At 39.9% G+C, this 72,089-nt stretch overlaps 1 protein-coding gene and 1 pseudogene across 2 annotated transcripts; both read right to left on the reverse strand.

Annotated features, from left to right (window-relative positions):
* Nucleotides 1-276: 276 nt before the first annotated feature.
* Nucleotides 277-10,267, reverse strand: LOC117402901 (E3 ubiquitin-protein ligase TRIM39-like; annotated as a pseudogene).
* A 6,986-nt stretch (nt 10,268-17,253) lies between these two features.
* Nucleotides 17,254-55,157, reverse strand: LOC117402888 (SH3 domain-binding protein 4-A-like). 2 transcript variants are annotated; one of them, XM_034004493.3, is made up of 5 exons: nt 54,990-55,157; nt 35,502-35,675; nt 32,543-34,893; nt 19,150-19,338; nt 17,254-18,548 (listed from the first exon to the last, which is right to left on the reverse strand). In XM_034004493.3, exons 2-5 carry the CDS (start codon nt 35,620-35,622, stop codon nt 18,324-18,326), a joined length of 2,886 nt encoding a protein of 961 aa, XP_033860384.1. In that variant the 5' UTR covers nt 35,623-35,675; nt 54,990-55,157; the 3' UTR covers nt 17,254-18,323. The 2 variants fall into 2 exon arrangements, with proteins under 2 accessions (XP_033860384.1, XP_033860388.1); XM_034004497.3 differs by lacking the exon at nt 54,990-55,157 and adding an exon at nt 54,168-54,372.
* Between the last annotated feature and the right edge of the window lie 16,932 nt (nt 55,158-72,089).

Here is a 72,089-nt window from a genome sequence, read left to right on the forward strand (position 1 = left end):
TTATGAAACAATGTCCTAGTAAATCCATTTTTGGATGTCACTAGTAGGTCAAATTCCCATCTTATAGACCCTTCTCTTTATCTGTGTTTATTCTTAGCAGTACCTGAGCAGTCTATATTAAATAACTTTACTTATAGAAAAGATCTTGTAACCAGGAGGTCCCTGGTTCAAATCCCAGCTCACTCACTGACTCACTGTGTGACCCTTGAGCAAGTCACTTAACCTCCTTGTGCTCCGTCTTTCGGGTGAGACGTTGTTGTACTGTAAGTGAGTCTGCAGCTGATGCATAGTTCACACACCCTAGTCTCTGTAAGTTGCCTTGGATAAAGGCGTCTGCTAAATAAACTAATAATAATAATAATAATAATAATAATAATAATAATAATAATAATAATAATAATAATAATATAGAACTCAAGGACTGGGATTGCTTAGATGTTTTGAACTGCATATTTTACAACCAGGACTAATTTTACCAACCCACTAATTGTAATTTTCAAGTAATCTGTACTATACCCCTAGTAAACTAAACCCTTTCTTCCATTTTCAGTTGGAATGATCACATCCTTCACAGTGTCCTCACATAGGTAAACCCTACAGTGTCTGACTCTTCTCTCAGCAAATAACGTTTAAAACAAGGTACCCCATAATTCCAAGCATGCCTCGCTGGATTGTTGGTTATATCAGTTCAGCTCGTCTCTCAGTGATTTTTCTTTATACTGAAAGTGTTGAGTTCTAGCAGATGCAGAACGTGATAAGAAGAAAGATGGACTGTAATCCCCAGTGTTGTATAGACAGAATACTCCAGTAATGTACAGGGAGCGCTGGGTTTCCTTCACTCATGAGGATGGCCATCTTCAGCTCTGTTGGGGCTCATGGGTTATTCAGCCTTCCTCATTCATGGAAAAACTCCAGTATGTTCATGAAGTATCCTCTATATCTCAAGCCACGTAAGGTATGCTATTGTCCATAGACACAAATCAAGCAATTGCTTATCTATTTATTTAGCAACAGTTTGTTTGATAGTGTAGCAGCAGGTTAGCAGATTATTAATGGGTCTTCATTTTTACAACCCTCTTTATAACCGGGACAAAAGAATGGGTAGATTTTCTCAGTGAATTTATCAGAGAAAGTGTAGATATGAGAGCCGCATTGTAAAAGGAGACAAGTCCTTCCTCATAATCCAGATACACCCCAACCTTCCGGGGCCTCAGACTTAGGGAGAGGTGAGTTGGTGGATCAGTGACAGCTAAAAATGCTGATTCATTGACGAGCCACAGCTCCCAAAAACCAGTTGTCGTGCTTGATTCAATTTCCCCTTTCCTATCAACAGACTCTCTATGAACTCCTAGAGCCCAGTTAGTTTTCTTTCCCACCTCCACCTCCCAGTAGTGTCTACCAGAGGTGAAGCCTTCATAGCTTTGGACACAGAGTAAATTATCAAATCTATTTGAATTGTAAGGGAGGCACGGTAGATTACGTTTTTCTAATAATTGTTTTTTATCTTTACCCACCACTCGTTTCCCATCTTCAGAGAGGATAAGTCCATCATTTGCTGTGTCCATGTCCAGAGTTAAATCCACTGGAGGGGAATAGAGAAAAGAATAATGAGGACTTTAACATGACTTTATTAAATTGCACCATTATGACAGCTCTCGTTATCATAATGAGTTTTGTTTTGTATATTGGTTTTTTTTTTATAAGTAATTATGAAACTATTGCTCTGATAGGTCAGCACTTTGTTTCTAGCCTTCATGTGGGTGAAAATTACATTGGAATATAAATCAGGAAGCAGTGGATGCAGGGTTCTCCAACTGTTGTTATACTTGGAGCAAAACTATATATCGTATTTACTCAAATTTAAGTTGCCCCTGAATTCGAGTCGCACCCCCAAATTTGAAAAAAGACTCTTAATGCAAGTCGCATTTAGTTCTTAATGAAAAAAAAAAAAAAATATATATATATATATATATATATATATATATATATATATATATATATATATATATATATATACAGTATATACAGTGCTTTGCATAAGTATTCACCCCCCTTGGACTTTTCCACATTTTGTAGTGTTACAACCTGGAATTAAAATGGATTTAATTGGGATTTTTACCATTTGATTTACACAACATACTTAACACTTTGAAGGTGCAAAATATTTTTTATTGTGACACAAAAGTTAATTAAACAAAAAAAAGACATTTGTTGGTTGCATATGTATTCACCCCCCTGAGTCAATACTTGGTAGAAGCACCTTCGGCAGCAATTACAGCTGTGAGTCTTTTTGTGTAAGTCTCTACCAGCTTTACATCTGGATCCTGCAATTTTTGCCCATTCTTCTTGGCAAAATTGCTCAAGCTCTGTCAAGTTGGATGGGGACCGTTGGTGAACAGCAATTTTCAAGTCTTGCCACAGATTCTCAATCAGATTGAGGTCTGGGCTTTGACTGGGCCATTCTAAGACATTCAGGTTCTTGTTTTTAAACCACTCCAGTGTAGCTTTGTCTGTGTGTTTAGGGTCATTGTCCTGCTGGAAGGTGAACCTCCGCCCCAGTCCCAGCTCTCTTGCAGACTGAAACAGATTTTCCTCTAGAATTTCCCTGTATTTGGCTCCATCCATCTTGCCCTCAATCCTGACCAGTTTCCCAGTCCCTGCCAATGAAAAGCATCCCCATAACATGATGCTGCCACCACCATGCTTCACCGTGGGGATGGTGTTCTCAGGGTGATGAGCAGTGTTGGCTTTGTGCTACACATAGCGTTTTGCGCTAAGGCCAAAAAGTTCAATTTTGGTCTCATCAGACCAGAGAACCTTTTTCCACATGTTTGCTGTGTCTCCCACATGCCTTTTGGCAAAATCCAAACAGGATTTGATATGGGTTTTTTTCAGCAATGGCTTTCTTCTCGCCACTCTTCCATAAAGCCCAGCTTTATGGAGCGTCCGGGTTATAGTTGTCCCATGGACGGTTTCTCCCATCTCAGCTGTGGATCTCTCCAGCTCCTTCAGAGTTACCATTGGCCTCTTGGTTGCTTCTCTGACTAATGCCCTCCTTACCTGAGTTTTGGTGGACGGCCTTCTCTAGGAAGAGTCGCGGTTGTGCCATATTCTTTCCATTTTTTATTAATGGATTTAACGGTGCTCCGGGGGATGTTCAAAGTTTGGGATATTTTTTTATAACCCAACCCTGATTGGTGCTTCTCCAGAACTTTATCCCAGACTTGTTTTGATAGCTCCTTGGTCTTCATGATGCTGTTTGTTTATATATGCTATCTAACAAACTCTGAGGCCTTCCAGAAACAGGTGTATTTAATCTGAGATCATGTGACACTTTAAATGCACACAGGTGGACTCCATTCAACTAATTATGTGACTTCTGAAGGCAATTAGTTGCACCAGAGCTTATTTAGGGCAGTCAAAACAATTGGGGAAACCCATCTGGAGAAAGAGGGTTCGATAACTCCATTAGCCAGTATCTCAACCAGATGCTCCTTTACAATGGCCTGTTTAAGTGGAGCAGAGCATGTAACATGGAGCGGAACAGAGCGCGAGCGGACCGAGGAGTAGAGCAGGACCGTTTTGCTAGGAGCGTGGAGTGGCGTTGGTAAAGTGCCTGAGCAGAGCATGAGTGTGAAAAGCCTCTGGCACTCCCGCTCCAAAAGATGTTTTGCAAAGGAAAAATGTTTAACACTCTACATATAAGATATGATCCATAAATGATGCAGCTTTTGTGATGCTCCGACAATATTGTGCAATCTATGAAATCGCCCTGTATAATTAAAGTTAACAAAATAATAAATAATATCCATTAATAATATATTCTTTTTAAACGTTAAAAACCCAGTCATTGCTGTAATAAATATAATATAATAAGTGTGAAGGTGTCAATTATAGTTATCTAATGTATTTTTGGCAGAAATTAATGTTTTAAATCAGTTTTACTAAAAACATAATAGTACTCACTGGAGTCGGATCCCTGATATTTGTATCCAGTTCGTCAGTACCAAAGCGGGAACCGGGTACCCGATTTCAAAGGAACCGGTTTGCACATCTCTACATTTTGGATCGATTTACACTAGCATTGGAGCAGAGCGGGAGTGGAGCTGGCTGCAGAATTAAAAGTACCGCCTTGGAGCGAGCGGTTTCAAAGAGGAAGACAGCGAGGAGCAGCGTTAATGAGCGCTCCACTCCACTCACATGCTCTGAACTGGAGAGAGGTCATTGTTTAACAGGGGCATCATGGTTAGGGTAGACCTAATGATGAAACTAGTAGTATGTCCTGGTTTCAGTGAGCACACTTTATCATTGTGTTCCAGGGTTTTGTTAGGAGAAAGGTGTATAAACCAGCCAAGGACTGTTCTTTATTTTTTGCCGCCTTATTTTTTTTACCCCTTTTGTTATTCCTCTCTGATTTTTCATTTAAATATTATGGGGGAAAGGAATTAAGGCTGTGCAGATGCCAATATGATTGATTGTTAATGTTCTGTTATGTTTTCTTTTGTGGTTCAATAAGCAAACTAAATTATTTGCTCTATTCTCATTGTACAATTTTTTTTTTGTTAGTTTTTTTGACAAATTAAGATGGTCAGGCCCTTAGTATTTTGACCATTCAGTAAAAGGGTGCAGGTCTGGGGGCTAGTTTTTTAATTACACTATGTAACACAATTTTTGTTCCTGGGTAGTAAGTGTTATTTCCTAATTGCTTATGCCTCAAAAGTATAGAAAATGGCTATTATTCCCCACAAACTTTGCTTTTGTGACCAGGACTGATATTTTGAAATTTACCTATTTCCAATGAGAAAACAGGCGAATTTGTGTCTTTTCGTTCACATAAAGTCAGAAAAAAACAACATATGAATCCAAATTAACATGTATTTATACTAAAGTAATACAAAAATGACTACAAAAGATTTAGAAGTGAGTAGTTTTTCGAGATTTACGATTATACTGTAAATCACTTTCACGAATCAGCCCCCAAATGTAGTCTCCCATCATGTTCTCGTTATACTGTCCTTGGTAGAGGCGTTCAAAGTCCAGTATATCCTGGTGGAAGCGCTCGCCTTGCTCCTCCGAGTATGCTCCCATGTTCTCCTTGAATTTATCAAGATGAGCATCAAGGATATGGACTTTGAGGGACATCCTACAGCCCATTGTGCCGTAGTTCTTCACCAGAGTCTCAACCAGCTCCACATAGTTTTCGGCCTTGTGATTGCCCAGGAAGCCCCGAACCACTGCAACAAAGCTGTTCCAAGCCGCTTTCTCCTTACTAGTGAGCTTCTTGGGGAATTCATTGCACTCCAGGATCTTCTTTATCTTGTTTGTTTGTGGGGAATAATAGCCATTTTCTATACTTTTGAGGCATAAGCAATTAGGAAATAACACTTACTACCCAGGAACCAAAAAAAAAAATAATAATAAATTTGTTATTGGTGTTATGAGTATGTGTTCTGGTGTTGGTGCATCAACTTTATTTTAAATCCTTTAAGTTTTTTTGCTTTTCTATTAACATTATTCCAGTAGGAAAATTCTTACCTGGCACCCAAATAAATTTGAACTTTCTTGGTTTTAATGTCCTCCTTTGTTTAATTTGGCCACCGTGACTTTCTGTTGCATTTGCAAGCAAACATAGCCTTTTGATTGCGTCTACATCAAATCCAAGTAGCTCCCGCCAAATTTGAGTAAATATGGTACTTAGCAACTTGTAGTGACATATGGCAATAGCAGCTTCCTAATAGCTAATTAGAACTCTCAGAAGTGCTGTGTTTGCACCACCATGTGGTAGCAGTACTGCTAGCCAGTGTGGTAGAATCAATGTTAACAAAACAACATGGGAACAGGCCTCTAAATGTTTCAAATTACATAATGTACCCCATTTTTCAATTGCTCAAAGGCTTTAGCACTAGAATGAGCTTTAAGCAATATAAAACCCAATACAACCACAATCTACAACATCTTTGTTCGGCCCTTTTAGAAAATTAAACAAAAACAAAACAAAAAGCTTATAGTGCTGGGAAATGATGTATGTGTATCTTACATATTTTTCTATCCATCTAACTACAAAATCTTTGTACCAGGATCTGAAGTGAAAACATTATGCTACAGAAGTGGGGGAAGGGGAAAATATTGATCAGTGAAATATTACTAACTGATATATCCTGTATTCAGAGACAAGAGAGTAAACATTTCAAACATCTCTACTAATGTCCTCATAATATTACAAGCAGGTTACGGAAATAAAATAAAATTACCCATACCTGCATATCGCTGAATGTTCTCCAGTTCTAAAAAAAAGAAAGAAATGTAATTGAATGTCTCAAGTATGTAAAGTTAGTAAACAAAAAGACTAATTATGTAGTTTTCACGTGTGTGATCTCTTATTAAGCATCCATCCCGGTATCAATTGGTTAGACACAATGCTTAACAATAGCACGACAAGCTCTTGTTTTGCCTTCTAATATGGCCTTAGATGAACGGCATTAAGATATAAGATGCATCAGACTTCACTCTAAAACAACTCACTTTAAAAATGTTGCTCTATCTCTGGGAGTCAACACCAAAGCATTACAGTTTATACCAACCTGTTTGAGATAGTTTCACTAGTTCTCTGTCAAAGATTTCTATGAGGCAGTATTTAAGTTCAGATACAGTTTTCCTTACAGCCCCTACATTGATGTCAGTGTTAACAGTGACTCTGGGTAAGGCTGTGGCTTTGGGAGGGGGACAGAGAGACTGGAAATTCTGCAACAAATCAGACAAAAACAAACAGTTCAGAGGCATTCACCCCCTGCCACAGCTTTGAATTCAAAATGATCATGCTTCATCATAATTGATTAGGTGCTTCCCAAAAAGCCTCCATGATATTAAATAAAAGATCTAACTTATGTTCATATAGTTTTTTTTGTTTTTTTAATGATCTCAATCCTAAAATTCTAGGTGATGCTAAACTTTTGCCCATAGCTGTACAGTATCTATAGTAAATTTGTATACCTGACTTCAGTATATCCCCTGGCAGTTATATGCATCCCTAGTGGGGGGTAATAATGGTGAGGAGAACAGAATGGTCCATAATTCACATTTGTAATTGAAAACCTCTGAATGTGTATAAATCACAGAACTGTTTCCCATAATAATATCGGAGAGAGCATTGTTAACATATTTGTAAACTCTCTTAAACTCCCTTGTGTCTCCAGGGGCTCTTAAACTGTTACTTCAGTTCAGAAGTGGTCACATTGCCCGTAAGAACAAGTACCCAGCCCCTTTGTTTTATTTGACTGCATTATGGAGCACACTTTGTTTAGAGGAATGCTACAGGCACTACAAACTAGTTTCAAAATCTGTTGTACTCTAAAGACATAATCTGTGTTCAACTCATCAAGGTTGTCTTGTAGCCTCCATTCTTTGTGTATTCTATGTTTGGAAATATAAAATATTGTAGCATTCCTGGGGGATAGCCCTTAAAGAATTATGCAAATGTGTCTTTATCTATTCTACCAGTTTATAACTCTGTTTATGTCTCTGCATGAACGGGGTAACGCCTGCTCCTATTTTGTGACCATAGATATTCAGCTAATTCTATTTATCAAAATAAACCTTCTTGAATAGGGACCAGTATGGCTTAACCTATTCAACAGGTAAGCCATGTCTGTTTACTCTTGATGTGTTTTGTGTGTTTTATTTCATTTATATGTGAGAGCTACTTGATTTGAAAAGTGATTAATACCTGTAAACTGGGGATATTCTGGTGGTCTTCAACATTGGAAATACAAACTGTTCGGAATGTTACCTGGAGAAAATGGATGTGATCCTCTGACTCTGAAAACTGCTTCATCCTGGAGCTCCTCTCCTCCAACCCAGCGATTTGCACCTCCAGCTCTTCAGTGAGTTTTTCTGTCTGGTTTCCAGCAGCTCTCTGTTTTTCAGTGATCTCTTCAACCAACTGGGTCCAGCTTCTCTCAACGGAGTGGATCAGCTCAGTGAAAATCCTTTCATTTTCCTCCATTTCTTTCTCTACAGAATTCTAAATCAGAGAGAGATATTAATATTAAGGCATTTTGAACAGTAGGATTTTATAGGCACAGGTTAATGTTATAATATGTTCTATACGTTCATGTGGGATAAGAGAAGATGTTTGTCAATACTCACTTTGCGTGACTTCCCAGCCTGTTTCAGTTCAGCCAGCTCTTTTCGTTTCTCTTGGATTTCTTTTTCTATTTCGGTCTGCATGGTTTGGAGGTTCTTCTGTGTGACAAAGAGTACTTTTCTGTTTCTCCATGTTTTTTTCATCATACACTAATACAACTCGCCCATATACTACTCATGTTGCTTGACTTCTTGCCAGCTAAAAGCAGCATCATAAACAGTGTCTGGCTCACCATGACAATTTCACTAAAAAGAGAAAGAACAATGTATCTAATCTTTGATTTGTATAACTGGGATGCCTTAGCACTAGCTCCTTCTTGTTTTGAGGCTCCTTCAGTGACGCTTTCTTCTCAAACTACCACTCTCCATTGAGAACCTGTGTCCAGTATATCATATATCATCACATAGCTTAACCCGTTTGAGCTTTCTTAGTTCGAAACAACCTTACCTTTTTCTTTGCCCATGCTCTTTGTATGGGGACTGTGTTATGATGTCTATGTTCTGACTCCAGACACAACACACAGATACAGGTTTGGTCAGTGCTGCAGTATAGCTCCAGAAGGCTGTGATGTTTTGTGCACAGTCTTTCCTCCAGACTACGGACAGGATCCACCAGTCTATGCCTTCGGAATGCTGCTCCTTCATAGTGAGGTTTGATGTGTGCTTCACAGAAAGACACCAGGCACACCAAGCAGGATTTTACAGCTTGGAGCTTTTCCCCAGTACAGGCATCACAGGGAACACCTCCAGGCCTAGCAGAGCATGGTTGAGGAGCAACAACTGGCAACGCTCGGAACTCCTGAGTGAGTTCATCAACCATTCGGTTAATGTTGAGAACAGGCCTTCTTAAAAACAACTTCTTACACAAAGGGCATGTACAATTATCACTGTAATCCCAGTACCCCTGGATACACTGCAGACAGAAATTGTGTCCGCATGGAGTGGTGACTGGATTGATAAACAAGTCTAAGCATATTGAACACATAAACTGATCTTTGGAGAAGGATCTTCCTGCCGCCATGGAGAAAGCCAGATGCTCGAAAAGAAGCTGGGATCAGTCCAATCAACTGGAGTACTTCAATTTAGGAAACAAAAATGGTTAAATGGTTAACCGACTGTATTCGACTAACTTTTTGGGGTTCAAATATTTTCTTTGAAGGTCAATTGATTTGTGCACAGACACACAAGAGTACAGATACGAGACGTGAAATATCTGGCCTGTACTGATATTTCTAGCGATAACAGGATTGTGCAATGCAGATAATGGCTCACAGCAGTTTCACTGCACCTGCTTGCCACACGCTAATAATATGTAGGTTGATATCAAATTAACCTCTGGGGGTAGGATTAGATCATTGGAGAGTTGGGTGAACTCAATTTCCCTCTAGTATAAAGACAGTAGTGTGTTTTTAATCTTCTATTGCATTGCATCATGCACAAATGACAAGACAGTATTGCTATGTATTGTATATACCAATGGGATATTTTTCCGAACAGTTTTGCTGTGTTTACTGACAACAAAATGAAACCAAAGATGTCCTGCGTTTTTTAAGACACAGCCCTACTACACCACTTCAGAATCAATGCATTTGTGGGAAAGTGAAAGTGAAATCTCAAGACCCTTAAAAAAGTTTACCACAGTTCATTTGCATGGTAGTCATTTTGACAGTTTGTCCATGCTTATGTTTTGCAATACTGTATTTGCCTGTGATTTACCATGCTTTAATTATGTTTTTACTATGGAAAACTTTTATAAGAGGAAAAACAAGAAATCTGACAGTATTTTAGATTAACATTTTGACAGGAATGAGGAGTACGAAAAAATGTGTCTTTCCTAACCTCAAAAGTATGAAACAAAATAGCATACTAATTTACCGGATATGTTGATCAGGACATACAGATTACAGAAAGTGCCTTACTTCCGTAAACACATTCACATAGCATACACTGAGCTCACTACCACATTTACATGTAATGAACTGGAAAATTAACACATTGAGAACCAACCCCAGATCAATAACGCTCCCTATATTAATACATCAAGATTTGGTTCAGAAGGAATTACCTGTAAATGCTGTCTGGATAGACAGTGCAGAGAGGTTTCTTTAGTTTTTTTTTTGTTTCCTCAATCTTTGCCAGCTAGGGCCATCCCCTTTTGCAGGGCACGCATCTACACCCACTTCTATTAACCATTCCATCACCAGGTCACTTTGCGAAAACAATTGAAATAGTTATTGGGTCATTTTCCTAGCCTGAAGTATGAGTCTGCTGTTTTGGGTGTTGTTATGTTTCCTGGAGTTTATGTGTAAGTGTACATGTTTATTAAAGTATAAAGAAAACGATGTAACCTCTAAGGTACATAAGGAATTAAGCAGCTGCTTAAACGGTTTCTTCTTACATTTGAGAATCACTCAAGTATCAGAAGGAAGCCGACAATTTGGATAACCAGATTTAGCATGTCAGTAAATCTTAAGCCCTGGTTCGTGGACTTTATGGAACACATATCTCCCTTGTATCTTAAAGGGTTAATGTCTAAAAAATGCTGTAATGATAGAATACTATCATAATTATTCCAACTGAAAAATGAGCAGCTCCTTGAAAGCCTCCTTTCAGGTGTAACTGTGACAGTGCTGCATTATAACAGACAGAGTGAAGACAGGCAGGTGAACTGAGAGCTGATATTATTATTGTTATTTATTTATTTATTTCTTAGCAGACGCCCTTATCCAGGGCGACTTACAGTCGTAAAACAAAAATACATTTCAAGAATCACAGTACAAGTATTAACCTCTCCGCATTATGGCTATACAGTAGCCATCAATAAACCAGAGCTTCTAAAAGAGGTGAGGATCAACCCTGACAATGAAAGGAATTGGCCTCACAGCCTCTTAAAACTACGATCCTCAAATAGGGTTCTGATGAAGTAGTTCATCTGCACTGTCATTAACCTTGCACTGTACATGCTAAAATAAGGAACAACATTGCTGGTCATGAATCTAAGGGGGTCAGCATAGTATTTAACGTTATACATTTTTATTTTAATGAAAATTAATTAGGGCATTGCCAGAGTGCACACACAGACTATGTGACTTCGATGTCGAGTCATTTAGCACAGAGAAGTGAACATTGTCATGATATCTCCTCAAGGTCCACACTCTCTGGTTAGTTCAGTGAGTGGCAGTTCAATATGTTCACCAGAGATCACTGGATTCACCGTAATCTTCGGGAGGAAGAACTAACTTACTTTTACAATCCAAGAAAAGGGACTTTGTAATTATTGATGTAGTACTTTCAACAGCAGGGCACATATAGATTTATATTCTGCCCCATTTACCCTCTTAGACGCCTTGCTCACTAAATATTTTGGTGTCTTATCTCCACTTTGCATAAATACTAAATATTTTAATGAGCAAGCCGTATCCAACGTTTTTGCAAAGAGGGGGTGATAACCTATTTAGAAATACCTAGATATTTAGTGAGCAAGGCATTTAAAGGGGTACATGTAGCATCAATAGACGTGCCCCTATGCGTTCTATATTGGGTATAATGGGAAACACTTTGGGGTGATGCTGCTCGTGGGGTACGGCTTGCTCATTAAAATCTGTAGTGTTTTTACAAAGTGGAGGTGATAACCTATCTAGGGATACCTCGATATTAAGTGAGCAAAGTGTCTAAGGGGTAAATGGGGCAAAACAAGCGGGTAATATATAGGGTACCGCTATGCTGCTGATACAGATTTGTTATTAATATTTTCGTTTTTCTTGAATGAGGGAGCGATTATGTTTTAAATGGTGCCAATATAGTTATTGAGCAAGATGTGTGAGTTAAAACACACAGAAAAAGGACACGCTGCTTTGTCAACTATACCACAAATAAGGAACCGGGAATAAGTAACCAACTTCCAGATGGTAGACCTGACAAAGCAAAAGAGTGCGATTAGAGGTAGCCACCTATACAAATGTATGAATAAAATATATACAGTAGTTCAGGGAGGTGTATAATACACACTGTAGTATGGCCTCTTTTTGGCACAAATACATTATTTATCTTTTTGATTTTCACTTACTATCTAGACTTTGTAATTGAAGTTAGACCATGCTGCCCTCTGGTGGCTCCACACTGCATTTACTTTTCTCAGGAATAAATGATTGATGGATCCTGCAGTATTATGTGCTAAATCATCGGTTTCAACCAGAACCCATTAATTTCAGCTGAATCTTCATCTTCTATTGCTATTTATTTATGTTGTTTATTTCAATTTAAGAAACAATTTTACTTATAAATATACTGTCTTCCTCAAAGAAAAATGAAAAGTCATCTTTTTTGGACAGATAATCATTTATTAAAATGTATATGTGTAAATTTTGTTTACTTTTATAGAAAGCTGTTATGATTTACTGTAATATAGCAGCTGCCATTGGTGTTCGATGTTAAAATGATTCTCATGGTGGGCTAGTATGTGTTTAATGACGTGGTCCTCATTCTCTTCTTCTTTTGTTCATTCTTTCGTTCACTTAGTGGTCCTCTCGCCCAAACTGCATACAATAAGAGAAAGCCTGGCCATGAGATTAACTTATAACACGGGTGGTATGAAGTGCAATAGACATTTCATGAGTAGTATTAAAAAGTGACGGGTATTAAAATAGGACATCTGTGTTGAGCAATATATAGGGCGCTTAGACCACACACACTCACACAGTGAACTGCCACTTTTCCAGGTGCATGGCAACCAGTGTATTGTGTAATTGAATGCCAGCTAAACAAGAAATAAAAAAATAGATTCTGGCTGCAGAATGTTTCCCAGTGAAGCAAGGTCTGTTATGCATGAGAGGGGCTTGGCTCTGTATCCGGCTGATTGCTGCAGTTTTGCATGGAAAGGAAAGGGCTGGCCCGGGCACAGCTTGGGTCTCTTGTGTGGTCCATTGAACCCTGATGTCAGAGGAAGCGCAGTTGGCAAAGGAAATACATGAGACTTTATGTTATTGAGAGAGGCCCTGCCCTGGGTGATGGCATCAGCGCTGATACTACTGTGAATAAGAGCCAGCTTTGAAATGATCCTTTTCTTAAGGAGAAAGTGGTTTGAAATATACATGGATAGGATGTCTCTTATATAAGATTTTTTGTACAGAGGTGTCATCTCGTGCAGTCTGGTTTAGAGGACCGTGAAGCGAAGCTCAATTAAGTATGGTGTTCTATGAGTGGCATGACTTCTGTACACAGCATAAGATCTACTGAAATTTTACCAAATACTTCACTGGGACTAGTTGATTTCTGATTTGTAATTGTTAGAGATCCCATGCTTGTTCTGGCTGCTCAAATTGTGCTAAATGATGTCTGATATAATAAGAGACTCTGCACACAACATATTCACTTAAGATTGAAGTACTATTAAACAACCTCTGAAGGACACGTATTTTGTATGTTTGATGCATGGGATGGGCTGTGTAAAGTATGTGTCTATAGTCATATTAGGGTTGCTGCAAAAGACTACACCCTTACAAAATGTCCCCATAGTAAAAGCATAGCAAAGTGTAATAAAGCACCACACTCCAGCAGATAAACAGCCTGCACTCTGCATGTAGGTTATTGCAATTAAGATTTGACTGGAGATTATTAAACAGCTCTGTGAGCTCACTGGAGTTAATTAAAAAGCTACCAGGAGCTTTCCTAAATCAGTGGTGTCAATCACTTTCATTACGTTTAGCACCTGGTGTACTCAAACATGTAGAAATGAACGAGGAGTTTTAAATCCTGAGTTTGCTTTTGATTAATTCATGTTTCATAAGTCCTACTGACATGTCTTACAAGTCCCACATGATATGCAGTTGTAAGAATTGTACGCTCAATAAAATAAGCAGGGAATATATATGCTACTGCAGACTGTGTGGTTTTGAACCTTGTTCTTTTAGAGAAAAAATAACCATTCACCTGGAATCGTGAAGATTGCAATCCACGAGACTTCCCACCAAGTCAAATTGTTTATAAAGAAGATCTGTGATGGTTCTTTGAGGGTAATTCAAAATGAATCAATGAGCAAAATGAACCAACCATGCTCTTAAAAAAACAAAAGTGACAATACTAGCTGACGTAATGTAGTTTTGATTTAACTGATACCGCAGTCTTTGTCCCAGGATTTTAAAGATTATTTTGAATGTAACAGTTCTTATTTCAGAAAACAGGTTACAATCCGGACAGTGATTATAGATGAGATAGAATAATACTTTATTAGTCAAAACTATAAACTAATGGAGAAAAAATCATCCTCTGCAGGTGAGTGGACGTCCTCCGATCCCACGACCAAGCCAATTGACTCTTTACTTACACCCAGGAGCTCCACAGCAGGTGTCTCTGAGTGGCCAGCCTCTGGAGTACAAGGACCAGCTCTGCAGCTCAGCTGGCTTCTGGGCAGTAGGATCTGCTTAAATGATCAATGAACACCTCTAAAATTATCTTTTCGATGCCAAATAACCGATTCCTGTAGTGCACAAGTGTTACATGTACTCAACTTGTCTCACACCCTAATTTGCATGTGGCAAGACAGAAGCCCTCCCCGTGTAAAGTGTGGGGTTAAATTAGCGCAGATTCCTTCTCTAATTTCCGCCGGTAACATCTTGGGCCGTGATGCTATGGTTTCAATTGCATTATCACACAATAGTAAAAGTAAGCTTCTTGCTGCTGCACTTTGGGACCCAGTATGGGGAGCGCAATATGTGGCTTGAATAAAAAGCTCACCGCAACAGAGGCATGGAAACAGTCGGAGGACTGTTCCAAATACAGCTTTAACCCACAGACAACACACACTCAGCTGCCAGAAGCCCTTCATTCTGAGTTTGGGGACAGGTTGAAACTTGCAGTGGTGCAAATACTCGCAGTGGTGCCAATGTGGGATGTGAGACCGCCTATGATGCCGAGAGCTGCAGTGTCAGAGTAGTTCAGTAGAGGGTGCTCTCTCTTTTTTCCTCTTGACCAGAGTTCAAACAAACAAAACAGTACCCCATCAAATCACCTAATAAAGAAAGGACAGAACAGCTCTCACACAGTAGAATGGGTGTTATTTATTACAGACCCCATTTGTATGCTGCCATTGGTTTCCTTTTCATGGCATCTTTTTGATAGTTCTGCTATATGAACAAATAAGAGCATGGTCATTTGAAGCAGTGTCTATTTGAATATTTCAATATTTGTCCCAGCAACAATATGTATAAATGACTCCAACCCTGTAGGGTAGGGTTGGAACAATCAGTTATTGTGTTATTATCAGGGATTTCTTTGTGCGATGATTTCCAATAGCTATGCAGAATTAACACCAAAGATGAAATATGTTTCATCAAAGGGAAAATCTTTTGCATTCAGTTCCAGCTGTTGTGGGAGAAAAAATAAAAATATCTTCAGAGGGAGAAAGTCACTATTTGCTGGAGCTCATGTAGAATTATTTCTAATAATAAACTTCACATATCATTACCACCCAACCCTAGTGGCTTCTTTTGTACACTATATTCAATATGACATGAGTTTAAACTATTTGTTTTGCAGTGCAAATCAAAGAACATGATAACGGATTTAAGGAGTTGATAATTAGATTAACACTATAGCCAGACCTCAAATTTAAACAAACTGGAGTTTATATTTATAAACTACCACCCAGTAGAGCCTTCGTCAACGACACTATCGCTTAAGAAATAGGAGGTGCAATACAGGCACTTTCATCCAGTTTACACAGCACCCTCTTGTCCATGGTTCAGTCTAATCAGTTTATGGTCCCAGGGTTTTCTGTCCTTGACAGAGGGTTAATTTAATGATTCAGAAATATGGCTGAGTTGTATGGTACATTTATGACTTGCGTGTAACACCTTACATTTGTCAAAATTACATTTAATTTGCCATGTTTCTGAGGACCAAGTCATTTACAGTAGACTGTATTGAAACAAAACACAATGAACTACATTAATTTTGCCTTTCCAAAGTACACATGTAGTGCAAGCGAGTAAGTAAAGACACCAGCGAGGTTTGTATCAATGTATATTCAGAAAACACACAAAAAAAAGCAAAATTCATACAATTTAAAACAGCTGTAAATGTTTTTTTTAAACCAATATTGTTTACAACTTACAAATTATGTACATGTCAAAACTATAGATGGGATTTCCTGTTATACATACCAATGCAATCATCTCCAGTCTGTTGTAGAAAATGTAACTGATTGTCATTTTGTTCTCTGCAATTTGTACAAAAAAGCTTTGAAACAGAGGCTACAGAAGTATCAGAAAGGCTCAATGTTATTTTTCTCTATAGTTTATGGCACTGCTATCACAGGAATTGTAAAAAAAGCATATAGCCTAAAAAAGGTCAAAAAATCTTCATTTTCTTTAAGCAAGCTTCAGTACAAAAACATACAAATACGCAGTTGTAAAAAGCAGTTCATTGTCATGAACTATTCGATCATCTTCCTTCTACAGAGAGTGCAGGTAACTCCACCAGTAAAGCAAAATGAGAGGCAGATTTTTTTTTTTAAAAACACACAAAACCAACAAATCAGTGTACTGAAAAAGAAAATTGAAATTTGTCTGATTCTTCTTTTTTGTGGTTTTCTATGAATTTCTTCATATATATTATTACGAGCATCCGACAAGTATTTTTACTGATAAATAATTGCAGAATGTCCGAGGGTAGTAGGATCCATTTTACCCCACTACTCAATAAATATCTTGGATCCTCTGAACAGATATCTGTCCCTCTTCAAACACGTTTAATAAGGAGCAACCCATCCCATATACCCTGAGTAGAATTTACCAGTGATGCAGAAATGCAAAAAGAAACTTAAGGTTCAATGACAAATGTTTCGACTAGAAGTCTCTCTCAATGTCTTCAATATGGGCATGCTGATAGTCGTATTTTCAGAGTAACTACCTTTATGAAATTTGTAATTAGGTATTAATGAAATGATACAAAACGTGTTAATTAACACAAAATAACGTGGTCCCTCAGTTTCCCTTGTTTGCAGAGTATCAATCAATAACAAGCTGACAGTGTGATTTAATATAGAACCTGCCATTACCAAACTAACTAAAACTCATTTAGATTCCAGACCATTATATTTGTCTGACCTGTCTCATAATTTTGATAGGAAATCTTTTTTTTTTTTTCACTTTTTTAGAAACGTGTCATCTCTGGAGTGAATTTTGGGATTGTAATCCTGGGCAAAATGTAACCGCCGATTAAACTCAAAGAAATACATCCCAGTTTCCACGGCGGTAGCTCGAGGGTAAAGAAAAGGTCACATGTACGTCATGAATCAGTTGCATTTGCTAGTTTAGCAACATATCATTGTCAGTTTACAGCTTTGATAAGATAGTACAGAAGTAAAAATGTCAGCACCCAGGGTGATAAGAAAATTATATTCCAATTGGCTTTTAAAACACTTAATGTGGAAGTTAATTGCCATTGGTTGGTACTCAATTGTAAATGTGAGGGGAGGTCAGCTTTTCTGTTTTGAAATCAACACATTAATAAATAGATTTATTTAATATCTGCCGATAAATACCTCTTAAAAAGGTAATTACTCGAGTAACAGCACCCCCTAGTCTTCAATGCCACTGAGAGACTCCTCGTCAAACTGTCTGTCATTGAACAAAGTTATTTTATTATTTCTAAACTTAGGACATTAGTTCATTTTAGCCCCCCCAAAAAATGTGTTTCTGCAACAGCAACCGACTAACAGACTAGTTGAACGACATGGTGATTATTTATTCAGGGATGACAAGATATTTAATAAGCAAGGGGTAAAGCAGACCACCTCCCAGGTCTGGACTTGTCCCAAATTCTCGATGGAGGCGTGTGACCCCTGGGTATTTCACCATTTGATAATTCACTGCTGGGCCATGTTGACAGTAAATTGCACAAGGCCTATATCGTCCTGTATAAGGGCCCGTCACTAATTCGCCATTTTCAATTTTTCACTGTTTTTTTTTCTGTGTAAGTCAGATAATAAAATAAAAGAGGAAGCCCTGTATTGGGCATTCTAAGTATTTTGTTCAGTCAGTAGGATTTATTAGAAATGGTTGGGCAACAACAAAAAAATATCTTTAGGGAGGGGTAAAAAAAAAAAAAAAGGCTTTTAAAATATTTGAAATAGTAAATGAATATTGAGTCCCTGGCAGAGTGTTCTGGAGTGTTCCGGGGTGTTAAATGGCGAAGTCATCCTGTGCGGCCGGGCTGAAGGCTGAAGCTCTCAGGACATCCAGGCAGTTGACGAGGATGAGTGTGCCGGTCAGGTGCTTCCAGCGCTTGGTGATAGGGTTCTTCATCTTGTCCAGCCCCATGTGGAGTTCCTGGAGCACATCGCGGTAGCTGTCCCCCATCTGGGCAGCCCAGGTCAGCAGAAAGTCATAGGCAGGCTTCCACATCGCCTGGGAGGGAGGGAGGGAGACACACTAAGAGATCTTTTTCATTTCAAATATACACTCTTGTGGAGCCTGTATGTCAGTCCTCGCCAGAGCTGTAAATTAAAGAATGAGGTGTCCTGGAAAAAAGTAACTTATATCTCTATACAAAATAATGTTTAAATTTGTTTGAAGCAACCAATCCTTGTTTATTATTACCTATCGGATGCAATTATCTATCTATCTATTTATTTAAAAAAACAGTTTAATTGTCAGTATGTGCATGTAAAAATTGAAGTATGACACGACTAAGCACAGATACGGACACTTAATCATTTGTGTTAAAGAAAGTTTCATCACAGTTGAATATATGTAAAAATGTTGTTATGTATAGATGGCACACCTACATTTTACGGCTAGTTTTCTCAAAGTTTGTTTGGGGGGGTGGGGGTGGGGGGGGGGAGGTAGATCGCATATATCTTGAGCTTTGCACTACTCCCATGGAGCACATTGTGTTGCCTCTACAAGCTTTGTTGCGGTCACCCCTGCGCTGTACATTCTATAAAATAGTTTATGTTTTTCCTTTTCTGGAAATGCAGTCGGCTGGCTCCTCTTGGTTCAGACCTACCTCCGAGTCGAGCACCCCGTTCTTGTCTCTATGAGGAGCTTCGTAGGCATCCATCTGTTGCTTGGAGACCTTGGCCAGTTTCTCTGCCAGCTCCCTCCACCTCGCAGCCAGCTCCACAGCCGTGGTGAGCAGCACGAAGTCCTGGATGAGCCGGGCAACCAGGCCCTGGCAGTCTATCTTCAGCAAGGCCTGCGGGGAAGAGAGTGTACGTTAGAAAATACCTTCACGAGAGCCAGCATCTTTTGGTACTGGCAACACGGAGTCGTGCTTCGATTCAGGCGAGTCTCTGGGATCTGCCAGCGAGGCTGTGTGAAGGAAGAGCATGAGGTCAGCTGCAGTGTCTGTTTCATTTTCAAACAATACCGAAGAGAGTTGAATACAAAAAAGGGCAGCGGGATGCGAGAAGGCAGGAGAATTGGAAAAGTTAACTGTTCCCAGCCGGCAGCGTGCAAGAATCTCAGGAATTGCAGGAATGAGAGAGAGCCGGGGTGTTCACAGGCGAGTGCCCTTTGCCCCACATCCGAAGGCAGGAAGCAGCTACAGTAGTGCAGCATGAACCCATTATCTACACTGCTGAATAATTTTGCCAAGTTTCCTTTTGGTTATTTTGATATACCCACAAATGCAATGTCTCTAACTAAATTAACATAATATAAAAAATAACAAAACTTGGTAGAATCTGTGATCCATATTTAAAAACATTTACAGGAGACTCCGGCTGATCCCAACCAGTTGGGACAGGATCAGATTACGAATTTTCTTCTAAATAGTGTACTGTACTAATGTGTTTGCTTTATGTTGTTTTTTGGCACTTGCATAAAAACAGTAACAACATTTTGAATAACACACAGAGACAGCTGCAATGTGATATTGCAGTTTGGTTTCGACAGCTGCTGTCAGCCTGCATTTCATTGTGATAGGATGGCACAGATTATAGTTTCATTCAGATTAGTAATTAAAAAAAAATATTACAAATCTTAACAGAACAGTGTGGCAGGGCAGAAGCCTGCCTTGTAAATAGTCTGTGTGTGTGGTTTCAGCTTTAGTAAAGTTAGATTTTTTTATGAATGTAAATTTGGCAAGGATGGAGTTAAAGCCATCCCTACAACCATGGGTGGAATGTGGCCCTTCCCGAATTAGTTAATTGAATGCATATTAGAGAATGGCCACATTCCACCCATGGCTGTACATGCACCTTAAGTAATTCTAGCAGTTTGTCTTTCATTTTGCAAAAATTGTGTATATTTAGCACTGTGGTAAATGGCGTGAGAACACAGCCCATATATATGTATTCACTGTTGTACACCTTTTATCCAGCATTGCTGTTCAGCCCCAAAGTGACATTAACCACGTTGCCCAGTGTGTGTGTGGATGCAATGAAAGCAGCATTCCTACGAGAGGTCGGTTGGAATTGATGTCTGACGCACACACTACTGAGTCACAAGCATGACACAATAGTGCTAGGATGCAGTCGAAGAACTTATCTGGAGTTAAGCAGTCAGAGTAGTACTCTGTCCCTGGGCTAGCTCTGGATGGCACTGATATAAAATGTCTGCTCACTGCTGACGATCTGGTTCTGTTGTCCCCTAAAGAGAACCCTGCTAGAGCAGTAGTTTAAAACACAGGCTCTTTCAGACAAAACGCCAGGTCTCAGGGAAAGGAATACCAGTTCACACTTGCTGACAATATACTGCACCAATTAGTGGCTTTCTATGCTTTATAGCACGAAACCACCAGTAAGATAAAGCTGCACAGTGTTATTCTGCCAGTCCTTTTGAATGGTAATGAAGTTTTGAAGTTTTTTTTTTTTTACAGTAAACGGGGCAGAAGTCCAGCATACTATATATTCTGCATTAAGAATTCCTACAGGGCAGAAAATAGCACTGAAGTAGTGGAGCTATCTAAAATCAGTAAGAAAAAAAGTAAGAATCAACCCCCAGAAATAAATATGGCACTAGCCACCTGGCATTTAGCACACAATGAAATCACACACGCCTTAAAACAAACAAACAAACAAAAAAATAGTTATGTCACACTGGTAGAGTGACATACAAATAAAATATACATGAACATTACTGAGCCCTAAAGACATAATGTACCCTGGAAAAATACAGCGTGAAAATTACAACGCAATGGCAAATCCTGGCCAAGTACAGACATTCTCAAGTCTACAAGATGAAAAAAGGCTTCAAATATCATCATGAGAGGTAAAGAAGACAGCAGAACTTTCTGCTGAACATGTAGCTGTACCCGTCCCAGCCTAGTAGAGACAGTTTAGAAACACGGCACATTCTGTGTGGATCTCTTATCGTTTAACATGCACAGAGTTCTTGTGTTAACTGGAATTGTTTTGGAAAAACTTGAATACTCTTAATCCCAATAAAGCTTATTTGAAATTGAAATTGGAAAGAAAAAAAAAACACATGAGAAAGCAAGATTGTTCCAAATTGTTTTGAAATGTAGAATACATAGATGTGCATGGGGAGGCTAGCATTTGACTAGTGGCGGTGTACAGAATACTCGTATTGTCTTTAAGAAGTATTTAAAAATTGGCAGGTACCCAATAAATCCATTCATAACATGTTGATTTCAAAACAAATCAATGGCAATTAACTTCTGTCCTTTTTTTTTTTTTTTTTTAAAAAGGCCACTTGAAGATTTTTTTTCCTCTCATCTGGAGCGTAGTGCCGTACCGAGGATGTAAACTGACAATGAAAAGTCAGATTTTGATTTTTATTTATTTATTTTTTTACATGGGCTTTTAAAACACTCAATGCTGAAGTTAATTGCCATTGACTGGTACTCAATTGAAAACATGAGGGAGACAGTTTTTTTTTATTTTTTTTATTTTGAAATCAATTAATTGGATACCTGCCGATAAATACTTCTTAAAGGCAATAGGAGTATGAATAATGAGTACCCTGCAGACCCCCTATTGACCAGCATTTGACCGGAGCAGGATTCAAACTCAAGCCTGCCTTGCCTTGCCTCTTGACCCCCAGCATTATTCGTATGATCATAGACCCAGGTTTTCAGCAGGCAAGCTCCCCTGGGATTCTCATTTAATTATGACTGCATTTACAGTATCTTGCATACTGATGCTGCCATTGAATCGTCCTTTGTGACAAACCTGCATCTCAATGGGTAAAATAAATCGCTTGTACCAGTTGCCAGTAGCAACCCAGTGAATGTGGCTCTGCCTTTGTGTTAGAGTCAGCCATTGTGACCAACAATGGGTTTCCTTGCAGCTGGTGCAGAGCAGCTTTGCAGCAGAGGTGCTTGCTGGAGAGCCAGTAATGTTCTGCACAGCAGGGGCTCACCCCTGGTATTCATTATTCATTTGAAACATTTCTGGTGCGATCCCAGCATGCTGTCTTGGACCCTGTTAGAAAGCAGCACGACAGACTCCAACTACTGCTAAGAAACAGAGAGCTGTGCAAAAGCATGATGAAGAAGGCAGAGGTCAAAATGATGGTGGGACAAAACACAAGAATCTTTTAAGTCCCATTAAGGTGAATGTGTGTGTGCTGATTTTGCATGTACTAGACAGTCAAAGCAGGTCACACAGGCAAGGAGGAGAGTCAAATAAAAGGGCAAGGGAAAGGGGAATACTAAAAAGAAAGATGAAAAATGTATTTTACCCACATGAAAATGTGTTTCTAAAATGGGTTACTGACAAGACGGGTGTGACATTGAAAGGGTGGAGCAATGCTTTGGAATACACCTCTCGCTGCGGTTTCTGTTTGCTGAAACTATTTATCCAGGAAGAGAATGTTCCAGCACATCGCACTGGGAATTCAGATTGCTGTGGATGTGCTGATGCTGTACTAGTATAAAAAAAAATACCTCTAAGTTCTGAATCAGCTGAGCCAGTAATAAAAACCAAAAAGCTAAAAATAATAACTTTGCATAAAGGCCTGCCTTTCTGGATGGGCCATATTTCATGCCATCTGTCACGACTGACAGCCGACTCATCGGATTCCCATACAAGCCTCCATTCCCAGTGAGACACGACTGAGGCAGCACTGCAAGCAGAAGGGCTGCTAATAACAGACAGCTTGATCCTCCAGTTCACAATTCAGCAAAATAAATTTAATGAATCAATAGCACAGAACAGAGTAATATACAATATTTATTGTATACATTGTACCAGAATGATGGCTAAGAGTAGGTCATTGGCTCTGGTGACAGTATTTTCAAATCATATTATGCAATGTATTTGGTGATATTAACTGCTCATCATTTTTTGCTTGGTGAGAGTATAATACCTCCCTATAAAGAAAAGATTTATACAAAACATATTACTGGATCCACCAAAATCAACAACAAACAAAATCTGTATGCGTAACAATGTATTTAATCTGCTGTGTGAGCATGAAAAAAGTTATTTTCTCTATTTTTAAAAAAAAATGGAGCAAACCTTTTCATACAGATAACTCTTCGTACAAAAACAGGAATACAAGATTTACAAGTCTGCAAGATTCTTTACAAAGCAGGTTTTGTGAATGAAAATCTCCTGAAGGACAAGTTGCTGATAAGACCCTGAATATTAGAAGATACATCTGCAGACAAACTACTGTTATTTGAGGGATGGAAATAAGCCTCCCACTGCATAGCAGTTTGATCAGTTCCTGGTGTTAAAGTTAAATAAGATACACCTGAGCTTGTTACCTATCCACTGTGGTAACTAATAGGTATGTGTATCTTTGGGTTCACAGTGATACAATACATACCTCTCACGGCATAGGTTCCCACATTATACATATGATGATACAATTATTATTATTATTATTATTATTATTATTATTTATTTCTTAGCAGACGCCCTTATCCAGGGCGACTTACAATTGTTACAAGATATCACATTATTTTTTACATACAATTACATTCTTTTTTACACATTATTTTTACATACAATTACCCATTTATACAGTTGGGTTTTTACTGGAGCAATCTAGGTAAAGTACCTTGCTCAAGGGTACAGCAGCAGTGTCCCCCATCTGGGATTGAACCCACGACCCTCCGGTCAAGAGTCCAGAGCCCTAACCACTACTCCACACTGCTGACAATTACTAAAACATGAATAATAAAATGTCTGATATTGGAAATTTGTTAAATTATTTTTTGTTGTAATAGTAGTAATGTAAACAAGTACAAAATAGATATCAGCTGTTGAAATGTTTTAATTGGCTTAATAGACAGTATCTTAAAAACATATGCCAGTATGAAACATTTCCTTTGTATATAACAGTATAATCCAGTAATGCGATCAACATTGTTTTGTTTATATGCAAAAGTTGCAATGTGCAGACTTGCAATCTCCATTAATATCTTGCATCTTCTCAAGTAGATGGAAAGATTGGTTGCATTACCAGCAGTGTGGAGTAGCGGTTAGGGCTCTGGACTTCTGACCGGAGGGTCGTGGGTTCAATCGGGGAGGGGAGGGGAGGGGAGGGGACACTGCTGTTGTACCCTTGAGCAAGGTACTTTACCTAGATTGCTCCAGTAAAAACCCAGCTGTATAAAATCGGTAATTGTATGTAAAAAATGTGATATCTTGTAATAACTGTAAGTCGCCCTGGATAAGGGCGTCTGCTAAGAAATGTAATAATAATTGTTAAATTTCTTTACAGCATATTTCACAAATCACATGCGATAGACATCTTGTTTCTTCTTTTTTTTCATTTCGATAAACAAAATGAAAGCACACTTTGGATTTTAAGCTTCTTGTATAGGTTTACATGTGTTTTCTTCACATGCTTGTTCTTTCATGACCTCCATTTCAGCAGTGCAAACTTGAAACATGATATTAACATCTTAAATCTGTGTTTATAGAACATTTTGTGGTTTAGAATGCTTTGTCATTGACATGCGAGACATTCTAACTGTAGTTACTTCTAACAGGTTCCAATGGGGACTTTGAATTCTTACAACAAGCAACCTTCAGTGCTGTAAGCAATAGCTGCCTCTGCAACAACATAGCCTATATTTGTGAGTCTGTACAGGCGAATCACTAAACCCCCATTAATTAAAACCTGGAATGAGTGAATCTGCTAATATCCCTGTATTTAAATGTAATCTTTGTAAAGATTTTTTTTTTTTTGCATTTTTAAAAAGGTGCCTCTCGATACCAAGATCAATCCCTTTGAAACAGAAGCAAGGTTTAGCACCAAGGTCATTCAGAGGACAAATCGGACAGTATGAGAGAGAGCGAGAGAGAGAGAGAGACGGGCACCTTCATCCTGTCCTGACCTCCCCCCCCCCTCCCATTGTGTATTGTTACTATGCTATAAATAGATGCATTCAGTGTTGTGAATCTCCAAACCCTGTAAATAATACTGAACAGTAGTTTAAACTGAAGTAGTTTAAACTGACCCCTTAATTGGATCCTGATATGTTACTAAACAATTGAAAGATTACAAACTATTACACAATACCTTTTACCAAAAGTTAACTTGAGTTCAACAACATTGCAGAGAAACCAACATGTTGTGATGATTGACAAAGTATTCAAGACCCTTTCTTTTAGGGGTGTAACAGCACACTGATGTCACGATACAATTTGTATCATGATATGCAGGTCGCAATACAATCTGTATCACGATACAATACGTATCGGGTCATTCCATATGAAATCAATAAAAAAAACACCCTTTTTTCACTTGACCGCCTCTGATTTTGATGAACTTTTGCACATGGTATTGTCTTTGGAAGAAATGGTTACACTGTGAATTGTAGGCCTGAGTGACTTCCCATTCATGAGATACAGGTCATCAAAGCTTGACCTGATTTGGACACCAACCCTACCTTTACATGGTCATAACTTCCTTCATAATTGACATTGAAAGCTGGTGTTGGTGTCGTTTTAAAGCTCTCAAATAGATTTATATACAATACTGATGTGAAATACAAAAAAGTTGCATGAATCTGTGACCTTAGACCTCACCCATGTCAAATCGCATAACCTTGGATTTTTGTCAGTTTTTGATAGATTGTAGCCTAGACACTTACTACATTTCCTGCAAGTTTCATTTTGTGAGTGTCAGGTGAATCTTCTAAGTGAAGTGATTGCACACCTAATAAACAAAAATATTTATTTACAAATCAAGTATACTCTCCTCTCCTGTTAAATTGAAGCTGCAGTGAACTGGTGCAGTTGTAACAGTTATTAATATATTAATGAATTAACCAAGGTGCCCTATTTTTGGCTAAAACAAACAAATACAGGTGAATTAAATATAAATCAATACTGAATTGTGCACGTTCAATTTTGTCCCCACCAGTGGTACTTCTGTCAGCGTGTGTTTGGTATTTTAAGTGATGCTTCTCCAGGAGCTGTAATTACCATAGTTGAAATCCAATTAATCACTGAGCCTGGAAAACGTGTTGTTAGAAGTGGTGGAAATGTAGGTATTTCATTGTCAGGTCTGCATGCAACACAACTTACCACTCATCTATGCTTAAATTGCCCTTTTCCTTCGTAGCCACTCTGTCAAGGCTTTTGATGCTTTGGCATCTCCTCGTCTCTCAGGGTGTATGTCCTTCCTGTTGCAGTTGTTGGCTCCACTGATGTCAGCAGATCCCCCATGTCTACAGCAAATTGATCTGGACGACGTGAAGGGAGGATCTGTCAGTTGTAGTCCACTTCCGATACTCCACTGCGTCCACCAGGCTACCTTGAAAGAGCATTTGTAGATAACTCTTGAAATCTTCAAGTGATGGACTAATTTCCACACTTTCCTAAGTGGCAAATGATGTTAGATAGGGAACACATGAGAAGTAATGCCAATAGTGATTCAATGACACGTCTGTACTGGCACTCAGTTGTGGAAGCTTAGAACAACTGAACATCAGTTTTACATTCTGGTGTGTTGTGCAGACACACACAATATGTGTACTGCTACTGTCTGCCAATACACACATCTTTGGTTTCAGTTCTGCAAATTTGGAGAAGCCAATCTTAATGTCAGGATGCTGTAATTTGTAGAAACGATAGGCCCTTGAAAGATTGCAGAGAACAAGCCGTTTTTGTTGGTGCTCCCTCCTTCACGACTCTTTATTGTAAACAAAAACAAAATCTTTCTTTCCAGCCATGAGTCGACTAACATCTTCCCTCTTGTGGAACAATTTTACCATTTGAGCAATCTCCTCTGTTAGAGTTCTCCCCCCAATTTTTGGATTTGGCTCCGATAGGCATCCCTTCTCTTCCCTTAAAGCCTTGGCTGTCCTGGACAAGTGGTAGGTAGCACCAAACTCAGCAGCAGTCCTCTGTATAGACCAAGACTAGGACAGCTATCAAAATATGAACTTTCTGACTTTGACTGACATTTGAATTAAATCTTTCCTTCAGCTGGGCCGTCATTTCTTGATATGCCTGAACCTGCTCCTTGATTGTTTCACGGTCTTCCACTTCTGTTTATGGGAAAACCTCTCTTGGCTTTCACTTCATTGCTTCACCGACCGTCTTTACCTTCCGCACTGCATATTCCTTGTGACAATTTCGTTTTCTTCAGTGGAAATTCTTATATTGCCTCCAAGGCCTTGTTTATTTGTGAAATCTCATGTTTCTTTTCAGCTTTGAAAATGTAATTGCTTTCAGGTTGTTCGTCTTGAACAGCATGAGGGCTGGATTCTCTGGTACGAGACTCCTTGGGGTCACTGTGTGTTGAAGATGTTTGGTCTTGGTCAGGAGGACGATGGGCTAGCAACTTCATACCAGGGTAACATAACTTCTTGCCATACACAAAGTTCAGCTTCTGGTGGTCCTTGATCTGCTTCTTTGTTAAGGTGCGACCTTTAGTGTGGCGCACTCCACGATGCTTTGCAAATGGATCACAGCATGCTTTGATGTCTTTAACGCCAAGAAAGTCATTGGAAGTACTAGCCATTTATGCAACAAATTGTCTTCAAAATCAAATAGACTGCAAAACTGCAATAATTTTAGCTACAAACATGTAATGTCAAGAATGTTAAACAGATAAGTATAATACATGTTTTTTGGAAGAGTACCATGTTTAAGGACACACCTTAGTTGAGTTATTAGTTGGGTTTTCTTGTTTTTCACTTTATAAAGGGCACATTTCCGTATTGATCTGTATTTAATTCACCTGTGCTACACTAATCACATGTGTTAATAGGCCAAATTGGTTAATAAACTAACATGACTTACCACTGCACCAGTTCACTGCAGCTTCAATTTAACAGGTATACTTGATTACAACAAAATATTTGTTTAATTGTATTAGGTGCGTACTCACTTCACTTAGAAGATTCACCTGACACTCTGTATTCAACCCTGTGCTGTGCCTCAACCAATGGCAGGCACAAAATGAAACATGCAGGAAATGTAGATAAGTGTCTAAGCTACAATCTATCAAACTGACAAAAATCCAAGGTTAGGCGATTTGACCTGGGTGAGTTCAAGTCACAGATTCACACAACTTTATCTTGCATTTCACATCAATTTTGTTATAATGAATATATAGTTCTATTTGAGAGCTTTAAAACGACACGAACACCAGCTTTCAACGTCAATTATGGAGGAAGTTATGACCATCGAAAGGTAGGGTGGGTGTCCAAATCAGGTCAAGCTTTGATGACCTGTATCTCATGAATGGGAGGTCACTCAGACCTACAATTTAAACATGCATGGACATTTTTTATCCAAACCAAAGGAGGTCGATGTTTTTGGTGATTGATTTCATATGGAATGACCCTATCACGATACATGTGATGGTCTTGATGGGCTACTTGTATGATACGTAAATAAGATCAAATGATATTTCATGACAGACTATTGTGTTTAAAATACAAAAGTGACATGAGCCAAGTAAAGTATGTATACCAGCTATAAAACCCACTTTTTCATTCAAGCTATGTTGAGCTTTCAGGTCACAATAGAAACAATATATTCCTCTAATACGATACAATACATAGTGCAAAGAAAGTATACACGATGAACTGTTACACCCGACTACCAACACTTTAAAAACTTGTTCTCAAACAAACAAACAAACAAACAAACAAACAAACAGTCTGGACATCCCACATGAGTATCCAGTATAATGGACGAGTGTGCAGCTGATAAAACATCACATCCAAACTATCAACAACCCCCCGCCACAAGTTCAATATAAATACTGAGCGAGACCACAGCAAGTAAGAGTCTGTTCCAGACAGCTAAAGCAGCTTTCATTATTGTGCAAGCACTGCATGGATGCCCTGTGGCTCAGTGTACTCGGTAGGGATAGAGCTGCCAGCAGGAAACCACCTCATTGCAGCGAAATAAACCTGGCAGCGTGTTCCCAGCATGTTCTCCCCTGTACACAGCAGACAATTTGAAATGGGAAAAAAATAAGCAGTTTGCTTTGGGCAGTACACTTGGAAAGGGAAATCGCACTGAACACATTTCAGGAGAAGCTGACACTAGTAAGACTTTCTCTTGTCCTCCTTCCTGGATTATGTAGTCCTACAGTATATTGATAATATGTGTATCTTACAATCTTTTAAAAGTTAAAAAAGGACCAGCAAAACAGTCCCCCCCCCCCCCATTTAAACCCAGCAGAGAGCACAGCGGTCAGTCAAGGCATAATTAGACCATTCCCCAAGCCTGACGGCTGATCTTATACTGTACCTAGCAAACAAACCACAGGTCTAATTACTAAGCAAACTCAGAGGATGTTATTTAATCTGGTACTTAAATAAACCGTACTTCAGAGCCTGCAGTAATTGCCACAGAGGTAGTTAAATGGGGATTGGATTTGTATTATTAAAGGTGTAGTGACTCATACTGTGATTAGAAGAAGTTACAGGTTGAAACATAGGCTCTCCAGTTTTTAATATGTTATCAGTAGAACCAAAACACCATTTCAATAAAAATTAACATTCTTGTTTTGCTTTGCAGAGCTACAGCAGAGCTTGGTAATTACATTAACAACCTCCTGCTGCTGCAGGTCGCAGTGTTTAAAAGTGGCAGAATGAAGGGAAGGCTTCAGGGAGGAAGCTACAAACTGAAATGAGTCTGGTGCTCAGAAGGGTAAACTGCAGAGCTATGTGGTAAACAGAAATCACCGTTTACATTGATAGGATTGCAGCTTTAAAGATGAACTCCCTTATAAATAACTTGTTTTTTGAATAAAAACACATTTACTCATGCTGAAACTTCAGTTTCCTTCTGAAATGTATCGTAGTGAAAAAGGTCAACAAGGGGATCGACTAGCAGATTTTATTTCTTACACATCTATCAAACAGAATATTTGAAAGCTGAACTGAAGTTTCAACAGGAATGAATGTGTTTTTATTCAAATGTATTTATTTCAAGTCAGTTGATAAGAGCTTTGTATATTTGTTATTCCAAAGCTGAATTCGTTTTCATATTTCACTGGCCAACTTACAGGAGTGTGACGTCACAATAGCGGCTTTGCCAAACACTGAATTTTGAGCTCCTGCAACAAAGGCAAAGGCAAAAAACTTCATTTAATCTATCATAATGAGTAAATGGTTAATTACGCGTGGTATAAACAGAAAACATAATGGTTCTGTGTGATTAACTTAAATCAATCTCTGAGTAAAGACATGAACTGCTCCGGCCTATCGTTCCTCAATCTTTATGTCTTTCCTCACTCGCTGATCATCTTCACGTTACTCACCAAGAACCACCAGGTATGCTCTGTTGATGCTTTGACATCCAAACCACAGAGCCTGATTTTAGCTCTGCTGCATATCACTGCCCTGGCAGTTCAGCACTGGAACTCTGCCAGATAGTTTAACACAGCCCTTCCTTACCCCTGGAAATGCGACTGTGGATCTCAAAGGAATCAGACCAGCTGACCTTGGCTTGAGGCAAGGGAGAGGGTTGGATGGAAATGGTTCCGGCTGCTGTTAACTTTTATATACAGTAAAACCAGCCCCTCTACATAGCGGCATTCTGTGAAATGCGGCAAGATTTCTGGGTCCTGATCAAACCCCTTTTGAAATGAATGGTGTGATACCCTCTCTTCTGCCTAAAAGCAATGTACATTTTCTAAGTTTAAAACGAGTATAAAAAGTAGTATAAAAAACAAAAAAAGAAGACATTGCGTATATACTCACAAGTCTTGTCTGCGCCAGTCTGAATTCTGCAGTTGTTAAAACAGCAAATAAAATGTCTAAACCTCCACACAACTAACTCTGAAGAAAATGTGCGCTTATCTCAAAAGCAATACAAAGAGCTAAATGGAAAAATAAATAAATAAATAAAAGCACTACTTAAAAGCAAATTGGAAAAAACCTGATTGGAGCACGAATCCTGCATACAGGTACAAACAGGTGAACATCTTTCTATGTTTGTGGATGGTATGAACAGACATGTGCTAATAACAGGTAAAGATTGTAAGTCATTGTTGTGTTTACAGTTTTCTGAGGCATTATTATGTATTATACTATGTACGTACAGTAACAAAGTTGCTATTTGAAAGCATTCAAATCATTTTGCTATTTTACCTTTTCTAGATTGTTTACACAGTAACTCTATAATCCAGCAGGTTTCTGGTCCCAAGTGATGCCGGATTGTACAGGTTTTACTGGACCTTGGAGACAGAGCCGAACTCCCAAGGTCTTTCTAACTAGCAGGCAGCATGTGTCAGACATTATAAAACAACCACGTTTCAACTCCCATTAAGTGTGACTTTCTCCCTAGTTCGTAGCTCTTTCTCTCTTGTACACTTTGTCTGCTTTTTGCTCATCAGCTTTATAAAATAAAGCCATTGTAAATACCAATGCTCTCTTCCAAAATAGAGGGTGGCAGGGAAATAAGACTCCTATTGCATAGCTTCCCTCTCTTACCATCTCTTTCCGGACGAATCAGTCTGTGGGAAGAACAGTAACAAAACATCTTGGCAGCAGTAAACATGAGTATTGCTGATAATGCAAGTATTGATAATAAGACTAAACAAATTCATTGAGAACATGATTGAGAATCTCTTTCTCTCTTTTGATGTTAGGGGAATCTCTACTAAGCCTGCATGCCTGCTATCATTTTGCATTACTACTTGAAAAAGTGCAGGAATAAAGCTTGGTTTAACTATGAAAAAACGAAGTAAGGAAAGCCAATTCAAGTATTTCATTACCTAGTTAGGGTACATTCAGGACAGCTAAATGAGTATTTGAAACACCATGGGGAGGTCAATACAATAAGCACCTCTATGCCTACCTGTACTTTTGTCTGTTGCTACTCCCCTCAGTTTCTAATCCTCGACTTTCATGCCCCTTCCTTGCCTGAACTGACTTATATCAACCTCTCTCTCCAGTCTTGTCCTAAACTGCCACAGCCTTTATGTCCAAGTTGGGCTAATACTAGATGTGTTTTTGCAGAATGTATCTGGTTGCAATTGCATAGTGAAAACTGAGCACTTACTGTCATGAGGTACTTCTGGAAGGACTTCCTCTCTTTGTCGTCACCGTTGTTGCAATACTCCTTCAGCTTCTCCAGCACCGAGGCCACCTTTTCCGGCTCACTGTCCAAATCAGTCCGACAGAAAAACGACAGTGGCAGATTGTAGTAGCCCAGCGCATCGGCAAACGCCCTCCAGCTGCCGATGTTCTCCATCAGCATCGTCCTTACTGACGCATAGATGTACGTCAAGAACTTGCAAGGTTTCAAAATCTGATCCAGCAGCATTGTAGTCGTGAGATCAAACCCAAAAAAGCTAGATTGGATTTTGCCGACCACCAGCACGTTTTTGGCATGCACAAGTCCTATTTTGCCTTGATAGTACCCTATATACCACTCTTTGGTCCACAGCTGTCCTTTCAATTTGATTTTCTCCTCGCTAAGCAACGCAATCACATCTCCCTTCCTGTACTCCAAGAGGTACTGGTTCTTGTTTTGCCTCATCACGGTCTTGAGGAGCTTGCCGTACTTCAAGCTGGTGATGCATCGATCTTGGAACACTGGATATTTAGTTGTTACAGCGAGGGGCGACAGTAAAATCTTCCCTACCTCTTTCTTCTTGAGGAACCTCCTCTGCCCTGTGGTCCGTATCCCTGTTTTTGGCAGGGGTTGAGGCGTCTGTACGCAAAACTGCGCTAGGATGCTTTCGTGGTCATCCTTCACTTGAACCCGGAGGGTGAAGTCCGATAGGTCATCTGCGTTGCGGGATGCGATCACGTAAATCAATCGGCTCACTTTCCCCAGCTTCACCTGGAACCCCCGTACAATCCTGGCTTGCTCATTCTCTTTGACCTCGTAGTTGGACATGTTGGAATACATTCCGATTTTCAAGTCCTGTGGCCTCCCTAGCACAAACTGGTGCTTCCCCCATAGCTGTAGGGCCACTGGAGGGGCACTGTGGGCCTGCTTCCCCACCTCACTCACCATCAGGGTCTTGGGTGCGCAGTCGTGACCGAAAATAGCCACCACGGTTTTGAAAGAGGGATGGATATGTTTAGGCCCATACACACCAAGAGTGACTTTCTTCACCACATGATCCCATACCGTTGAGGGTTGCGTAAGATTCTGTGCTTGAACGATCACCACCACGTACATGCAGGGCTCCAAGTTGTCTAGCTGCACCTGCACAGTGTCCCCATAGATGTATGCTTGGGGTATCGGGGAGTAAGGCCCTTCTTTGCAATCACTCCTAACGCAGACAACATCAGCTGTGTTTCTGCTGTCCTTCTTCACCTCCACAGACACTTTCATTTCCAGGGTGATAAAGGTCTTGATCTCCATGTTACTCAGCTTGATCTCCACCACAGGGCTCACTGTGGAGTACTTGTCAGTGTTGAGCTCCAGCGGTGGGTCTAGCAAGGCTTTCATGGAGATCTGCTGGGTGTCTCCAGGAGCCACGTGGCCTTCAGGTACGTGAATACTGATGCTGGTGTCTGGTAGCTGGACGGCCCCACCACAGCTATCCAGTTTGCACACTATGTTTGTCTCCACCGGTTGCGTCTGACCCCAGCCTGGGTTCTGGCCAAGAGAGTCCAAGTCATGGCAAGATCTGGCCAGCTTCCGATGGTTCAACCAAGCTGCCCTAAAGTCCTCCCTGCTCTGGAACTGCTCTGGGGCTGGGGCTTTCAAACCGGAGAAGAACCCAGAGGAGGTCGGAGGGGCATTGGACTGGGCTTGGAGGATAGAGAGCTCCGAAAGGCTGTAGGAACGCTTGCTCCTGAAGAAAGGATTATCCCGCCTTAGCGCTTGGCACACTTCCAGCTTGGGACTAGAGGGAGTGTTGTCAAAGATGCTGTTGCTGAAACTGTTGGTGGTGGAAGAGCTGGGGGAAAGGGTGTCAAAGAGAAGCAAGTCCACCGCTTTCAAACCTGTCTGCTCGCTACTGTTCTGATCGAGCGGTGACTGCACAACCCCGTTGAGAAAGGGGTTGGTGGAGGAACGGTTCAGAAAGGGATTGTTCTCGTACGTCTTGGTAGACTGCTTTGCGATGACCTCCGTCCACTCCCCAAGGAAGTCAAGTTCTTTGGCTCCCTCATCAGCACTGTCCCCGGGGATGTCTATCATCCCGCTGTCACTGAGAGAGGAGTTACGATGGCTGACCGGCAGGACATAGGCAGCAGGGATGTAGCCCATTTCAGTATTGTTGTGGGCATACCACCAGTCTCCTCCGGAGGTGTCCAGCACATACAGATGGTCTCCCTTGCAGAACTTCAAAGTAGTGAAGCTGGTGGGGCAGTAGTCCTTGATGGCAACAACTTCTCGTGCATTTCCAAATGAGGCAGACTTATCCAGGAGTAAGGCACTCGGAGAAGGCACTGCAATGAGAAGCAGCAGCTTATATTAAATCTGCCTTTGCTCTTGCTTTAAAATATGGTTCCATGTCTCTAGTTTTCGTAACTTACTGACACCAAGTCTACCTCTCACATTTTCCCAGTTTTAAGGTCACTACATTGGCTTCCAGTGAAGTATTTAATTTTAAAAAGTTTTGCTCCTCACTTACAAGGCTATCCATGGTTTTGTTCCTGCGTATTTGAATTGCTTATTCCTTACAAACTTTGAGATCTGCCAAGAACAGTCTCCTTGTAATTCCAAGAGCTCAATTAAAAACGTATGGTTCGACGGCATGTAGTTCATTTTGGAACAGGTTCAATTCAGAATGCCGAGTCAATCCATATTTTTTTAAATCTAAGTTTAAAACATTTAACGTGTCCTTTTATTTATAGCTCTTTTTATTGCATTATTTTTTCGTAAAAGTGCCCTGGGATGTTTGTTCATAAATTAAAACTGGTATGATATTATCTTAAGCGGTTTTAATTATTTACATTTTGTTTGCTTTTAGTACTTCTACTGCATAATAGTACTTCAACGGTACTTTGGTTAGCTGCAGATTACCAAGATGAAAAGCCTAGCGAAGTAGAATCACCTTTGACATCACTGAAGCTTGGCTCAGGTATCCCATCGCTCAAGTCGATGAGGGTGCCTTCTGATTTGCAGCGGGGGAGCACGTTGTTGTTATTCGTAGCCCGGATTCTCTGAGCAGCCATATTTGATCCTTTCCAGTTGCAGTCCTATTCTTCCACATCCATGCCCATTGTATCTATGGAAATCAAATAAACCAGTATGTTACAAACATATCAACGGTCACACATTTAGAAAAATCAGTTGCATACATTTTATCATAGCAGATAAATTTCTGTCCCCTATAACCTAAATGAGGATACATGGTCTTGATTACGTAAAGCCACACAAAACCAATGGATAAAATGGCACAATCCACAGTTAAAAAAGATGACTTCTGCAACTTAGAGTAAGTAGTGGGGTTTAAAAAAAAAGTGGCATACATCCTCACTTGTTGCCACAACTGTTCAAATAAGGTACCTTTCATGGCCACTCCAGTGCACTGTGGTTGAGATCGGTTCTTAAATCACTGCAGGAAGAGCAATTAAAAAAAAAAAAAAAAAAAAAAAAAAAAACACAAACACACACATAAGTGCTCTGGCTTTTCTGTTCTGTACCACATCCTGGATTCTTACTGCTACCTGTTTGGCAGTGTGGGCAATAATCCTTAATATATATCAGTGCACTAGAGCAGACTTTTTTTTTTTTTTTTATAATTTTCTCCCCAATTTAGAATAGCCAAATATTTTTAGGCTCAGCTCACCACTACCACCCCCACGCTGACTCGGGAGCGGCGAAGACAAACACACGCTGTCCTCTGAAGCATGTGCCGTCAGCCGATTGCTTTTATCCCCCCATACTGCAGACCCACCATGCAGCCACCTCAGAGCTACAGCATCGGAGGACAACGCAGCTCAAAGTCACCCTGGCTACCCGCAGTGGCCATGCACCCTATTAACAGTGCTGCAGTGAATGTTGTGTAACTATAACCTGACATGTGTTTTAATTTGTCTATGCACACACACAGGTTTGCAATTTTGGTTTCGTAAAAAATGAAATGCACCTATTCCAGGGAAACAACAGCTCTGGAAGTGGAAATGCATTCTGTGGTTTCATCACAACAAATCACATTAGTGAACATGGTGGCTTCTCACCATGTCTAGACATGCAGGGCGGTTTAGACACAGCTGGCGCCGCGGGGAACAAGCAGGAATCCTCACAAGACAACATTGCAGGAATCTAACAGGCCGCTGTCAATAAAAATGCCTTTTTATACTATAAACTGAACCACGATTGTTTCCCAAATGGTTTTGCTACTTTAGGCACCTTTAAATACTACAAAATAACTATGTACAACTTTTAAACTTAGTTGTTTGTTGCTGATTAACTTTTTCCAACCGACAACTTTTGCCAGATAATTTTAGCTTAGTGCACGGTTTCCCAACCTGTGGTAAACTCCAGGTGCTCCGCAAACAACTCCCAAAATTCAGTTACGCAATTCTTGCAAAAAACAATTTCTACACAATCACACGTTGTGCTACTATTATTACTAAGCAACACAACAAATAGATTTAACCATGTGATATATTATTATAAGATATGTATGTAGTCTGAATTTTCCCATTTATCTGTTTTCTTTTATTATGGGTGTATTTAAAAATTATATATATATATATATATATATATATATATATATATATATATATATATATTATATATATATATATTACATCACAGCCCACCAGCAGTGGCAAGTAACATCCTGTACACTCTCCAAGCTTTTTTTTTTCTTCAAATTGCTTCCCACCCACCTCGTCTTCGTATTCTGGTGTTTTTATATGTATATCGAGCGAAGTTGGTGAATAATACATTGCATTACAAATGTTTTGGTTAGATTCATTTGCTAAGAGGTAACGGTTGCGGGGACGAGCACTGGCATTTACATTTACGGGATCCGAGAACGACCCAAGCCAAAAAAAAAAAAACTTTTAAACCTGCAAAATTGAGACTTATCTGCAAAGCATTAAGAATTAAGAAACCAGACCTTTGACATCAGCAACTTTAATGCGCAAAATATCAACATTCCTTGCTGACCTGGTAGTGAAGATTCAAGCCCAGGAATCTCATTAAGTTAGGTACGTTATATAAATACTTTACTTTCTATATGTACTTATGCATATACACATACAACTTAGTTTCAAAATGCTGATGTGAAAAAATGCGTGACAAGTGGTCCGTGGGAGAAATCCAAACACCAAAGTGGTCCCTACATTTAAAATGTTGGGAACCACTGGCTTAGTGCCATTTCAATCCAAAACTTTAAAAAACACACAATCATTAAGTCTGAAGGACAGGTAGAAATCAAATACATAAGCATTTTGGTTATACCCTACATGACTATTTGTATAATTTTAGACTACCACAATATATTCAAACAGACCTGCATATGCTGTATGCTACTGTATCATTCTGTTATAAGTTTAAATCTACTCAGAAGTTATTTAATATAAAAAAAGTGTTTCAAACTTAATGTATATATGTATTATTATTATTTATTATTATTATTATTATTATTACAATTGCATCTGTAATATTTAGAATTTTCAAAACTCTGAACAGTTGACTAATGAAGGGTTAAAGCTACAGTAGGTGACTGAGCACTGCATGGTCAATGACCCCCAGGTCCTGGGCTGAAGGTCTTGTGCGGTCAGGGGAGGATGACAGCAAACACAACCGTGACAGCCTTGTTTGGCAGTGATCTGAGGAGTTGGGTCTGATCAATACATTCAGAGCGATGGGCGTTGGAGAATCGGTTGCCCATTTCACCTGACTCAAACCCCTTTCTCATGACATATCATATTTTGATCTGCTGACTTTGCCAGTCAGTTTGTACAGCTGTTCTGCGAAGAGGATGAAGACGTTTGTGTTTATTACATTTAAATGTAACCCAGTGTAAAACATATAAAAAGTATGCCTAATTTTCTAAATACTAAAAGAAATGTAATAAATTAAAATCACAAACGCTCAATGTCTTCATTGAAAAAACGTTTCTCATTGAATTTATTAAGTTTCTTTTAGTAATTCCAAATGTAGTACTGTTGAGTGTTTAATACTTAGATTAACCATTGTCAAAAATATGCAGGCCAATACAGGATAAGCATTAACCAGTATGTACACTGTGTGACAAATGTATTTCATATTCAAATATTTCATATTCACAACATTAGGGATTTACCATTAACAATTAAATGCTGTACACATGCATATTGCAGTCATTTATGAATTAGTGATGGAGGGCTTCTTATGATGGCTTTACTGATTGGATACAAACATTCCTAATATGTATTAAACGTTAACTTTTAGGATATTAAACAGAATCCAACACCCCTAGTCAACACCTGTCATGACTCTCTGGTCATTAATCCAATAGGAGGCACTTGCCAGGTACTTCCTAGCTTGTGTTTTGAGCCAATAAATGGAGGAGTGAAAGATCACTTGAATATATGAGCCTAGGAAGATAGCAGGTATACTGCTTGAGAGAGGCCCAGGATTGACCCGCAGGCAGGGGGTGTTCTGGTCAGGACTGCTTGAGAGAGGCCCAGGATTGACCCGCAGGCAGGGGGTGTACTGGTCAGGATTGGGGTTGGTGTTATTCGCTCCCTCTTCCTCTCTTGCATGATTGCAGAACGGTGAGGAGAAGCTCTACTGCTGCTGCCTGCCTGCAGCCACTGCTTGTTCCTCACATTCCCAGGGCACTAAATAAATACATGCTTGTCTTGAATCTGTTACACCAGGTTTTGATACAAGCTTGATTTGCCACAGTGTGTAGGTAACAAGCTCAGGTGTGTCTTATTAAACCCAGATATGGATCAAACTGCTACACAATAGTAATCTTATTTCCATCCCTGCAGTATGTATTGTCATTTAGAATAAATGGTTGATTGATGGACCTCAAAACGCAGAGTGTTGATTTATCAGTTGGAGAATTAGCATACTGAGCGTTATATATATTTTTTAAATTGATAAGAAAACACATTGAGTGACATGGTATAGTCTACACTTCATGAAAATATTTGTTCCAGTTTAAATTTTCATGAAATTCCTATTTTTTTTATTATTAAGAGTGATAAATATGTAATATTAGTAGAATGGTGATGATTTTCAGTTTGTATCTGGTGCATTTTCCATATATATTTTAATTTTAATTTCAAGTTTAGTGAAAGCAGTGTGTTTTTTTGGTACAATATTCAAGCACAAGTGCTTTTTTGTCAGAGAAACAGCCAAAGTTGTGGAAATTTCTGGCAAATTATATTTGTCAACCAAGCAGGTGACTCAGTCAACAACATACATGGCTTGTGGGCTCTTTTTGACCATCACACCAAAGGACATAATGTCACACCAAAGGAAATAATGTCACACCAAAGGACATAACAATGAGAATTGTGTTTTTTTGACAATTTAATTACATTTGATTACAACTTGTTTTCAAAACACAAGAAACAAAAATCGCCTATAAAAACCTAATGTTCTTCTATTGGAATAACTATTTGATGTAAAGTGCAATGGATTTTGAATATCAATAATGGGTAAATAAGAAACAAACAAGATCATTTATTTAATTACATTTCTTACAAAACTAGAAACATTCTATCTAAAAGGTCCTAAAAGAAGGCATCATTAAATTTCTAGACCATGTTGAGGTCTCACTTGATATACATCTGACTGAATAGTACCCAATCAAAGTCTCTCAGGCCAGACAAATGCATTTCTCTTCCCAAGCTGCACCATTCAATTCACCTCTACTTCATCATCAAGGATCTTTGTTATCTGGCCTACATATGGCTTACCATCATACTTGACGATGACAAAACGTCCTACGATATACGTATCCTCTTCATCCTCACTATCAGCAGAGCTACAGAAGAGGTTGTCTGAAGCGTTGCTGGGCTGTGGGCTCTCAATTTGAGATCCGTCTTTGGTTATGAAATCAACTTTGGTTGGTTTGTAGCAGAAGCAGATCTCTGGGCTCTCACAAAAACAACTGACATCCCTATGGAAGATGACCCTGTCGTACTGGAGTAATGTCAGACATTGTTAGCACTCGATTTGTTGGTGAGAAACTCGTAAAGATCTTTGGGAGACTGCAGGTCACTGCTGCTGTTTACATGTTTATCAGCCATTCTTCTTACCATACCCCTTACCCCATCTGGAGCGCCTTTCCCGTGCGCCTTTTCTGTGAAATTCCACGTCACATGTTTGAACCCAAACTTGAATAGAACTGTGCTCAGATGGTCTTATTACAATACTGAGGAACAGGCCCGTCACTGATTATATGTAGGGTGTCTATTTCCGTCATGATTTTTCTTCAAGTGCTTAATTACTGGCTCAATGTGCGCCCATACTGCTCGTTCATCATGTCTTGTTGAATCTGAAATTGTTGCATACAACTGCAATTGATGGATGCGTGTTCAACAACGGTATGTATGGTAGTTTGTTGACGATTTCCACCAAAATAAAAAGGCCTGGATTTGAGAATTTAGTTTGCAAGGGTAATTTTCTGAGAAGTCAATATGCAGGGCTAGTTCATTCTCCTTCAAATTTCCTTTTACGTGCCTGAATTCTCTTGACTGATGAAGCCAGTTGAACTGGTGGCAAGCTATTGCTTCAAGCTGGTTGTTGAATTCATTGACCAGTTGTTCCAGACTTCCATGTTTTGTTTTTTTCACCCAGTTTTACCCCTAACTATCACGTCTTCCTTCTCCCATTGTTCCCATTTAACTTTTTCATCTGGTTTATATTCCTTGAGTTCAACTTCATTGTAGCAGCATTTTGTACACACTCAGTCCATGCATTTTCTATCTGTGTTGCATGTTTGAGAGAAGGGTTGACATGCTTTGTGTCAGTACCAAGCGCTCATTAAGTTTTTTGTATCTTTCGGCCTTCTGTTTTTCAGATTTTCCAGTCTAAAGTAATATATGAAAGCGGCATCACTGAAAACTGGCTTCAGTCATGATGAGTAAGAAAGTAAATCTGATCTAACTTGCAACAGGGAGATGCCACTGTTGAGTTAAATCAGTCTTTAGGTAAGGCCCTCCCCATTTACAAAAGTATCTGCTACATATTGCAAGGGTTCCATTTTTTTGGCCGATTCCCATAATAAACAAAAGGGAGAATCTCTGCTACCAAGCCACAGTAATGATGTTTAACATTTTCATGTATCACTGGAGTAAAACTGGAAGAGCAGGACCTTGCAGGATGAGGCCACCCCAGGGCAGAGACGAGTTAGCTTGGACATGGTTTAAGCAACACCGTAGTCTGAGAGGTAAAACTGGCCTCAAACAATACCTCACCCCCTGCCTGCTTCACATTAGATTTCTTTGGAAGGCCAGAGTAGCATCTCCCATGCTGTATATTACTGTTGCTAAGGATATGCCTCACTCGTGAAGGATAATGAGTAGCAGAAGATTGACAAATGTTAGTCATTTTGACACTGCCAACAATGGCAAACAGTTTCCCATGTGAGTCACAGATCAGTGTTTCCAACAAGTACCAAGAGACACAGACTATTGGGCAATGTTTTTTTACCCCAGTAAATACTCAATTTTTTTTTTTTTTTTTTTTTTAATGTCCAATTATTTTACCCACAATTTAGAATGTCCAGTTATTTGTTCCCCTCACCACAGTAAATTCCCCACAGAGCTCAGGAGAACTGAAGGTTCAGTGACCATCTCCGATCCTATGACCAAGCCAATTTCCTTTCCTTTTTTTGTTTTGTTTTTTAACACCCAGTAACTTGAGAGCAGATGTCAGCAAGCTACCGACCTTTGGCGGGCAAAGGACAGGCCTGCAGGGTCCGCTGTAGCGTGATAAGAGAAACTGGTCCCTACTGGTTTTGCCTCCCTAACCCACAGGAACGCCACAGCCAATGAGATGCTCCATCCAGAATCCCCAGCGAAGACCGGCAACATCGCACAGCCAGGGCTTTGTGCATGTTAGAAAAAGACTTGCATGTTCCTATACAGATTTTATATTAACAGTAACACATACAAACCAAAGGTGCAGTGTTCCAGAGTCTGAGAAAGGTACCTACATACTGGGGCAGCAAAGTTCTGCTGTTTCTATTTGCAATCAGTTTTTCTTCTTTAAATTTCATGAAGTCATTAATCCGGCTATAGGGGGAAGAATGCATACCTTCTTCTGCAGCTATTCACATGTCCTAATATTTAAGTGTAGCAGAAACACAGTTTATCATTACGATTGCATCCTTTTCTTTAATACTAAACTGTTGAGACTAATTTACAAATACATATGAACACCACCAGCAGAGATTAATCAAGCTGTTAAAAAATAAAAAAATAAAAAATAAAAAAAAAAGTAAAATGAATACATTCTGGTAGTGTCTGAATCTTTTGCCAGCGACGACAATACAGTACATACTGTAATAATTAACTTTAGTTGCAGCTCTGCCTCTCTTCAAAAGGCTATTATGCGGTTTCTATGGTTACAACCTTGCAGCAGAAAAGCATCTTGGGACAGGTTGTTCTGAAACAAATACCCTGGCACCTCCCCCAGCACTCCTCATAAAAATAAACTGCTCCTCACAAACAGACAGGTAAAGCTGCAGTGTGTCACCATCAGCGGCAATTCTGTACTAAATCAGGACTCCCGAGCTTACAATATTCTCCTTGCTTATTGTAGACACTTGGTACTTCATGAGAAGCCAGAACTGTTTAACTGTCCATGTTGTTTACATTAGTTACAATGATATTCAAATAAATTAAATCATTACAAATGTTGCAGTCAGTGATGGGTATTTGTATCGTCAGTTAAATCAGAACGTCTTAAGAAAACCCCAAATACAGTAGAACTCCAAACTTACGGACACTTAGGTGATTGACTGTAGCATTATTAGGCTTCCAAGGCATCATCCTGGAGACAATGGAATTCAAATATGGCAAAATTGTGTTCTTTTGTCAAACAAGATGGCCGGCAGACCTACATTTTTTTCTTAAATTTAAAACCGCTTCAGTTGAAAAATTGTTTATTTGATTAACTCCAAAGTTGACAAGCATCATTTCTGTGTCAATACAATTGCCTTTTTCAAAAATTGTGTTTGTGCGTAAACCAATATGGCCACATGACATTTCTTTACAAACCTTTCAAAATCGTCGGTCAAATGTTAAACTAGCTTATAACTCCTTACAAAGTGCAGATAGGTTAATGATTAGTAAGGAACACATATAGGAAACCATATGTGTTCCATCCAAAAATGACCTTGCCTGCGACCTTTGACCTCTCTAAGGTCAAATGTAAAACTAGCTTACAACTCCTTACAGAGTGTATATAGGTTAATGGTTACTATAGAACACAGATAGAAGCCCATATATTCTCTATCCAAAAATGACCTTGCCTGTGACCTCTAAGGTCAAATGTAAAACTAGCTTATAACTCGTTACAGTGCACATAGAGTTATGGTTACTATACAACACATTTAGGAACCCATATATGCTCTATTCAAAAATTACCTTTAAAAAATAAAGATATTAACCCCCCTCACCCACCCCCACCCCCACCCCCACCCCCCCGATGCTTTTCCACATGCATCGCATTTCATGTCTACAGTACACCGGCATGTATGCGTCCACAACGTTCAAATCACAGCCAACAAACATGCATTGACGAGTTTAGTAAACTATTGGTGAGAAAACGTAAAATATTACCTAAAACATATTTGACACGACCACCATTTCAAATATATTCAGATGTAAAAATTACCAGATCAATAATAGAATCACGGAATGAAATACAGCTACAGAAAGGTCACATTCTTCTGTTTTAAATGTTATTTGATGGGGAAATGTAATATGGTACCATTTATACAAGAATGTGTATTTGAATTTTGAAAGAATATGCAAACATTTCTGCACTATTAAAGTCAGACTCAGACATATTCGCTGTGGATTTGATAGCTGTTTTTCCTTGGACTCACTGCAAATCCCAATGCGTTACATTCTTTTGTAGTATACTTGCCCCTAGGGGTAAGGTCGGGCTAGCCAAAAACCACAGCATGAATGAAAAACAGAAAACAAATGCTGCAGCTGTTTTGGCAAAAAAAAAAAATATATATCCATCCTCTTCCCTCTCTGATTTGTGCTAGTAAACATTTTTCAAGATGAAGATGCACAAATGCAGACTAATGGTAGGACATTTGTTACCATTTTAACTAGAAGTGTAATTTGCCATTTTCATAATCAGACAAGAAATATTCAACAATAAAATCACACCGCTGAGAGCACTATTATTCAAAAGAAAGAAGCAACAAAACTGTAACTTCACAAAAGCCTTCAAATGCAACTGAACTGTGCTTATTACTATGGTTCGGTTAGGATCGGTTTCGGCTGTTTTTGACATCCAGACAGTTTAAAACCGAAAAACCGGACAGCATCTGTGCAGCCAAGGGAACATTACAGGACTTTTTTTTTTTTAAGTGGCAAATGAGCTCAATGCAGTGTTGACTCATACAACTAGATAATGTAAAAAGAATAAATTATTAACAGACATTCAACTTTATTCATTATTTTCCTGATACCCCCTTTGGTCACGAGGTCCGTGTAAGCGGCAAATCATGTCTGAGTAGAACTGCAGGTCATGGTTTGTGAAATTGCAACTATTTAAATCAACATTTTGGCTTCCACTAATTAGGGCTGTATTCAAAGGTTCGTTCACTAGACAGGAATTCAAAGGTAGTTTTAAACCTTAGAAGGTTCTTCAGGTGGCATTTATGCACTGTATATTTTTTCTTTTTTTTCTCTGTTAACAGAAACAGTTTGATAATGTGTGAATACTAGAAATCACACATTATTATTATTATTATTATTATTATTATTATTATTTATTTCTTAGCAGACGCCCTTATCCAGGGCGACTTACAGTCGTAAACAAAAATACATTTCAAGAATCACAGTGCAAGTAATAATACAATTAAGAGCAAGATAAAATACAATGACTTTGGTTCTAACAAGTACAAGTATATGACAAAATACAATTCAATAACAGAGCAGATAAGTGTCAGTTATAGTTACATCAGGATATAATTAAATACAAAATATTTAATTATAACCTGATGTAACTACAACATTAAATGTCACATATGCAAAATTCGATCTTTTGATTTGTATAATGCATATTACTTACACAAGCGTTGTTGTATTAAAATCCACTACCAAATCATTATACATAGCAACTCTATATGGCACTGTGCATTGGAGCAGGTTATATTACGCCAAGGCACTGGGGGGTACCTATAGAGGTTGTAGTGCTTCAGTAAAATATGTACTGAATACCTAGTGTACAAGACAGTGTAAGAGAAGAACTATGGTAGAAGTATGAAACATACGAAATATACTCTTACACTAATCTTTTTAAATTTAGAAAACTGAGCACTGTCTGTTTCCCCTGCCCCTCATGTTATCCAGAGGCAGAATTTTAACTTCTTCATTCGCCATCTCGACAGCAAAGCGTTGTATAGCATAAGCTGTCTCAAACCCTCTGCTGTTTGGAAATTTTTGTTAAATACCCAGACCGTGCAAGTGTAAGATCATATTATTATTATTGTTATTTTTATCGGTAGTAGTATTAAAGTGGTAAAATGTGACTGACTGAGAACATGCTTGCAACGATGACTGTTAAATAAAGCTCTGTTTAATAAGGAGCTGCTGCAATGCAAGCTTACTGTATTTATCGCAAGCAGCATCAAGTACGTGTACATAGAGTATATCTGTATTTACATTATAAAAATATGATTACTGTTCTATATAATGTATTGTTAAACTACATGTAATGTTTTATTCCATTTATATGGAGTACCTGCAAAATAGGATTTTCAATTAAACAAAAACTTGTAGCTATGGTGACGTCATCAGTAAATTATGCAAATTAATACCAACGAAGGTTTGAACCTTCATTCGATAATGTGTTCCGAACCTTCAAAGGTCAAAAACATACCTTTTGTTACAGCCCTCCTTCAAAGTGACTGGGATGTCTGGCAGCTTTTTAAAATAGTTTCTTGTGAGGAGACAGTTCCAATTTAAATGTCACTTAGATTTATGTCAGCAAAAAACTAAAGCTAGAACTCAGGCTTGCTGTCAGCCCCCCAAAAAACACTGGCAAAGTACTCGCTTAGTAGGCTGGTTTATTATAGCCTGTACATATGACTATGCATACATATGACTCTATGGATAAGGCCAACACTGCGTAGACAATTTCGGGTCTGGGGCTAGTTTTTAAGTCATGCAGATGTCGGTTTCCGTTTGGGAAAATCATAACCACTGTATCCCTACTTATTACACAATAATATGATACATGCACGGAGATAAAAAAAAAAAAAACGTCTAAGAGTGAATTCAATTTATGACTTGAAACATGCATGCGCCAGTAATATAAACCAGGGGGATTCATTAGTTCATGAATGCTGAATTGAGGCTCAAAGAAGCTAGTTTTAACCTACTCAGGCCCTTTGCTTACTGAATATGTTGGTATTAATGAATAAATCATCTTCAAATACAGGCAAAATATTCTAATAAAAAAGACGTCTGAAAAGTGCAGTTGAAGCTATGTTAACCATTTTTGAATAACAACTGGAATTTATTTCCAATTTCTTCCACGTCACAAATGAAACATATTTGGTGGTAAACCCTAGCAGACAATCAATCTCTGCCAGCACATTGCCTGACCATAGCCAGAGCACTAAAACCCCAACCAACAAAATTTGAAAAACTACATATATATATATATATATATATATATATATATATAAGAAAAAAGAAAAGAATATTTCAGGTACTTAAAGGTAGAATAATTGATTACAAATCAATTATCAGAACGTTTCGGACTACAAGTCGTTCATCGGCTGAATACAAAAAAACAGTGCTTTAAGAAGTTGATAAGAAAACAAACAAGTTGTCTTTTAAACAAAATTCCAGAATGTTGATGATGATCTCAGAATAGAATGTTCATTCCAAATGGCTCCAAAGTGCCTAGTTTGAAAATAAGTTCACATTCCTTTTGTTTCCTGACGGCATTAGCTCCATAGCATTGAACCATCCCACAAATTGTGATGTCTTCTATAGTGTGGTCATTTCTGGCGACAGGAAAGGTAGAGGTGTTAATTCGTATACTTCTCAGATGTTCCACGAAGTGATCAGCCAAGCGTCGTTTTGTTTCCCCAATATATAGCTTGTTACATTTGATGCAGCCAATGCAATATACTATTCCTTCACTAATGCAAGTAAAAGTTTCATGGATAGTAAATGAGGATTTTGCTCCCTTAACTACTGTGTTGCTGTGAATGTATTTACAAGTTGCTAAAATAAAGCATTCAAGGTGATCCTTCTACAGCTCCTATTTTCAATAACCCTCCTTTAATGTCATACAGAAGAGACAAAAATCTAAGAGAGCATCTGGTCCACAGTAACATTCAACCCAATCTGGACAGTCTTAAGGGTACGTTTCCATGCAATAGGTCACGCTGTGCTACTTGTAAATACATTCACAGCAAAACAGTAGTTAAGGTGTGTGTGTGGTGTGTGTGTGTGTGTGTGTGTGTGTGTGTGTGCGCTCCACCCCCCTCGCTCTGCTTGTGCTAAAAATAGCCAACTGTAACAGCTGCAAGTTTTCCCAAACATTTCCAGTCATTGGTCCAGTAATAGAACTGCATAGATGCTAGCATTTCTTAAGCTAATTAACCTCAAATAAAGATGCAAGACTGGAAAGCAAGTAAATTTGAAGTCGCTTACATCTCGCTTCATCGCTTACCCCCTCAAGTGGCATTGAGGGATACAGGGCCATTGCTCAGTGATTTGATATGACTGCATTGTATGCAAGTGGCTTTGAGGGATACAGGCCCATTGCTCAATGATTTGATATGACTGCACTGTATGTCAGTGGCTTTGAGGGATACGGGACCATTGCACATTTATTACTGCTTCTAATTTCTACAGGGAATTATATTATATATATAAAGGGCCCCAATTTCTCACACTCTTAGATCCGGATCATTTCAATGACATACTTAATTGAGGGGAGTTCCAGAACCCAGGACTGGGTGCAAAGCTAGTGTGAGTTACGAAATCTGAAAGTGTGTGAAAAAAAGATATAATAAACAACACACGCACTTCTTATGGCCTCAGGTTGACTCATGTAAATGGAACTTGTCAAACAGTAAGAATGTCCATATTTCAATAGTCTTTCAGAATTGAGAGGGATTTTGCAGATTAAAAATGAGCTGTACCCAATTTAATTAGTGATGACAGCAGGTCATGTCTCCTGTACAGTGCAATGGGTTTGATTTATTACTCAGGACAGCTCATACGGATCACAAAAAGATGGGTGGCAGGAGGGTGATTCCATACCGATTTCAAGCCCCAACACGGAACGGTAGACTACATTAACGTTCTACTGTCGAATTCACATTCAATTGATTGACAATCATGTGAAAAATATTTAAATCAGAGAAGGAAAAGGAAAGGGAGTCATCGTCCCCCTGCCCCCCCGCCCCCCCATCATTATTTTTCTATCTACTTGCCCACATACTTTGCATTTATATGGCAGCTTATACAATGCACTGTAATCCCAGTAAAACCAATGAGCCAGAGCAATAAACAGAAGGTTTTAAGCTTCTCAAGCAAGGCTTTAGACTGACCCACCACACCGAAAACAGGCTCAAACCAAATCAAAAATCCGTCCTTTTAAGAGAAGTGTGTACTGTAGTTTAGATGATTAAAGCAATTCTTTAATGCCATGGTGATGGAGTAACAGAATGTCTCACGGGAAACTGGTGGAAAGCATGTGGGCAGGGCAGGGGGCTGCTCTAATGTATTGCTGATCTCCCCGCTTGCTGCCCATGTTTATCGAAGCTGGGGAGCCTAACCCAGAACAGGAAGTGGCTGACAAAGGGACGTGCAAAGGAAATGCCTGGCTAATGGGGAACTCGAGCCAGATTGGAGCTCTTTATATTGGCTTCATTGTGATTAAAAGGATACTGTAACCCCCCCCACCAGCAGCAGCAGCACTGCCGTCCTTTTGTTGTCTTGATTAAGATGTTAACTCTTACAGCCCTTGTCACTTGATTGCTTGCTTACTAATTCCAAACAGGAGGCGGTGGAAGTCTTACGAATCCTTTTGATCTAAAATTGGATTCAAGATCTGAAAACCGCAGGCAGCCAACATTCCCTCATTTTTCAGCCTGCTAAAATCTGACTATTTTTAGTTTATATATGAAATTGATGCATATGAAGAGAGAGGGACTACGGACTGCAGTCAGGTCAGGCACTGTAGGTCAGTCAACAAATAAAGGGGTTTTGAAAAAACAGGGACATTACTACAAAAACAGACTGTTTGCGCAGTGTTTTTTTTTTTTTTTTTTTTAAAAAGGTGCACTTGCAAAGCCGAATTCCATTCCCAAAATGCCAATTCCGTTCCCAATGCCTAATTCCGCAATTCCGTTCGTGATTCCACAATCGTGGAAAATCAGTAGCCCTAACAGTCAGGTGGCAGTTGTTTGTAGGGCACAGAAGCCATGAACAGGAAGCTGTTTCAATGTGCTGCAGACAGAGCAGGTCCATGGAGATGTAACATCTCTGTGAACTTCCTTTTGTAAGTCACATTGTAGACAGGGCATGACAGATACCGAACAGACAACTGCAAAGCAAAAGCCGAGCTGACTGTAAGAAATACACACTTTTCTAGCATTCACAATACAGAGCATGTCAAACTGCTTATGTATCTCAAGCAGAAAAAAGTGACTGCATTTATAGATTGAGACCTAACCACTCCAGAGATGAAGATATGAATGAGAGGCCAGTGAAGTAGCCTGCTGTCTGTCTACACCACCTAGCCTCCCAGACAAGAATCCTAGTGGCATGGCTAGTGAATTAACCTGCTGTCTGTCTGTCCGTCCTTAATCGGACCCCAGGCCTCCAGAGGCAAAAGGCAGGGATTAGAGAAGTGAACGAGCCTGTTGTCTGCATCACCCAACCCCAGGCTGCCAGCATAGCTCCTTTCCTTGAGACCCATATCAGGTGTAGCTTATAAGATTATTAGGTTTATTGTGATTAAGCACACCTTCAATTACTTCCATCAGACACACTTGCTATGATGGGGAAAAAAACATGTGAAACATTCTAATTATATATATAATTTAACAGCTGATATCAGAGAATCACAAGCCCCACGTCTGCAGATTTCAATGAATGAGATCCACTAAAATACATATATTCTCTCAGGACCACCAAATATGAAAAAGATATTGAATGCTATCAACTCTTGCTTTATAAAATGTAGTACTGGACCGTACTGCAAACAGCAGACAGAGTTAGTGCTGACGCTACTTACATAGTTTTACCTTAGAAAAAGTTATGGATGAAAATATTTTGCTAACTTACACTTAACAAAATACTTGAAAGATTTGCCTTGTTAAGCAATAGTGGTAATGATTTGGAGAGCTGACCTAAAAAGTTTCTTCTGGAGGTTTAAGTTAGTTTATATTTGCTTGGGATGAAAACAATGCCAATATAGGACTACTCCTATTGAATAAGCATATTTTATATATATATATGAATTACACACACACTAATGAAGGCTATATTTGCATCCTGAGCCATTTGAAAAAAAAGGCATAATACCACAGTAGTGATGTCAAAAAGTGATAATTCCTCTAGAGGAAAATATACTTGAACTTTGAACCATTCCACTCAGAGACCATCACTTTCAATTCAAACACAAAATATCTAAATATCTGTACAGAAGTGTTCGTTGATGATCAACAAAATGAGAATACATTAAAATAATAAAAAAATGATGTAAAGCTGGTACATTATCAGAGAAACTGGAGAGGAACGGGAAATTAACACAAGGTAAAGGCAATCATCCAAATAAAGCTGAAGCACTAACAGGCAGACATAGAATGTGTGTACAGCACTGAAACACTAAATTTAAAAAAAACAACTGTACTGCTGAACCTCGTCTTCTTTCTCTTCTCTTCGATCCCGTAATTTATGACGTCACAGAAAACCTAGATGGAATTATTTTCCTGTAACTCATTGAAGCCCATCTATTATTATTATTATTATTATATACTATATAATATAATATAGATCAGAGGGATATACAAATGCAAACAACAACAAGACTCCTTTCTTTAAATTTCCAGTTCACATCTGAAGAGAATTGTGAGGTCTTTATCACATAAAAACACACTTATGTACATAAAACATACTTGCACTAACATAAAAACATACTTCCACTAATATTGAACAAATATACCATGAATTAACAAAATCTGTAAACTATCGCACTGTGAAGTAATTGTGCTTAAATGATTACATTTATTAAATTAGAACATTTGTCACTAAAAGAGAGAGCAATGTTTCAGCAAAGCTGAAACTTCGTTACTTTCATTGTTGGAGAAAGTTTTAACAATGTTGTTCACCAGCCTTACAGCGGAAGATATTATATGATTGCTTATTGGTTTGTCACAGATTATTTTGCTTTTACACCCCAGAGGCTGTGAGGAACATGAGAAAGATGGGGGCGTCTGAAACACGTAACCTACTTTCTGCTCTTTGGAATTCACTGCTAACATGAACCAAGCTGTCTATCGCACCCTATACCCTTGTACAGAGGGGATTAGACAGTAAGTTTACCACATCACCACACCACATCACTGATGTGGTAAACTTACTTTCTAATAGCCCTGTATTTCATTGTGAGGCCATTTCTGTTAGGTACTGTAACGTACCAATTTGTGTACTTATTTCAGCTCGTTGTGCCCAATTATACCTGACTTTTTTATTTTTTTTGTATTATTGAATTTAGTGATTACATTTTATGTGATTACTTTTGGAGCGCTCACAAAGATACTTGGCACAAAGCTCTATTTATCAACGGAGCACCTCAGTCTCCCTGCTTGTAGCCTGCTCTAGACTGGAGGGAGCACCCTTTCTCTTAGGTGAGAGGGTGCATCTCGGTCTCCATGCCTGAAACCTGCTCTAGACTAGGGAGCACCCTTTCTCTTAGTGGGGTGAGCGGTTCAGTCTCCATGCCCTTGGCTGGTGGAATCATCCTTTTTTGGGAGGGGGTGAGGTAAGCATTTTTAATTGCTTCACTCTCCCCATTGGTGATGTTCTTATTAAAAGCTTAGAGCCCCATTACTATGCCAACCGATGATAGGAGTCCTTCGGATTGCTGCTGCTCCTTGCGATGAAAGCACTTTCAGTAAAAGGCATGCATAGCTGTCTTGTTATTCCCAGGAAGTACAAATATACCGTGACACACAGGCACTTCAGAGCACATCTGATGTGTTGGCGTGATAGAAAACAGAAGACCCCATTTTAGGAAAGTGACTCAACAGCTTGTGCCTTCTGCTTACAAATGAAGGCTAATATTTAAACATGAATTAAATGAAAAAGGCTACAAAATGTACTTGTTTAAAATGGTGACCCTTACAAGGTGAAAGCTTGGGGAAGAATTGCTTTTTCCAGGATTACATTTTATATTGTAATTCTTGCTTTGTCCTCCAGCAATTAGAATTGTGATAAACTTAATTTCGGATAGTCAAAATACATAGAATCTACAAAGAAGTGTTATGATGTGTAAATAAGACATTTCAGTACCATATGAATTATTAAATGCATACTTGGCTGAAACAACGAAGCACAAGATGTACCTCAGACAAATATATAAACAGAACCATAAGTTTGCTTGTAAAGGCCTAGTTCACTGCTGCCTGACAGACACCTCACAGTCATGGCAAGTTACACTATCATCACAAGCTCTTTGAGAAACAATAGGGCCATTTATGGTACACTGAATAAATGAGCCAAGTTGTTAATGTTCAGCAGCTTGCCAAGACTGGCATAATAAAAAGACGAAGAAGAAATAAGAAGTGTTGCAAAAATATTTTTGCAATCAAAGTGCACTGTCTACTATTCTTCCATTTTCTCTTGTTAAATTACATCATAAATTACATCATTAGATCATTAGAAGAACTGATGTAATCAGTTCTTCTCAAGACACTGGGTATAGAAGAAACCGTTCAACCAATGTCTCCAAGTGTACTGAGCTATGCTTATGGTTAGCGCATTTCACTTCAAAGCGAACAGGCCCTACTTGTTCCTTAATGGTCTTCTTGTAAACGTTTTTATAGTCCGCCTGGAAACTGCTGCGGGTCCCACAAGCATTGTACACTATTAAACCACGTCTTCACGGGAAGGGGAGGGCGGGGTGCATTGTTTTGATCTGAGAAGGGGCAGGGAGTGTATAACACATTGTTATTTAAATACAACATGTACGAAATAGACTACCCATAATTTGAATATCCATTCAAACAGCCCCTCGTTATATTTAAATAATCGACATCGACTGCCAATATCCGTTTTATCGTAGTTATTTTTTTTAAGTTTCTCTTTAACTATTAAATTTACAAAGGTTTATATTTACTCATTTCACAATGGTTACTGGGCAAAAACTTCAAACGCGACCGCCTTCTCAAACAGCGTTTTCTTTTTTTTTTTTGAATGGACATTGGTGAGAGGGTTCGTGGTCGTTAGTTCATGCAAATGAATGTACTGCAACAAAAATGGATTTACAAACACGGGTGTTTAAATTACAAATAAGTAAACAGCACGATACTCACCCCACTGATGTCCGAGTCCAGTCTACTTATCTGAGTGAACATTGTTGATTCAAACCGAGAAGGCTGTCGAAGCTCTCCGATATTTAAACAGTCAATTCCTGACCAGTTTAATAGGGTTTAAAATACTACCTTTAAAAAAGTTTCAAACAGCGGGCCAACAAGTAAAATAAGCAAGGGATTGGAATGTCTTATCATAACGGTAAAGCATAATCAGCCGTCTCTAAAGTAACTCATGAAAAAATAAAAAAAAAACTCGCAAAAGGTTTTCCAGCAGGAACTACCAATGTGTTATTATTACATGTTGGTCAACGTTACTTCAGAGAATGTATCACCGAGCGGTCTGACCGACTAAAAAAAGACATATGGAATGTACTACTGTACTAAGCAGTGAGATAATATCAGTTTTTTGCTTCGCTTTTTTCCCTTTTCCTTTAAGTCAAACGCTGTTGTACTCGTTTAAAAATCTAAATAAAATTTAGCTGTACTAAAAGAACAGTAATGCACGGCAAAATATATTAATGTTGGCTTAAAAAAATGCAAAGCTAGCTACGTCAACACGCAATCACACTTTCTCGAAATATAGTATATTATTAAATGTGAACAGGTTGAAAACTAACCAGAAACTGTTCCCGTCCATTAAATAGTCCTTAAAACATGGATAGTACCCCCGTTTCCAGCGTTACAGGTTATACTACCACCAAAAGCAACCTTCACAAACAACCATGGCAGCACACACATGTATTAAAACTGAGCTTCAGGTACTAATAATCACACATACATTTCAACAGCAAACTGCACACTTAAGGCATTTCTATGACTTACCGGTACAAATTTGGATGAGCTCGTTTACTCTAGATATTCCACAGCAGTCAACGCCTTCGCTCCAGGTACTATTACTCCTTTTGTCAGTTTCCACTGTGCGGGCTGAAAGCTGAGGCTGGTAGTGATGTCATCGTGTGAGGGAGGGACTGGAACCAGCAGCCCTGCTGATGTCATTCAACCGAGCTGTTCAGATTACCCTTTGAGCGTTCCAGCAAATTGTGCACTCGAAGAGTACCACGAGTTTATAAAATCTATACATTTATGTGCAGACCTTCAGTGATATTTGCTATTTCTTCCTCTATGCAACTTTAAGGAGAGTGCGTTGTATAATTAAAAAAAAAAACACAAATACACATTCGTTGTTGCTGTGATCGACTTTTAGTGTAGTATTAAAATATGATTCCTGTGTGTATGTTTTTTTTCTTCCAGTTAAACCTGTTGTGTACTGCACAATAAAAGCCAGGCCCTGTTGACGATCCACTTTGTTTTCATGCCCTAACTGTAATTTCACTTATATTATTATTATTATTATTATTATTATTATTATTATTATTATTATTATTATTATTATTATTATTATAATAAATAATAATAACTTATTTTGAAGTTACGAATAAAAAATATTTTCAAAAGATGTTTAAAATGTATAACTTAAGAAAACAAATGAATTACTCAACTCGTCATATTTATGCAGATGTGTATGTGATTTTACCTATTTTGTATATAATGGTATGGTATTAAAGCTAGTCGATGAAAGATACGAATGCAACCATTATCTGTGTCTGTTCTACACTCTAAGACATGTATACTCCCTCGTTTTACACTCATTCTTTACTGTAGTTGAATCCAGGACTGCTATGCGTATATCATTCACTGTCACGTTTTGCAAGGGTAGTGCTTAGGGAAGGGGCCCCAGTTGTCTCCGAATAAGGCACATGTTGTCTTTTGCAAGTTTAACATCTCTGTAGCTTTGTTCCTGTCTCCACCCCCACCAAGGCCCCCGAACCGCCGGGCCCCGACCCCCAATATAAAAGTCAAGCTTCACCCATGTACTAAACAGCGAGATAATGTATTGGACGAAGCGCGTGTTTACCGCATTCACGCTTACCTCTCAGCAGCGTCTTCAATGTTTGTTGGAATGTTGGTCATGAATTTTTCATTTGGAAACCTGGTTACCGTAGGATCATTTCCCTTTTTTTTCTCAGCCCCTGCAATGCAATACCAGCTAAGCACTGAATATGGGAAAGACTTTTAGTAGAAACATCTGTCAAGTCATTTACTAAGTTTCTTTTAGTAGTTCTAACCATCAAGTTATTAAATTCACGAATACTTAGACAGCAATACAGTCGATTTGTGGACCTTCACTGTAAGCGCTGATATTAATTATCATCAATACCACATAAATATCCTTTTACATATTACATAAACATTACTGTATATAAAAACACTGTTTTTACTTTCTGGATTGATTGAAGATGCCATGTATCACCCTAAACACTGCATTTTACCTGTAATGTACTACAGTGAATGCTACATACTACAGTGTTTATGGACATTGTATAGTGTTGTTTTTAATGGTAATTCCTGTTTGACTAGTGGCTGATGAATTATCTGGCTTTGCTGTGTCCATACAAGCAGCTGCAGACATTCCACTTGTGGAGAGCTGGGAGAGGAGATAAGAGTCTACTTTACATTTAAATCCATTGTATTCAGAAAAGAGACCTCTGATGTTTTACTGATTTGAGCAAAAACTGGAATTCAAAGAACTGGAAGGAACCTAAATCCACCATCGATTGGTTTTTGAAGAAATACACAGTCATCTTTCAAGTCTCGGACAGATAAAGTGCCTCCCACCTTCCCACCTGCCACAGGGACTGGCGTGAAAGCAATCTGAAATTATTTTCGTCAGCATCAGATCAAGATCTAAACGATTTAAATTTTGTGACCACAAAATCCGTTTAGCTGCTGACTAGAGCAGCTGGATTCGAACCCAGGTCTCCAGTCAAAAACCTTAAAGTCTGCTGAAACTAGTCCCCTAATTCAAGCGTTTTGTCAAACTGATAGTGTGATAAATTGCCATAGCATGTCTGTGCAAGACACATCATTTCATCACTGGAACAGCATGTCTTAGAACAAGTTATTACTCAAGTCATCTGTGGTTTGAAGCCTGTCAAGTTGTGTTAGTAATTACACTTAACAGGTCCTGTAACATAAATACTTCTTCTTAGAGATTGATACATTGACATACAAAACTGCAGCTCAGTGCCTAACGTTTAAACCACTTACTTGCAAAGCTTGGATAACTCAAAATGACATGCACTTACACAGATGGGTACAGTTGTAATACTGGCCTATTGTTGAACCAATCCCGTGTTACTGGCGATTCAACAGTAAGGTAATACAGCTCAAATGAAAATAAAAAAATGATTATTGACTTGACTTCAAGCCTGCTCTGCCCTGGACTGGAGGGAGCACACTTTCTCTTAGGGGATGAGGGAGGGAGCAGTTCATTCTCCATACCTCAAGCCTGCCCTGGTCTAGAGGAAGCACCCTTTCACTTAAGGGGTGAGGGAGTGAGCAGTTCAGTCTCTATGCCCCAAGCCCACCCCTCTCCATTTACTTACTGCTTATTGGAGCTAGGATCATTTTTTTTTGAATTTTTCAAGAACCAAATTAGTTTTTGTTAATCTATTTCTCACCAAACAGTATCACGTTGATGAAAGTATCCATTTATCTCCCTTATAAAAGTCTTCCTGTTGTAAATTTTTACTGCAGTTTTGCAGGTTCCCCAGTACTTTTCCCATTATTATAGCATGCATTTAACATAGTTTGTCAGGGTGTGTCATGTTTTTAAATTTACTTTAGCATTCCTCTCTGTGCTTCTTATCAATGATGCACCATATCACACTATGCTATGCTTTTGGTAAACTTTTATCAGGGCTATTACATAGCCTTGCTTGATTTCGCATGCCTGTGTCTGTGCCTTGCAGTTATTATATGTGATCTGTATGTGAAGAGCACATGATTTTTCTATGCATTTTCTTGTGTGGATATTTTAGTTTATACTGTACAATAACACCTGCAAAACTCTGCAATTCTCTTACAGCTATTTATATGCTAATGTTAGTATAGTTTGCAGTAGGTTGCCTGCTAAAGAGATTGAAGATTAACTCCAAGCATGACTTGTGTTTTGAGCTTTCTTGATGTTTTTAGATTGGAGCATGTGTAGACCTATGAATATATTTGTCTCCTTCCTTATAAACCCCATATAAATGTGGAATCCAACTGAGCAGTTTGTATAAAAACAGTAAATGTTTTACTAGTTAACTGATCATTACAGGTTTAAATTACCTAGCTGACAGATTTGAGTATTATGAAGACATGGGGGACACAGGACCATTCATCAATGCCTACTTCAGGGAATTTGTATTGGGGGTGGAATCTGAAGCCTTGTTCTACGGAATGGCCTGTTCTATTGAAGGCCCTTGTAAAACACCAGGATTTCTTTCATTTTGAATACAGATGCACCAGCCAACTGAGCTCATCTCTCTCTCTCTCTCTCTCTCTCTCTCTCTCTCTCTCTCTCTCTCTCTCTCTCTCTCTCTCTCTCTCTCGATATATTAAACCACACACAGCTGGTAACCCTATTACTGTACATACTGCTTTATTGAGAGAAAAGGCTGATGAAGAGAATCCTGTTAAGTGGCTGTATTACACAGCTGATTGTGATGTCACTGTTTTGAATTGGCCATTAGATTTTCCATTCAGTGGGAAAGCAACAGTTTGGCCAAGGCAGATAACCAGACTTCAAACGAATGAAGAAGCTATAATTGATCATCCTTTTGTTTATTGCTACGTATCCTGTTCCTTAGCACAGTATCGTTCAAATCAGAAACTCAGAGTTAGTGACAGGGTTGCTATGATCAATAATGTTGTGAAGCTGTACACCATGCTACACCTGTTAGGAAAAGAACTACAAATCAACAAAAAGAAACACTTCAGACACATACAAGAGTGTGGAATGTGTGTGGAGACATGGGGGCTATTAACAAAACTTTAAGGGCTGTGGTTGTGTTTTAGGATTTCTTTTTAAGTTAAATACAGTTGAAAATGATTTTTTGACCAACAAACTTAATTTAATTACCAAACTGCCTTTATACAAGCAGTCCTAAACAAAACATTCCCTGTTTTGTGAATAAGGCCCTAAATGTGAAAAAATATATTTGACTGTTTTTTGACAATGTAGCCATTTTTAGAAATACCATTAATATTCAGATGGTACACTGCAGTTGATAGTGATTTAATAAAAAATTATACACATTATATTTAGGGTAATCCCAAAATAACCACAGATAGGTGTTTAATGCAATCCACGGCAACTCCCCAGTGCTGTAAAATCCAACTGTGGCTTATTGAAGTACAGGTTAATCAAAGGAACCTCTTTCCTGCAAACGTTTTCACACAGCTTGTATTATATAGAACTGTGGATAATCAACTGGTTTTTTCTAGTACCACTGTGTATAAAAACAAAAGTAATTGACAATGATTTCTCAACATTTTTAGTGCTACTTCTATTTAGTACTCAGTGTACCTGTAACAGTGTTTTCACCTAGGAAAGGGAATTTCACACATCACTGCTGAACAAGAGCTTCATTCTTTTTACCTTCCTTTAGCTTTTTATTTTTGTTTGAAATTTTTCCGACAGTTTCTCACTACAGATATATGTAACACATGCTAGACCAGCAATTATGGTATTTAAAAAAGTAAGAGCCAGCGCCATCTAGTGATCTGCAACTTCGAGTCAAGTTTCCTTTTGTATTGCTGGCAATAAATAGTTGTGCACTAGATGGTGCTGCTGCTTACTATTGCAATGGAAAGACACTTTGGGTGATTTAACCTACCTAATATAAGTATATGGCACTTATACTGGTCAATATAATAACACACAGACAAAGATTTAAAAAAAAGCTCTCGAATTTTATTACCAATTTTGTTTTTCTAACACTGAAGATGCAAGTGGTGGTGGGGGGTTGAGGAGGTGTGCTGGGGAAGCATATTATCATTGCACAGGCTTCAATACACAGTGCTTCACTATGGGCTTTAGTGCACAGCATAATATACTTTCCCTTCTCACTTTCCCCACAATTAGCCTTAAATAGTATTTTTTAGTCAGTAAGCATGGTAAAAAAAAAACAAAACAAAACAAAAAAAACAATACAGTAATGAATCATATATAAAACATAATAAGATATTAAACTGTGGAGAAATTAAAATACAATGCAGATGATACAAAGTCGCCCTTTAAAGTACATGCTGTAACAAAATAACTCCAGTAAATCTTACCTATAGGCATTGCTATCAATTCATTGCTATCAGATTTTCCTACATGAAACATGCACACATTATGGTAAAGGTACATATAATTTTTTAATGGTAATTTATTTGAAGCTGTTGGAGAAGAATATTTAGAACAGTAATTGTTTTTTTTTTTTTTTTTAAATGAGACAGTCAGAATTGTTGATACTACAAGGACAGAGATTCAGAAGCAACTCATGTGCTGGATGCGTTCATTCAACGGGACTTGCAGCACGGAAAAGAGTGCGAGAGGCGCGCGACAATTTTATTGCTTATGCTCTGAAGAAAATACCGTTAAAATCAAATCCACGATTAACATTGATGAGCCTCTTTCATATGGGAAAATGGGAGATCAACAAAGTGATGGTAATACATATTGCATAAGAGTTACTGGAATAATTTACTGTATGTACTTAAGCATAGTAAACTACAATTGTTTTTTTGTTTTTTGATACTTACTACGGTACACTTCCAAGGGTTTAAACAGGCAATCGTTATTTTAATCCCTCTGTGCCTAGACATGAGTGTTACATGCTGGCAACCGTTTCGCTGTTCTGTCTGTGCCTGGCAGGGATGTTTGTTTCAATTCATCCAAATTCCTTTTGCATGATTTAAAACGATTGGCCAAAACTCAGTGATATGTGGTCCTGTACAAACTTGCCATACCACCATCCTGAAACTGCACACACAGTATCTGTAATAACTAAACACACAAGCATTCCAGTAATGCCTACATACGCCTGGCTATACTGGGTAAATAGTATTAGTATTATTATTACTTCATTTAGCAGATGCTTTTATCCAAAGCAATTTACAGAGACCATGGGGGTGAACTATGCATCACTTACAATAGTGTTTTACATCTCATCCGAAGGACAGCACAAGGAGGTTAAGTGACTTGCTCAGGATCACACACAGTGAGTCAGTGGCTGAGCCGCGATTTGAAACAGGAACCTCCTGGTATCAAGCCCTTATCTTTAACCACTGGACCACCAGACCTCTGTAACCAGTTGTAGCAAATGACTGGACAATTTCTTGTATTTAATTGTCCCTTAAACCATTTGAAGTTCATCCAATTGTTGTAATATTTAGTTTATAAGATTCTTGAATATAAGGGGTGCAATTTGCATGCATTGTGCATGTTATAAATGGTAATGTGTATTGACCAATTGAGTTTATTAAATCAACTGCATATTTTAATAAACAATTCAATCCGAATCAGCAAAAAAACTCTCCTTCATTCTTTCAGAAACAGGCTTGAAAATAGACTAGACGACTGCCTCGGAATATTAGGAACATTCTACAAGGACTGTTAAATGAAACTGCTCAGTCATGCACACAGTGCACAGGGCTTGTGTTATATTCTGAAACTTGCTGGATTTGGAATAACACAATACCCCCATAGCGTATACTGGAAACCTGTTCCTCTCGCTGCTGGAGGTGACACCAGGCAGACTGCAGCCAGCGTCGATCCCTCGGGGGAACTAGGAGGCTTAGGACTGTGTCTTGTGTGAAAACAAATAGGTGGAACCACAGACTTGCACTGTGTGCACATTGCTGCTACCTAACCAAAAATAATGATGATGCAAATTCAGGAATGGCAATTAAGAATGTAAACATAGTCACCAGGCTTCCGAGTTACCAAAAGCTGTTTATAATTCCAAAAAGGTACTAAAAGGTCCAATAATTGTGTACCTGGCCACTATCCTAATATGTGTGTTATTGATTCTGCTTATATCATTATTTACCAGGCTTACTTGCTAATGTCCTTTTCAACCACTGTGTCTAACTTATCTAAGCAGAAAAAGCAAAACCATATAAATGGATATTAAATGTTAGCTTGCGTGGTTCAGGGGGCGTGGAGCTGGGTGCTTCCAATCCTTCAATCTCCCAATTTTCTAATTTCCCGTTAATTAGCATCTATTTTCTATTTAAGCCCTGATCACCTGCACCTTTTCTGTCTAGTGTTTCGTTTTCCTCCTCCTCCTTCGTACATGCCTTCGCATCGGTCGTCTCTGGGGGGCAAGTGAGTGAACCTCAGGGCTAGGCATCCGCCTCCCTTACCTTCAGGGGGGTTCTCACCATGTGAGTCAGAGCGGACCCCCGGCCAAACTCTGTCCTGTCGCAGCTCCTGCGCTCATCTTGCCTTACTCGAGGCTCTGTTCTATTCTGCCTCTCTTTCAGGACGTGGTCACTCGTGCTGAGTCCTATACTAACCTCAATGCTTTGTCCTTATTTCAGGTCCCAGGCAGCGTGACGTCTCGGCCTATCAGGGGTTTTACGAGCGCCTCTTACAGAAGTCTCAGATGCTGGGTACCTCTCCAATCTCCTCTCGAGGGGCGGCTTTTCGAGTCATAACCCTCATTAGTGTTTTTGGTTGCTGGGTCCTCTGCCCCTGGGATGTGTCGGCATCGTCGCCCTCAGTCAGCGACCTCTTTTCTATCCTGTCCTCGATTGCTGGGTCCTTCGCCCCTGAGATGTGTCGGCATCGTCGCCCTCAGTCAGTGACCACCTTCTGTCCTACTAACAGCTCCTTGCTGCTTCTTCTGCCTTACTCTTCAACCCAGCTCACGCCCCGTGAAACAGGTAAGATATTAAATATTAGGAACATGACAATTGTATAAAGTACTGTCACAAACACGGCCAGAGTGGGTGGCGTCAGACCAGACAGGAATACACAGACAGAGACGGTGGTGATGATGAGCTGAGTGCAATGGCTGCACTCAGCGTTTATTAACAAATAAAAAGGTTTTAAACGGTACACAAAACAGGACACGGCACTTGCGCCAAAATAAACAGACATACAAAACGACTAAACGCTAAACAGACGGTGCAGGACAGACAGACGAACAAACACGGTGAGTGAAAACACGTTAACTATTACTATTACTATTATTATTATTTTACTTCACCTCCGTCTCCAATCCCGTTCTCCACTCACCGAACACCTAACCCCGACTGCATGCTACGTGTCTCTATATATACTGTTGTGCTGGGATTCAATTACTAATTAATTATTCACTTGAATCCCAGCACGTGAATTAATTCTGTGCAACCCCGTGCTCGCATATTATATTTTAAATGCACGTGCGTGATGTGCAATCCCGTGCCTAAATACAAATAAACACTTTTTAAATACACGTGAAACACAGACCCGTTTATATCCCGTGTACCAATGACTATACACCAACATTAACACACGCACACAACACACAAATGCACACAGGGACGGGGCACATTGCCACATATACCCCCCCTTGTGCGCAGCACACATGGCCTCAACGGCCACCTCCCCCCTTAAAAATCCAGCAGTCCAGGACAAAGTCTCGGGCTGGGAAGGGAGGCTTCAGTGGGCCCTTGGCTAGCAATGCTGTCAGCACCCCTGCCGGTAGTGGCACGGCTGACAGCCTGCTGGTCCATGCTTGCAGCGAACTTGCTGCAGGGGATGCTGGTCTCCTGACCTCACCCCCTTCCTTCGTAGCCGGTAGCTCCCCTTGGTGGGGCTCCGACCACAGTACTGCCGGCAGCGAAGAAGCTGCAGTGGGAGCAGGTCTCCGGACCTCCCCCACGATCTCTGGCAGCGAAACTGCTGCTGGGGTTGGTGGTCTCCAGACCTCCTCCCCCTTCTTTGTGGCCGACAGCTCCCCTTTCTGGGGCTCCGGCCACCATACTCCCCGTGGTGGAAGTACGGGAAGCAGAGACAGCTCCTGCTGTTCTGCTTCTGGCGGTGGTGGAGGCAGAGGCAGCTCCTGCTCCTCTGCTCCTGGAAGTGGCAGAGGCAGCTCCTGCTCCTCTGCTCCTTCCGGTGGTGGTGGCGGAGGCAAAGGCAGCTCCTGCTCCTCTGCTCCTTGCGGTGGTGGTGGTGGAGGCAGAGGCAGCTCCTGCTCCTCTGCTCCTTGCGGTGGTGGTGGCGGAGGCAGAGGCAGCTCCTGCTCCTCTGCTCCTGGAGGTGGTGGAGGCAGAGGCAGCTCCAGCTCCTCTGCTCCTGGCGGTGGTGGAGGCAGAGGCAGCTCCAGCTCCTCTCCTCCTGGTGGAGGTGGAACCAGCAGGTATTCACCCTCTGCTGGTGGAGGTGGGAGGGGCAAGCAGTCCTCCCACTGCGGTGAAGGTGGAACCAGCAGGTATTCACCCTCTGCTGGTGGAGGTGGGAGGGGCAAGCAGTCCTCCCACTGCGGTGGAGGTGGAACCAGCAGGCATTCACCCTCTGCTGGTGGAGGTGGGACCAGCAGGTATTCACCCTCTGCTGGCAGCTTGGGTCCTAGGGCTGTGGAAGCCCCGACTTCCCTCTCTTCGGGCTGTGGACGCACCGACTCCTCCCTTTTGGGCTGTGGACGCCCCGACTCCTCCCTGTTGGGCTGTGGACGCTCGGGCTCCCCCCACTCAGGCGTAGGACGTTCGGGCTCCTCCCACTCAGGCGTAGGACGTTCGGGCTCCTCCCACTCAGGCGTAGGACGTTCGGGCTCCTCCCACTCAGGCGTAGGACGTTCGGGCTCCTCCCGCTTGGGCTGTGGACACTCAGGCTCCTCCCGCTCGGGCTGTGGACGCAAAACCAGCAGGCATTCTTCCTCTGCTGGTGGAGACGGAGACAGCAGGCATTCTTCCTCTGCTGGTGGGACTGCTACCTGGGCTGCTGTTCCACTTATAATTGCCTCCAGGTAGCTGAGGACCAAACCCACACCTTCCTCCCAGGTGCTTACGGTCTGTTCCCTTGCATAAGCCTCCCATCGTTCCCTATCCATAAACTGCAGGAACTGGACGACTACTGGTATAGACTGGGCCTCCAGCCCAGCATTTTCCAGCATCCAGTCCCGCACTTTGATGGCGTCTTCTGCCATTTTTTTTTGTATTTTTTTTTTTTAAATCCAAAACTGCGGTTCCTGCTCTGGCCTGAGTCCTGGAGGCGCTGTCGATCCCACGCAGGACACCACGTGTCACAAACACGGCCAGAGTGGGTGGCGTCAGACCAGACAGGAATACACAGACAGAGACGGTGGTGATGATGAGCTGAGTGCAATGGCTGCACTCAGCGTTTATTAACAAATAAAAAGGTTTTAAACGGTACACAAAACAGGACACGGCACTTGCGCCAAAATAAACAGACATACAAAACGACTAAACGCTAAACAGACGGTGCAGGACAGACAGACGAACAAACACGGTGAGTGAAAACACGTTAACTATTACTATTACTATTATTATTATTTTACTTCACCTCCGTCTCCAATCCCGTTCTCCACTCACCGAACACCTAACCCCGACTGCATGCTACGTGTCTCTATATATACTGTTGTGCTGGGATTCAATTACTAATTAATTATTCACTTGAATCCCAGCACGTGAATTAATTCTGTGCAACCCCGTGCTCGCATATTATATTTTAAATGCACGTGCGTGATGTGCAATCCCGTGCCTAAATACAAATATACACTTTTTAAATACACGTGAAACACAGACCCGTTTATATCCCGTGTACCAATGACTATACACCAACATTAACACACGCACGCAACACACAAATGCACACAGGGACGGGGCACATTGCCACAGTACCCTTTAAGAAGAATATGCTCTTTCCTTCAATGGAAAGGTAAGGCCCTATTGATGACTACAGTTAAAGGCCACTGTCCCACAAGACATGTTTACATTTAGCTGATGTGTAGCAGTGCTCCTGGTCTCTCCTGGGGTGTTTTGTCATGGTTATGGTTCTTTGCCAAGCAATAACACATTATAAAAAAGAGGGACCTCAATGCTTTGTCATGTGATATACTCAAAGGGGGAAGGCAACACTCAGATGGGTATTGTGGTGAATGTGGGGATGATTGAGTTTGGACTGAGTGACTGATTTAGACCGTTTGGCCCATGCTGTCACCGGGAGCCGGATTCTATTGGGGTGAGATGCTGTCGCTGTCAGAGATCACCCCTAGAATCACAGCCTGCCTTTCTTTACTGTTGTACTGTAGATTAGGGTTCTTTGTAACGGTACTGTGTTCATTTTTGAGGAGCACACAAAATACCTTCATACAACATTACTTTTAAAGTAACATACTATATATACCTGGAGATGACTGAAACATCATTAAAACCTGTTTATTGTGCAAGCAAACAAGCTCAATCATGCGTAACACCAGCCTTAACTGACTTACATCAAATCAGAGAGACACGTAGGAAGCCCCTGGGTATTATTGGAAAACTGTGTCAATAAGGAGGTACACGGTACATGGGAGGATTTGTAATACTGAATGAATAATTAACTACATAAAGATTATACAAGAAAGATACATTTATAACTTACTAATTACATTAAAGAAAATGCAAGGGTTACATTTGAAAGTTGATCGATATGTTTTCCCTCCATCCTGACAACTTTTTACACTTATAACTTTGAAGTTTGTTTCAAAGCTCTTTTCAAAATGTCCGCTCTAGTGCACTGATAGTATTAAGATTATTGTCCACATTGTCAAACAGGTAACACAGCAATAACAATCCATGATGTGGTACGGAAAAGAAAAGCCTGAGCACTTGTTGTTATGTTTTTTTGGTTTTTTTAATTTTTATTGCTCTTCCTGCAGAACAGTTCTCAACCCCAGTGCCATGAAAGAGCTTTGAAACAAATTTTAAAATTATTAGTGTAAAAAGTTGTTAGGATGTTAACAAAGAAAATAAATAAAAAAAAATACAGGTACGTTATTTAAACAGTTGTAGTTGTATTCTACAGATGTACACAATAGAATCTGTTTTCTGTCAATCCTGACACATCAACTTCAGAGGAAGCTCCCGATTGTATTAGAAATTGAGCATAAGCAATATCTTCCTAGAACAGTGTTTCAAAGAAAAGCAGTGCTCCGAATAGCAGCTTGCATTCTTACCGAATGACTCAGCACTGTTTTTTCATGTGGAAAAAGTACTGTTATTGTTTTATCATTCATGTCTGGACAAGTTGAGCTTCATGGTATTTAAACTTAATCAACTCACCAGTTTTCCAGATTTTTTTTTTTAATGAAAGATATTTATGTTGTTTAATATCAGTTAACCCTTGAATGCCCAAATGACTTTTTTTACTTTTTAAAATGTCTTGGTGCTGGTTTGTTTATTATAAACTGATTGCCCAATGAAGATAAACTTAGCAAACCCTCAAATCTGCGTATATGAAAATATATGTGGTCACGTGACATGTCATGTGATCCACTCAACTTATATCCTCTGTGAGAGGCGTTCAACTATTTCACCACAATCATAATAAAGCAGAACCACAGGGAAAATATTGTAATATGTCATATTGTGTCGTTTTAGGAGAAATGTTCCAGGCATATATGAGATTTAAGACAAATGAGAAGGATACTTCAGAGAAGTGAAAGAGACATGGATGAGAAGGATCTCAGTGACTCAGGGGGCCTGCTTGTGGGTGATTGTGTGACCGAATCACCCTCCATAATGCTGGTCATTATATTGCACCTCAAACCAGTGCACAACCAGATGCTGTTAAGAGTGTTTCTGCGCTGATAAGATGGACCAATGTTACTGCCAAAGCATAGAGACATGTTATTCTTATTATAGGAAAAAAGCAGTCTTGAAAAAAAGCATATTTCACAGTGTAAAAATGCAATATAAAATTGGGTCAACAATTGCTTATCTGGTACCATAGCATAACTGTTAACCATTCATCCTGCCTCTTGTGGATATAAGAAATAAATCAGTGAGAAATACCTCATAGAACAAATGTGAAATTTCTCACATCAACTAGGTTAATGGTGTACCAGAGGACCTTGGAGGTTAGACATAATCCTAAAAGCTATGTTGAGACCACACAGCTTCTTGAAACGATTTTACCTCCACTAGGAGCAGAGTGTTGCAGAGGGACAGGTTAGCAGTTGCACTGGTGTACCAGCTGTACTTAGAGAGAAGACATGTTTCGTAGAGGTGTATTAAGACAACGGAAGTGCTTTAAGCTTTTTAAAAAGTCACCAGGATTTGCCGAATGCAGCAGAAAACGATACAAAGTAGAATAGATAAGATAGCAGGGGTATTTCACACACACATGCCAAGTTGCTTTTTCTTTGAGTACCGAACAACAGTGCTTTCTCAGAACAAAATAAATATGCACAGGGGTTAAGCACGCTATTGACTATGGTCTAATATAATAAAGCTGCTGGCCTTGTCCAGAGAAGGAACAGTGTTCTCCTTCTTAATCTCGCACTCAGTTTCAGTGTGAACATCAGCTGGCTGACGAGTTTCCCTGATTGCCATGGCGACAGCAGAGCGGTTCCGCTCCTGCCTGATCAGTATGCTTCTCCGAGAATGCAAAGGGACCGGCGAGGACTCAAGTGTCACTTAGCACAGTGAGTTTCAATGAATCTGCACAATAAAAATACATGAGCAGCCTCATCAATGAAAGGTTGCTGTATAAATTAGGGGGCAGCTGTCAAATAGAGTTTTGAGAATTGTGAATACACTTTTCTTTGTTAAACTTTTTTTCTGATATACAGGGTCAGGGTGTCTCTTAAGTCAAGCATCCCAGGCAATACCGGGATCAACAACGCTGGCTCTTTATTCACTATCTGACACATCAAATAAACATGAAATATTGAAAACAGCGAATTGATTAAAGGCTCTTATACAGGAAAATAAATAACTTTTACAGTTTATCGTCAACATGCACTAACAGTGAATTAATTTAGTGAATTATAGTTAGCGAATGGTAAAATGTCGAGAAAGAACTGTTTTTAAACTTTTAGGACTGTTCTAAGGATTTTTGTGAAGGACTTTTTGAAGAGTGTTTGTAAACATTATCTTAGGTTCTGTGTCATTCTCTACTGGTTTGAAAAACTAAAACTAATAACTAAACCCTCTCTTAAATGTTGAAAAACATTCCATGAACCCGATTCAATTAATCCCAAATGGCTTAAAAAATGTCCTTAACAACAACAACAACAACAAAAAAAGGATATTTTAAATCACCCTGACCACCTTTTAAAAATGCAAAAACGGGACACCTGCCATTTTTTATGGGGGGGGGGGATGCATATTTATATATTTTATACTTTATCATTCTCACCTCAGTATCTAAAAATCTTTTCTACCTAATGTATAAAACCGTTTGCACTTTTCCTAATCCACGTGTATGACGGTTATAACCGATTCCTGTCTGAATTTCCACAGGTGTTTACTTTTTTTCTTCGGAGTAGGCCTTATAGCCGGGTACTCCTACCTTTATCGAGGTATCACTATCAGTGTCACTTCAACTTTTAGTCAGCCATTTCGCTTAAAGAAAGAAAACACTGAAATTAAAATATTCTATGAATTGTATTTTGTTTGCTGTCGCCAAAGCAGATCAGTGTCAGGCTATTGTTAAACTTGTAATATTTACTTTCTGAACACTTGAATGGCAATGCTAGTACTGTATTATAAGTCATGACCACATTGGAAACTATAGCAGTAACGTTAGGTTACTTACCGTAACCCTGGTTCTCTGAAAGAGAAGATGACCACCAACATTAAGTATGGGATATTCCCTGCCCTAGAGGTAGGTAATACTGAGCTCTCTATATCAGAGCTGCCGAAGGCCCCTTCCTGTGATGACGCACTCGGTCCCGCCTACCGAGGGTACAAAACCGTCACTCACTGGAAGATCTCCCTCTTTTTCCGCCGAACCCGTGAGGGCGACCGAAGCGACCTCATGGTTGGTAGTCGTCTTCTCTTTCAGGGAACCAGGGTTACGGTAAGTAACCTAACGTTCTCTTTCAAGTCGAAGACGACCACCAACATTAAGTATGGGATAATGTATACCAGAGCCGTTGCGAGGGAGAAGGAACGGCAGCATATGAGGGACGCACAAGCGCTGTCTAACCCAGAGGTTAGCGGTGTGAACTTACACCCTCAAGGACCCTTGTGCCCACAGACGGCACAGCAAGATCTACCACATTAATGCGGTAGAATCTGGTGGAAGTATGCGGCGTAGCCCAGCTAGCCGCAGACATCGAAGCGCCCTTAAAAAGGACCCACAATGTAGCCAACCCTCTAGTCGAATGCGCAGCTACTCTACCAGGTGGGGGTAACCCAGCACCATCATATGCAGTCGACACCGTGTCTGCAATCCAGTGTGACAGATGCTGCTTAGAGGGGCTGTCCTAGGGTCTGTGTTCCGTGACAGACAAAGAGCTGGTCAGATTGACGCAGCGCTCTTGTCCTAAGCACGTAACATCTCAATGCCCGCACTGGGCAGAGAAAATTAAATCTCTTATCCTCCGTTGAAGCAACGGAGGTGGATGAAAAGAATCCAGTTCCACAGACTGGTTAATGTGGAAAGCTGTAATCACCTTGGGGACGAAAGCGGGGTTGGTGCGCAGCGACACTCTGCTTCCATCCTCCCACACGCGCATGCAGGAGCTGTGCACAGACAGCACCTGCAGCTCACTGATCCGCTTTACGGAGGTGATAACTAAGAGGAAGGCTGTCTTCATAGACAGATACTTCAGCTCAATGGAGTTTAAGGGCTCAAACGGGCCTTCGTGAGAGTCTTTAGTACAATATTAAGGCTCCATTCGGGGAGAACAGTCCTCCTAGGAGGGCGTAATCACCGTGCGCCTTTAAGGAAATGGGTAGCCAAAAATGCGCAACCGGAGACATAGAATCTACGGGGGCACGGCAAGCAGAGATAGCCGCTGAATACACCTGCAAGGTGGAAGGTGACCTTCCAGCACCAAGCAGTTCCTGCAGGAACTGCAATATGACTGGCCTAGGGCAAGTGATGGGGTCATGGCTTCTAGCCAGACACCAAGCTTGAAAATACTTCCACATAGGTATACAAAAAACCTGGCGAGTACGGCAGATGCCAGCGCGTAACATCCGGGGCAACCACCGGTGCAGGCGGGGTCAGCTCCAGGACCGGCGCTATTGGCTGAGCTAGGGCCACAGAAAGGGCTTGAGCCTGCTGCCTGGCCAGGCCCAGCACCGCGTACAGCTCAGCTGTGTACTGAAGCACTCAGGCACCAAGGGTGCAGATGCACCGAGGACACTGAGTGAGGTAGAATACAGTACTGGTGCACCGAAGCATCGGGGCACCGAGTGCAGGTATTATTCACATGCTGTGGTGCTAAGCACTGAGGCATGGAGCATCTAAACACCGAGGGCGCCGACTGGGGGGGCCTTAACCGCGTAAAGTCAACACAACCTGGGGTAGCGCAAAGCATACACCGGGGTGGATACCAAGACTCGAGTGGCTGTGGTAGGCAACTGGGAGAGCAGTACAGGGGAGCGCACGGTGCTGCACCATGGTGCAGAGTGGCGATAACCTGGTTCTGGACCGCGTGCAGTCACACAACGCGGATAATAATAATAACTTGGCAGCGCATAGCGTATGCCAGGGTGGAGCACAGGCTCAAGGAGCTGCAACCTGTTATTTCTTTTTAACTGCAAAGGCAGTAACAGGAACATACAGGCTTATACCCAGCCATTCAGCTATGGGAGAAACACATTCACCATGCCAGGCGGGTGACCAAGCGTGCCGAGTAGGCGGGCTGAAACAAGCCGGTGGATTCAACTCAACCGTGGGACACAGCAGAGCTGGGTTCCCGTGGAAGAATCAGCTTATTATTTATTTCTAACTGCCGGGCAGTAAGAAACAAATGTGCACACGCACCACAGAAGCTGTGTGGGTAAAAATATCAGTCACCACGGCAACGCGGTTAACTGATTTTGTTTTGTTTTTCCAACCCACCAAGTATGCGGGTTGAAGCAAGCCTGCGTATG

This window comes from Acipenser ruthenus, chromosome 10 (genome assembly GCF_902713425.1).
Source record: "Acipenser ruthenus chromosome 10, fAciRut3.2 maternal haplotype, whole genome shotgun sequence".
In the NCBI taxonomy this organism is placed as follows: Eukaryota; Metazoa; Chordata; class Actinopteri; order Acipenseriformes; family Acipenseridae; genus Acipenser; species Acipenser ruthenus.

Coding starts and splice junctions, on each gene's coding strand:
- LOC117402888 (XM_034004493.3), bottom strand. CDS start 35,622: ATGGCTGCTCAGAGAATCCGGGCTACGAATAACAACAACGTGCTCCCC. Junction 34,894..35,501: donor AAGCTTCAGTGATGTCAAAG/GTGATTCTACTT, acceptor TTCTCATTGCAG/TGCCTTCTCCGAGTGCCTTA. Junction 18,549..19,149: donor ACGGGGTGCTCGACTCGGAG/GTAGGTCTGAAC, acceptor CCTCCCTCCCAG/GCGATGTGGAAGCCTGCCTA.